Source organism: Hevea brasiliensis, unplaced genomic scaffold, assembly GCF_030052815.1.
Source record: "Hevea brasiliensis isolate MT/VB/25A 57/8 unplaced genomic scaffold, ASM3005281v1 Scaf9, whole genome shotgun sequence".
Taxonomy (NCBI): Eukaryota; Viridiplantae; Streptophyta; class Magnoliopsida; order Malpighiales; family Euphorbiaceae; genus Hevea; species Hevea brasiliensis.
The window spans coordinates 375,612-447,700 of record NW_026615310.1 but is presented as its reverse complement, the minus strand read 5'-3'; the positions used below and the strand labels follow the sequence as shown (position 1 = coordinate 447,700).

General features: G+C 37.5%; 1 protein-coding gene, 3 non-coding genes and 1 pseudogene across 4 annotated transcripts; 3 read left to right on the top strand and 2 right to left on the bottom strand.

Annotated features, from left to right (window-relative positions):
• Positions 1–29,248: 29,248 nt before the first annotated feature.
• LOC131177822 (small nucleolar RNA R71) lies at positions 29,249–29,355 on the top strand. Its single transcript, XR_009147100.1, has one exon. It is a non-coding gene; the product is annotated as a small nucleolar RNA R71 (small nucleolar RNA).
• Positions 29,356–33,530: 4,175 nt separating this feature from the next.
• On the bottom strand, positions 33,531–34,480 carry LOC131177802 (uncharacterized; annotated as a pseudogene).
• A 1,709-nt stretch (positions 34,481–36,189) lies between these two features.
• Positions 36,190–37,920, top strand: LOC131177809 (acetylajmalan esterase-like). Its single transcript, XM_058142914.1, has 5 exons — positions 36,190–36,687; positions 36,768–36,977; positions 37,077–37,225; positions 37,314–37,587; positions 37,674–37,920. Exons 1-5 carry the CDS (start codon positions 36,429–36,431, stop codon positions 37,889–37,891), a joined length of 1,110 nt encoding a protein of 369 aa, XP_057998897.1. The 5' UTR covers positions 36,190–36,428; the 3' UTR covers positions 37,892–37,920.
• Positions 37,921–59,813: 21,893 nt separating this feature from the next.
• On the top strand, positions 59,814–59,920 carry LOC131177821 (small nucleolar RNA R71). Its single transcript, XR_009147099.1, has one exon. It is a non-coding gene; the product is annotated as a small nucleolar RNA R71 (small nucleolar RNA).
• A 7,536-nt stretch (positions 59,921–67,456) lies between these two features.
• LOC131177815 (small nucleolar RNA R71) lies at positions 67,457–67,563 on the bottom strand. Its single transcript, XR_009147093.1, has one exon. It is a non-coding gene; the product is annotated as a small nucleolar RNA R71 (small nucleolar RNA).
• Positions 67,564–72,089: the final 4,526 nt, after the last annotated feature.

Sequence of the window (72,089 nt, the reverse complement as noted above, 5' to 3'; positions counted from 1 at the left end):
TTGACAAAAGGAATATTCGATTTTTCACTAATCCGGACTACCCAGATACATAAGTAAATGAGATGGCCTTAGTGAGTTACTATTGTATGTTAGTTGTGTTTGGAGGGTTATTTTATTAGATTTTGGGGATTGGATAAGAACTCTCCTCCAATCTCTTGTAGATATTTATTAAAATTTTGAATTGAGACCGGATAAGAACTCTCCTCTGATCTCTATTAAGTATTTATTAAAATTTTGAATTGAGACAGGATAAGAACTCTCCTCCGATCTCTATTAGATATTTATTAGAATTTCGAGTTGGGACCGGATAAGAACTCTCCTCCGATCTCTATTAAGTATTTATCAAAATTTTTAACTTGAGGATCGGATAAGAACTCTCCTCCGACCTCCTTTTAAATTATTTGTTAAAATTTTAGGTGAGAATCGGATAAGAACTCTCCTCTGATTTCTCACATTTTGATGGGGGTCGGATAAGGACTTTTCCTACCGATTGAAGTTTGATTGCAGCTACACATTATGAGAGCTTAAGACCAAGGGTTCTAATATTCACGAGTGCCAGGGATCGGAATAAGACTTCTTTTAACTCATTGATACCTTTTGATATCCGATCTGTTCTATTCATTTAGCTAATATTTAGTTTTATTTTGCTTTGTGACATTTTCCCAATCATTTTCTATGTTGACCTAGTACTTTACTATTTTCCTGACTTGTTATCCAGACCTTCTATTATTTCAAAGAAACGCCTAAAACATAGTTACCTACATTTTGTTTAGTTACTTCTATGCTATTCGGAACCAGAACTCCTGTATTGAAAAGTAATGAAGGTTAACCAAAGAATGGACTGATTAGCTAAGAAGTAAATGCAAGAATGACCGTCTTCGTGTTTTAAAATACAGTATAAACTTGGTGAAAATTTCAAACATAAAAAGAATGAACAAAATACGTAAATAAAGAAGAGCATTTGATAAAGTAGCAGATATAAGCACTCACCTGTAGGGAGCCGAATCCACTAAACTAACTACAGAATCACAGAATGTAATAGGACTACAGGTTGATAGCTGGAGGACTAAAGTTCGCCTTGAAATGAAGGGTTCTTTGTCAAAATGCAGTCGGGTCAAAATAACCGAGTTTGAATGGAGTTGAGCATGGACAACAGGAGTGGAAGTAAAAGATAACAAGGACAGAAAGTGAGAGTGCCACAGGATAATGAACAAACTGAAAATGAAGGGTTTCAGTATTCAAGAATCCCTTTGCAAGAAAACACTTCAGAAAACTGGTTTCAAAAGTTTTTTCTTATGAAAGCTCAAAAAATAGCAGAGTAACGAACTGAATTAAGTTTCAGAGTTCTTCCACTATAATCACTGCCTTTTGTATTTTTTCGTCCTTGAACAGTTTTCATGCAGGTATTTATAGGAACCGGGTGCTCTCCATGAAGGGTCAAGATCTATTTTGAGGGAGATGGAGGGTCAGGATTTCAAAGGACATGATCGGATGCTTGAGAATTAAAGAGAATCAAAATGAACGGCCGAGATCATTCTCAGGATACTTGTCCTTTTCTTTTTCTTATCTGACGGTTCGAAACTTTGTTGACCTGGGCGATCAAGAATGGGAATAAAAGCGCGGTCTTGTCGTCTTCTCCTTTGATCTAAAGGCTCTGGACTCGTCCTTGCAAGTGAGATCAACGGTGGAGATTGGGATGTCTGAGGATGTCATGACATACTCGCACTGTCGGCGCATTGTGGGCGATTCTCGGCGTGAGGTGGAGATTTAAATGCGCAACGCTTTAACTACCTTGGTTCTGATTCTGACGACGGTTATTGGGATTTGTCTTATTCTCTTTACCTTCCGATCTCCCCTCTTTCTGATCTTCTTGACACGCTCCCTTTTCGATCTTTCATACCGGTCTCCCCTCTTCCGATCTCTATCATTCCGATCCTTTCCTTAATCAGGCCCGGTCCGGTCAAAGCATTAATTTCCCCTCGATTCCCGAAGCGTCCGCTTCGTTTTCTGCTTAGCAATAAATGCCTGATTTCTCCCTATATATACCCCTGACAGAAGAGACTTCCCTCATTTGATTTTCCTCTCTCCCTTCCTACTTTCCTGTTCTAGCTACTCCGGCAGTAGTTCCGGCCACGATTGTGGCTTTTGATCCCTTTTCGATGGACCTCTTTATTCCCCGACTGAAAATTTACGATCCCGGTGAACGGGGAATCGTGATGACCTTATCTGATAACAGTGAGAGAACTGGACTAATTAACCGATCTGGATCGAGGACCTCGATTCTATTGACCTCGAATCGTTCGACCGATACAAACGGCGAACTGATTTCGGGCGAGAAGACTGCTAGTATTCCCCTAAACCCCGGTGACTGCCCCTTGGCGTTCATCTGGCTCCTCTCCGCACTGGGTGTTCCGACAGCGGCTCGGTTTCGAGCGGTAACATCGATGACGACGTCTCTCATCTTCATGAGAGTCATAATCACCATCCCGAGCCGTACATCATCCAAATGTCAACGGCCAGTCTCCTGGTCAAACACATCTTTTGACTCAGCCCCGAGACTAGGCTTTGACATAGGCCTTTTAGATGGGATGTTCCACCGATCTCTAGAGATCGCCCAAATGATGTATTTTTACTTTCAATGTAAACCGATCTCTAGAGATCACCCAAATGATGTAGTTAGACCTTTAATGTAATCCGATCCCTAGAGATCGCTCAAATGATGTAATCCGATCTTTTGGAAATAAAAATCTTATTTTGTCAATTGTCATCTTATTGATTATTTTCCGATCTCTGATGTGTTTGTCCGATCTGGTTGCTAACTGTACAACCCTTAACTGATCCGCAATTCAAAATATTTATCTTAATATGCCGATCTTTAATTAGCCGTTCTCTTTATGGAATTTTGGAATATTCGAGAGACGTGTCAGAACAACTGGTGAGTCCCGCTAACCGATGCATTGCCTGGAACATCGTGAGCATTAAATGCTCGGACGAGTATAAATAGGAGTGGGGGTTAGCCAGTTGCTCTCTTACATCCTTTTCAGCACCTCGCGAGCGACTTCAAAATTCTCTCGATTTTTCAAGCTCTTCCGACATCGATCAAGCTCTGGTAAGGGTTTTGATCCTTCTTTTACTTTAAATTCTTTACTTCCTTTGAAAATGAGCGGCGCCTAAGGTCAGAGAGCGGCAAGGCCCCTTTCCGTTCACGTTTCATGGTCATCGGACGAGGTTGAGGTGGTAGGACCGATCGGGCGACCTGAACCCCCTAGGGTCTCCGTTCCAGCTCAGGGGCAAGCATCATCATCAAGGCATGCGCCTTCTTCAGGGAGAGAGAACCTTCCTATGGACGAGCTGCCATCAATCTTGCAAGAAACCGACCTGCAGTCATTCAGCCAGGAGTACAACATCCGGCCCGATTGATATGAACTTATCCGGTGTCACGGCGATCACCGAGCCGATCACTTCGTTGAAGAGAACGATATGATCATGATATACGAGGAACAATTAAAAGCCGGACTGCGGTTCCCTCTCGATGACTTCTTCAAAGAAGTTCTAAAATTTTTCCAAGTGTGCATTGCCCAAGTTCATCCGAACTCGTGGCGGATCTTAGTAGCCTTCCGAGGCCTCTGCCGAGCTAAAGGATTCCGTCCTACGCCTAAAGGATTCACCGAATTGCATAGATTAACCCGTCCAAAGGATGACGAGTACTAGTTCTTCCAGGCGAAGCCACATTGCGGGCTTTTCACCGATCTGCCTTCCTCCCTGAAAAAATTGGAAGAACCGCTTCTTCATTCTAAGAAGCAAAATTCCGAACAGCTTTGAGGGTTTCCCTCGTAGCTGGCTACCCCAAGGCCCCTTAATTCCGAAGCGTCTAGTATTGAATAGGGAGGAAAGCCTGATGGTGATGGAGCTGAAAGAACAGGCGAGCAGAGAGAAGTTCTCTTGCTTGGATGCAGTGACTGCCGAACTTCATCACTGGACAATGGAACTGGTTACCAGCCAAGATCGCGAGCTTGCCCTCTCTGACCTCGGCATCGGTATTTTCTGAATCTCAGATCTCAGGACCTTAGCGATCTCACTGACCTATCTTTTGTGCAGGTATGGCTAGCGGTGAAGCCTCCAAGGAGAGCCGAAAACGCAAGAGGGAGATCTCTCAGAAGGTACGGGAGATGAAACGAGCTGAGAAATCTGCACACCCGGGCATGAGCAGGGAAATCTGAAGGCTCGTCTCAACCTTCGAGACCGCCGATCCCCGAGGTGGAAGTGATCCGATCTCCTCCTCGCCGGGAAGAGCCGCCTCCACCTCCTCCAGTTGTTCCAAGCACCAAAGGAGGTCCTTCTCAGCCTCCTGCGAGGCCCCTTTCCCGGGGCGCTCAGGTCCTGTTCACTTCACTGGAGAAGAACCAGATAGTTCGAGAAAATCCAGGTTTGGCTAAGGTCCTGGGGTCATCCATCTGTCTTCGGGAAGATCGGGATAGGCTGTCTCCGGATACTCTTGATGACATCTTGACCAGATCCATGAGCCTGAAAGTGGAGTGCTTGGTGAACCAGCACATTGTTCGGGAGAAAGCTCATCGCCTGGGCAAGGAAGTCGAGAAGATGAGTCACGATATGTCTTCTCTTCGATCCCAACTCTCATCCGCTCGGGATTACATATGTGAAATTGAGGGGCGGATGAAGTTCTATGAAGACAAGCTGGCCGAGCAGTCTCGTGTTCTGGCCGAGCGAACCCGTGTTCTGGAAGAAGTTCAAGCACTTCGGACAGATGAAGCTGCTCACATCGCTCACCTTACTGAGGAACTCAAGGCGAAAGAAGAAAAGATGGTGACTGGAGTGGCCGACGCTTATGTGAATGCCCACAGAGATGTCCTAGCTGAGCTCAAGAAGCGTTACCCTGAGGAGGACTTCTCCTGGATGGCCAACCTAGCTCCTGAGGATGAAGGTGAGGAGAGTTATGAGGAGGTTGAGGGTGAGAGGGGAGACGGACAAAATGTAGATCAGGCTGGGGGTGATCCTCCAGCTGAATGACTTGTACAAATTCTTGGAATGAAATGAAATGAAATGCCTCTTTTGTTCGATGAATAGTTGTGATCGGAAAATTTCTAAATTATTTGAACACTTGATTGTCTGAGTATGTTGAAATAACTGAAAGTGATTATTACCTAAGTGTGAGAGATCGGAAAACACAATGAGCATGAGATCGGTAAGGAACCAGCGCTAAACGGGACTTAATTAAAATTGAAAATTTGGCTTGAACATTTAAGATCGGGATCATCATTAAACCGGAACGGAACCTTTGATTATTCCTAAACTTTTGAAAGGGAGATCGGCAATAAAACTGGTAACAAAGATCTAGTGTCAGTTCAATTTCATTTGTCAAAAGAGATCAGGAACATACTTGACTGGTCAGGAGATTCGACAATGGGTTTGAGAGATCGGTGAGTGATTTAATAGACCGGTAAGGCTTTGACTGATATGAGGACTGAGCATTGATTCAATTCCTTGTGAGGAGAGATCGGAATGTAGTTATCTAGCAAAGAGAGATCGGGAATGTAATTGGCTGTCAAAGGGAGACTTAGTACTGGGATCGGTTTCAAAGTTTATTGATTCTGGGGATCGGCCAAAATATGGTGTCGACAGCTGCCCCTCTTTACATAATTTCTATTAAAGGGAAAAAATTTTTCCGTGTAGGAATTATGTAAAGATTCAGACCCATATTTTGGACGATTAGGTGTTCGAAGTTAGGGAACTAAAGCATACCTAAGTTAGTGACCTAGAGATTGGCAACAGGAGTTAAAATACTAGAAAATTAAAATCAACTTGGATCAAGGAACCAGGGGTTGATATCAGGGAATTTAAATTGCAGGAAATCAAAATCAACTTAGATCAAGGAACCAGAGGTTGATAACAGGAAATGTAAATTGCAGGTAATTAAAATCAACTTAGATCAAGGAACCAGAGGTTGATAACAGGAATTGTAAATTGCAGGAAATTAAAATCAACTTAGATCAAGGAACCAGAGGTTGATAACAGGAAATGTAAATTGCAGAAAATGTAAATTGCAGGTAATTAAAATCAACTTAGATCAAGGAACCAGAGGTTGATAGCAGGAAATTTAAATTGCTGAAAATTAAAATCAACTTAGATCAAGGAACCAGAGGTTGATAACAGGAAATTTAAATTGCTGGAAATTAAAATCAACTTAGATCAATGAACCAGAGGTTGATGACAGGAAATTTAAATTGCTGGAAATTAAAATCAACTTAGATCAAGGAACCAGAGGTTGATGACAGGAAATTTAAATTGCTGGAAATTAAAATCAACTTAGATCAAGTAACCAGAGGTTGATAACAGGAAATGTAAATTGCAGGTAATTAAAATCAACTTAGATCAAGGAACCAGAGGTTGATGACAGGAAATTTAAATTGCTGGAAATTAAAATCAACTTAGATCAAGGAACCAGAGGTTGATAACAGGAAATGTAAATTGCAGGTAATTAAAATCAACTTAGATCAAGGAACCAGAGGTTGATGACAGGAAATTTAAATTGCTGGAAATTAAAATCAACTTAGATCAAGGAACCAGAGGTTGATGACAGGAAATTTAAATTGCTGGAAATTAAAATCAACTTAGATCAAGGAACCAGAGGTTGATGACAGGAAATTTAAATTGCTGGAAATTAAAATCAACTTAGATCAAGGAACCAGAGGTTGATAACAGGAAATTTAAATTGCACTTACAAAGCAAGCCTAATCCGGACACAAGAAGTTCTTCCCCAATGAAGTGTACTTAACAGAATCTCGAAGGCCAATGATGAATGGAGGACGAGTTGCAAGACTTGACCTATGACTCCATTTCTTCAAATCCCCCTTTTTTTTTTTGACTTTCTCCCGAAAGCGCCCTTGCGGGTTTTCCCTTCGTCTACATGACTAGAAGCGCCCTTCCGGGTTTTCACCTCTAGTTTTTTTTTTTTTTTTTTTGAATGCCCTTTTCGGGTTTTCACCCCTATTTTCTTCTTTTTGCGTACCCTTTTCCTGGCCATTCCCTGCAAATCTCATAGTAAAGTACGTGAGGTTATCAATTTTCAAATCCTAATCTTATGGCAAAATTTCAACTGATTAATAGCGCATTAAATAAAGAGAAAGGATAGTATTAAAGAGTGAGTAAACAGGAAAAATAAAAGCAGAGAGAATAAAGTATAACTTTATTATGGTTTTAGGAAAAACAAGGATAGACTTTCAAAGAAAAGGGTACAAGGATAGATCTCACATATTCCTTATGGTTGGTTTCGAAGTCTTTTAACTGCCATTATTTCAAGTTCTCTGAAGCCTCATGCCGTGACAGTTTCCTCTTCATCCCGGTTTCATGCCCCATTCCTTATTTCTCCCTTCTTGTTCTTGGGATGCCCTTTCGGGTTTTCACCGCTAGCCTCCTTTTTTTTTTTTTTTTTTTTACTCTTTCAGGACGCCCTCTCGGGTTTTCATCCTTCACTCATTTTACAGAAAGCGCCCCTTCGGGGTTTTCGCCTTCTTTCCCACATTTTGCTAGGAGCGCCCTTCTGGGTTTTCACTCCTACCCCTTTTTATTATTATTATTTTTTTTTTTAGGCATAGTATCTTTTAATGGTGTCAGCATTCACAGGTCTTGGGAATTCTTCACCGTCCATGTGGGTCAAGATCAAGGCTCCTCCAGAAAATGCCTTTTTAACCACATAGGGTCCCTCGTAGGTTGGTGACCATTTGCCCCGGGGATCGTTTTGATTTGGCAGCACTTTCTTCAGAACTAGGTCCCCGGGTTGGAATTCGCGTGGGCGTACGCTTTTGTCAAATGCCCTAGCCATTCTCCTCTGGTATAATTGCCCATGACATGCTGCTGTTAACCTTTTCTCATCCAGCAAGTTTAACTAATCCAACCTTGACTGGATCCATTCTGACTCATCAATCCCTGATTCCTTCAGAATCCTTAGGGAAGGAATTTCAACTTCAATAGGTAATACTGCTTCCATCCCGTAAACTAGTGAGTATGGAGTTGCCCCGGTTGAGGTTCTTACAGAAGTCCGGTATGCGTGAAGAGCGTAGGGAAGCATATCATGCCAATCCCTATATGTGACCGTCATTTTCCGGATTATCCTCTTGAGATTTTTGTTTGCAGCTTCTACCGCTCCATTCATCTGGGGACGGTATGGGGAGGAATTAAGATGTCGGATTTTGTACTGATCACATAATTTCTGAATCTTTGGACCATTCAAATTTTTGGCGTTGTCAGTAACGATTTCATTGGGGAGACCATGCCGACAGATGATATTATTTCTGAGGAATTTGAGAAATGTGTTCTGCGTGATGTGAGCATAGGATGTCGCTTCGACCCATTTGGAAAAATAGTCGATGGCTACTAGGATAAATCTGTGCCCATTGGATGCCTTGGGGTTGATGGGACCAATCACATCGATGCCCCACATTGCGAAAGGCCATGGTGAGACGAGGTTGAACAATTTGTGAGGCGGAACGTTTATCGGATCCGCGTAGATCTGACACTTGTGGCACTTTCGAAAGTATTCAATGCAATCCCTTTCCATGGTAGTCCAGAAATATCCTCTTCTCATGATTTGCTTAGCCATCATATGTCCATTGGCATGAGTCGCACAGTTTCCCTCGTGAGTCTCGAAAAGGATTTTCTTTGCCTCCTTTACATCCACACATCTCAACAGTTCACCGTTGGAGCTCCTCTTGTATAGGGCTTCTCCACTGGGGAAGTATCCCAGTGCTAATCTCCGAATTATCCTCTTTTCGTTTTTGCTTGCCCCTGAAGGGAATTCTCTGGTTCTGCAGTAGACCAGGATGTCATGATACCAAGGCTTACCATCGGGCTCTTCCTCGATCATGAAGCAGTATGCTGGTTCACTTCTTGCCTTAATCTTCAATACTTGAGTTGTCTGCCCTTCTTCGATTTGAGCCATAACAGCTAGAGTAGCTAAGGCATCAGCAAATTGATTCTTGTCTCTACTAAGATGAGTGAAAGAGATTTCTTCGAATTTCTTAATCAGCTCCAGTAAGTACTTCTGATATGGAATCAGCTTCGGATCCCTAGTTTGCCATTCTCCCTTGACCTGATAAATAATCAGGGCTGAGTCTCCGTATACCTCCAACTTCCTGATTTTCATTTCGATGGCAGCCTGTAGACCCATCACACAAGCTTCGTATTCCGCGACGTTGTTGGTGCAGTCGAATCTCAACTTGATAGCTATCGGAAAGTATTTTCCATCCTGGGATATCAATACAGCTCCAATTCCATTACCGGACAAATTGACAGCTCCGTCGAAATACATTTCCCATACAACGGCTGGCCCCTCTTCTTCGCAGTCTACTTCATTAATATGCTCGTAAGGGAACTCAAAATCTAGAGCTTCATAATCCTGGATAGGATTTTCTGCTAGGAGGTCAGCGATCACGCTACCTTTCACCGCTTTCCGGGTCGTATAGACTATGTCATATTGGAAGAGTATGACCTGCCACTTGGCTATCCTACCTGGCACGAATGGGCTTTCGAACACATATTTGATAGGATCCATCCTAGAGATGAGCCATGTCTTGTGATTCAACATGTAGTGTTTGAGGCGATTTGCCGTCCAGGCTAAAGCGCAGCAAGTTTTCTCTAGGAAAGAGTACCTCGACTTGCAATCGTTGAACTTTTTGCTCAGATAATAAATAGCCCTCTCTTTTCGGCCAGTATCATCATGTTGTCCCAAAACACATCATGTTGTCCCAAAACACATCCCATCGAGTTCTGTTGGACTGCCATATACAGGATCAGAGGTCTCCCTGCCAGGGGTGGAACCAATACTGGTGGGTTGGACAAGTACTGCTTGATTTTCTCGAAAGCCTCTTGGCAAACTGAATCCCATTGGGTGGAATTGTTCTTCCGGAGTAGTCTGAAAATAGGCTCGGCCTTGGCAGTGAGATTAGAAATAAATCTCGAAATGTAGTTCAACTTTCCCAGAAAACTGCACACCTCCCTTTCTGTTTTTGGGGATGGCATTTCTTGAATAGCTCGAACTTTGTCTGGATCAACTTCTATTCCCCTCTCGCTTACTATGAATCCCGACAACTTTCCAGATCTAGCTCCGAATATGCATTTGGCAGGGTTCAGTTTCAGCTGGTATTTCCTGAGCCTTTCGAATACCCTTCTCATCACCTGTACGTGGCTCTCTTCCCCCTTTGATTTAATGATCATATCATCCACATACACTTCCACCTCTTTATGCATCATATCATGGAATAATGTGACCATAGCGCGTTGATAGGTGGCGCCGGCATTCTTTAACCCGAAAGGCATGACCCGATAACAAAATACCCCCCATTGAGTGATGAAAGCGGTTTTCTCTTTGTCTTCCTCATCCATGGGGATTTGATTGTACCCAGATGCCCCATCAATGCATGAACACCTGCCTAATCCCGCAGCATTGTCTACTAACACGTCAATGTGGGGGAGAGGGAAATCATCTTTCAAGCTTGCTTTATTGAGATCCCTGTAATCGACGCACACCCTAACTCTCCCGTCCTTCTTTATTACCGGGACAACGTTAGCTATCCATTGGGGATATTTGACTACTTCCAGGAACCCAGCGTCATACTGTTTCTTGACCTCATCCCTAACTTTGAGCAGTGTGTCAGGATTCATTCTTCTTAGTTTCTGCTTTACCGGGATCGTTCCTGGAATTAGGGGAATTTTGTGCGTCACTATCTGGGGGTCCAAACCAACCATGTCATCATAGCTCCAAGAAAATACGTCTAGGAACTCCCTAAGCAAACTGATCATATCTCCCAATTCTTCACTCTCCACTACCTTAAGTTCCCTTTTTACTTCTTCAGTGCCTAAGTTTATGGTGCGTGTTTTGTCTCCATAAGGAACTAGGGAAGGTTCATCCTTTTCACCTCTTTCTTCTATAAGATCTTCCTCAGAATCACTTGAAGTAATGGCAGTTATGGGGATTTCAAAATTAACCAGAGGAATTCCTGAATCTATTGAATTATTAGGCGTTAGTTGATGAATGGTCCTGAATGAATGAAAATAGAACATATTATAAGGATGGAATTCAAAAAGAAAGAAAGAGAGAATTGGATTTAAAATGCGCTATTAATTCATTAACATTTATGCCATAAGAAAAGGGTCCATTTACAGCGTTACACTTGTCACAATGGACAAAATGATCAAGTGTAGATAACCAAAGGTACTTTACTCGAAATTGAGTACAGGGATGTCCTCTGCTGTCCAGTTGTCCAGCTCTTGCCCCTCAGCTATTGGCGAGACTAGAGCTTCATACAAGGAATCCAGGTGGATGACATCAATGGATGGTTCATCAAGCGATTCTTCCGCATTTGCCGGATTTTCAATGACCGGTTTAGTGAAGATCTCCGCGATTCTCGGGACTATCTTCCTTTTTCCGATTTTCTGGTCAAATCTCTGATCCCGAAGTCTGTTTCTCATCCAGAATCGCCCATCCATGAGGGCATCTTCCTCATAACCCAAACTGCAGTGGATAGCCGGTATAGGCTCGACGATTCCTTGCAGAGCGGCACCTAGGCCTTTGCCCTCTTCATATCCATTCTTTGATAGTATTTTGGCTACCATAGCCATAGCCCCTTCATTTCTTGAAACGTTATCTTGTAGTTCGAGGGCCTGGAAAGAGCTTTCCAATGACTCCTCAGCAGCTTCCACATAAGGAAGTGATTGTGGCTTAGTGACCAAGATGTCTTCTTCCCCTCTCACCGTGATGATTTTGCCGTCCATGATGTACTTTATTTTCTGATGCAAAGTTGAAGGAACAGCATTTGCTGAATGGATCCATGGCCTCCCCAACAACATAGTGTAGGCCGGCTCAATATTCATCACCTGGAATGTGACGTCGAAGGTGCATGCGCCAATTTGGAGTGGTAAATCAATATCTCCCAACACTTCTCTCCTGGTACCGTCAAAGGCTCTTACCACCATAGCACTTTGACGTATATTTGATTGGTCAACTGGCAACCTAGCCAAGGTAGCACTAGGCAGTACATTGAGAGCTGATCCGTTATCAATAAGGACCTTGGCTACTATACAACCCTTACATTTCACTGTCACATGCAGAGCTTTAGTGTGCCTTAAACCCGCAGGGTCTATCTCGTCCTCCGAGAAAGTAACAAAACTGGATGCCTGGATTTGTCCCACTATCTTCTCAAACTACCCTGGTGTGATGTCGGGGTTTACAAAGGCCTGATCCAGGATTCTCTGCAAGGCTTGTCGGTGCACTTCCGAACTCAAGATTAGCGATAACAGTGAAATTCGGGCAGGTGTCTTTCTCAACTGCTCCACTACATCGTACTCACTCTGTTTCATTATTTGGAGCAACAGCTCTTCCTCTTCTTTAGGTCCGGCAGGCTCTACTTCCTCCGTCTTCTCAACCTCCTCTTCTATATTCTTTAGTGACTCTCCCATTTTTACTTTCCCTTTCCTCTTTTCTTTCTCTTCGTTCCCGTAACACCTCCCACTTCGAGTTATGAACTCGACTTCTTGCTCAAGCGAGGAGGATTTTGTGGCAGCGACGGGCTGAGGATTAACTTGGGGAGTAGTACTGGTGGTAGGTCCTGCATAAGTCATTTTAAAATGCTCATGAGGAGTGAAACATAGTTTTGGTGGTGCCGGAGGTGAGGCAAGATTAGGAGCTGATGTACTGCCTGACGCTCCTTGAGTGAAGACTTGGAAATTATAGTTCCAAGGCACAGCGTGAGTATTGGTGACAGGGAGCTGAGGTGGAGTTCGGATAACCGTTACTGGCGGTGAGGCTACTGGGGGTGAGAAGGTGATTCTGGGTTTAGAGGTAGAAGCATTCTGGCTGTATCTAGTTGTGTTCACTCCCCCTTCCGTCTTCGACCTTGTCTGACATCTCAGAACTTTGAGGGATAACAAGTTCTGAACCTCTTGCTTGAATCCCTCACAGTCCCGCAGCTCATGATCAGCTGCCCCTCCATGATAAGGACATCCCATATCCTTTACTAACCCTGATACCCGAGGGCAAAGGTAGCCTTCCCTCATTGCTACGGCAAAAATTTCTTCAAAGTGAGGAATCAGCTCGTCTACCTCCGGTGTCAACCTTTCTCCGTCAGATTCTATCATATTTACACCATTGCCCGCATTATGGTTGGGCAATGGGTTTGAGGTAACATTGGGGAGGGAACCATTTCCCTCTATTTTCAGCCACCCGTTCCGGATTAAAGCGTGCACTCTTCCCCTGAGTGCTCCGCAGTTGTCAGTTGAGTGCCCTTGTGCCCCTCCATGATACTCACAACGAGCAGTGACATCATACCACCTGGGATATGGAGGCTGAATTGGGTCTAGGGGAACTGGTACTATCTGGTTTATACCGACGAGATATCGGTATATTTCGCTGAGTGGTAAGGGAAGGGGTGGATCGGGATTTCTTGGTGGTCTCGGGTTATTTGGGGGTGGTCTGGGTTGGTTAGGTGGAGTAGGCAGTCTGGGCTGATAGTTTGCTGGTGGTGGGTATTGTGGACGCGGGTGTGGATAATTTGGGAAAGGAGGTGGGACGTTTGCAACCGTTTGGCCATGAGGGGAAGGGTATGGCCGATAGTTATTCTGGAGAAGTGGGGAATAATTATTCGGCCGGGTGATGGAATGCACATCACCCTCCTTTTTCTTGCCAAAGTTGGCAGTCTTCTTTGCAGGGTTCTCAGCCAACTCCTGCAGTCGTCCCATTCTTAAATTGGCTTCAATTCTCTCACTAGCCTGAATGATGTCTGAGAAGCTGTTGGAAGTGTTTCCAATCATCAAGTTGAAGTAAGGAGCTTTCAAAGTCTCGATAAACAGAGAGCATAGCTCATTGTCGGTCACTGGGGGGTGTACTTCTGCCGCCTTTTCTCTCCATCTCTGGGCATACTCCTTGAAGCTCTCCCTGTCTTTCTGCACCAGGTTCTGGAGGTCCCTCCTTGTGGGGGCCACATCGCAATTAAATTTGTACTGTTTTAAGAAGGCATCAGCTAAATCCTTCCAGGAACGCAGTTTGCTCCTGTCCAACTGAATGCACCACCTCAGGGCTGCCCCGGAGAGGCTCTCATGAAAGAAGTGGACTAGCAGTCTGTCATCATCTGTTAGAGCAGACATCTTGGCGATATAGGTGGCCAAGTGAATGCGATGGTCTGAATTTCCAGTGTACTTGTCGAAATCAGGGACCTTGAACTTGGGCGGCACCACCACATCAGGAACCAATCTGAGCGATGCCACATCGACTGAACCATACATATTCAGTCCTTCGATCGCTCTCAATCTCTCTTCTAGAGCAAATAGTTTCTCGTTTTCTCTCGTCTTATTTTCTCCTCCCACTGCATGAAATGCTCCCCCAGTTGGGAGATGAGGGGTGGAGTGAACTGGAGGGATTAGAATTGAAGGGTATGGGTCGGTGTTTGGAACGGTTGGGTAATGAGAGTAAGGTAGGTCATTATTCATGGTAGCCGGATTGACAGTGATTGTCGGGTCCGGAATAGGTGACTGAAAGGTAAAAGAAGTTGAAGCTTGGTGAGGATCCATTGTTGTAGGAGGCGGAGGAGGTAGTGGTAAGTTAGGTTCTGAAGCAGGTTTATTCTGGGACATTTCCCTCATTAGTCTCATAAGTTCTGAGACCTGATCCTTCAATTCGGAAACCTGCCCTTGTAGGTTCTGTACTTGTTCCTGATCTTCCATTATCTTCTTTGTTCGAGATCTTGTTAAGTACACTCGCTTGGGTTGAACCGTGTGCTTGGTCAGACTTGCCTTGTTTGAAGCAATGTTGATTTCCTGTGGGGAGTAAAAAAAAATTTTTAATGAATTTTGAATTTTGTAAAGAAACTAACAGTCCTGATCCGGACGAAGGATACAGTGGCATTTGGGAGCCAAAATGGAATCTGCGAAAGGATAATTGCATCAACTTTATCATGGCATCGTTCGATAGTCTGACTGTGAATGACTGGATTGAATGCGCATTTATGATACCTGTCCATATAGCGCATTCAATTTTTCACATAACCCTAGCGAGGGAGTTCCTACGGGAGTCATATTATTCATTCACAAATTTGCTAAACAATGGTCCAAAAATCATTTCATTAACTGAATAATTTGTACACCGTATTCTTTACATCGGCCTAGGCTCTGGGAGGTTCTTTATAATGAGATGACATTTTCTGAGATACTCATATAACCTTTCTTCTTGTTTGGCAGGGTCGAATGCTTTCAGAGCGTACTCGGATTCGGGTAATAGTTCTTGTTTTCCTTGTGCTATCGTTCTCTCCAGCTGGTCAACATTCTCTTTCAGCTCTTGATAGAGAGCAGCTTGTCTTTCTTTCTCCTTCCTTTCCTTAGCACATTCTTTCAAAATATCGTTGATGAGTAGTGCATGTTCTTTCAATTCGAGCTTCCTTTTTTTGTTTGCTTGTTTATACTCTTCAACGAGTATTTCTTGGTATTTCATTTTTTCCTGAAGCTTACTATTCTGTATTTCCACTTCTTTTACCTCAGCTTGGAGAGAGTCTTTTTCCTTTTCCCACTGTACTTCTTGCTCTTTGAACCCCATCTTTTTGGCCCTTGCCTCTTCCTTGAGCCTTCTCACCTTTCTTTTAAGGTTCTGCTGTTGGTTCTCCAACTGTTTTATTTGTTCTTGCAGTTGTGAGTTCTCGGTATTTGCCTTTTGTAATGAGTCGGCCAGACGATTATTAGCTTCTTCTAATAGGACGTTTCGGCGAGGGTCACTGTCTTCGAATTCTGCAGTTGGGTGTTCTCGGTCCCTGTCAGCCCTCCATTCAAGATAATCGCGTGTGGCACTTGGACCTTTAGGCGACCTCTCCATCAGAGAGATGCTTTCCCAAGATCTGCGAGCTATCTTCAATCCTTCCTCTCCCTTGAGCTCATGGTAGAAATGACTCTGGTGATATTCTTCAATGTCGATTCTGGACTGTGTTGAGCCAAACTGTCTCATTACCAATGCTGGAGTGTAACTTGTGTATCCAGTTACTCCGATTAGGGATACCGATTGATTACCTCCCGTGCTGATCAAAATGGATTGGCTCGACGTCCACAGTTTCCTCCAACAGTAATCATGGCTATTGAAACTCAAAATCCATTCCTGCCACAGCTGTTCATTCTTCGGACTGATTACTAACCGGGTCATCTTCTTAATGAGAGGCTGGTCAAGGTACCAAGTCAATCCCTTTGTCTCCACAGGACACATGTGACTGATAATCCAGAGGTACAACAACTGAGAACAACACTTAATGGACCCTTTACCCTGTCGTCTGCAGTAGGTAAGGGTTAATAAGGTCTCTGCCAGAATTGCTGGTATCGGATTGACCTCCTGCTTTTCTACTGCCCAGAAAACTTCCACCGTGCTACAAGTTATGATTCCCAATGGTCCCGGGAACAAAATCAGGCCATAGATTCCCAAAGCGAGTGCCACTGAAGCCCGATCCCACCGTTTCTCTTGGAGGTATTGATCTAACCATTTCTTGAGATGTGTCCAATACCAACCATACGTGTTTCCTTTGACAGTTTCTTTTGACTTTACTTCTTCTGGGGAAGTACCCAACATATGTGCCAGTCGTTTCCAGGTCTGCCTATGCTCGAGGTGTAGGTAGATTCGATTCTGCGTTGAATAAGGAATCTCCAGTAATGCCTGATATTCTTCCATAGTGGGAACTGTATCAATATCATTGAAAGAGAATATCCCGTACTTAGGATTCCAAACTGACAGCATGGCCTTTAATGCCGGGATTTGGACCTTGACTTGCATTAAGGTTGCAATCTTCCCGTACTTCTCCTCAAATCGTGCCTTGACCTGATCGGGAAGCGACCTCCAACCATTAGATAGACCCTCGAGGCTGTTCATTCTGACTTCAATCTTGCTTAGGTCTAATAGAGGAAATGAGCTGGTATCGTTTCGTAGGGGCACTGAACTATTTTTGGGCCATGGTTTAACATTCTGTCCTGATTTAAGAACTTCTTTTGTCGACTGACTCGAGGATGCCATGTTGAAATGATGCTTATCCTTTTACAGACCTTATTTGGGTGATGCCTGCAGGAAAAACTCGTTAGCAGGATAAGTTTGGGTAATTTTGAATTATACTGTTGGCAAAGTGACACCTACACACTTATCAAAGTAGGAAAGCATGTAGGTCTTCCCAACAGCATAATTTAAGATTACCCTAAAAATAAGAACAAAAGAAAACACAAGCAGAGTAGGGTAAGGGTAAGTATGCCCCTTTTTGTCCTAAAATAGGGAGAGTCCTGATACTGGATGGGTGCTACCTAATTGGATAGTTCTATCTTACAAGGTAGCTTACTACAGCTTCCAGCTATCGTGACAGTTTAGCTCAAGGTCTAATTTTCTAAAAGCCACAGGTTCCCAAATTGCCCCTACTGTAAACAGTAGAGCCCCATTCTATAACCATGATATTGTCGGGAAAATTCCACGGGTATCACAGTGGATAGAACGAGTTTCAATCTGAGCAGAAGCCTTCACGGATACTAACGGGGTAAAACCCACGGGTACCGCTACATGACCCCCTCCTATTTTCCTAAAAGGGTAAGAAAGCCCGGGTATAGGGCTGAAGTGTGTGAGGACTTCGTGTGAGTGTTCAGTGTGTGAAGGGACACCTTTACCTCTTCCCAATTCAGGGGGATTTTATTTTTCCATTTTTTCTTCTTTTAAATGAAGAGCGCTGTTGAGAGTAAAACAAGCAAGACAAACAAAACAGTTAGTAGGAATGATCAATAATTAACGCATAAAATATTGCCGGGTGAGCCCACCTAACTATAATTTGATCGAAAAATTAAATCTACTTTTGGACCTCTAGACCGGGGTTAAAATAATACTCCCCAGTGGAGTCGCCAAGCTGTCGCAAGGTGTTTTGCGGTCGCCTGAACGAACCCTCACCGAAGTGGGAAAGAGTGAGGAGTCGCCACTTTAGTTTTGAGGGAAACTAAAGAAAACCATTCGTGAAAATTAAATTAAAATGAAACCACTTCAGAACAGAGATTCTAGGTTCGGGGTCCGTAAACGGGTGGGGAAGGTGTTAGGCACCCCACCTCGTCCCTCAATAAGGGTAAGTAGATTTAATTTCGCGTTCTTTATAAATTAGTTAGGAGGGCTTGAATGGAGATGTTAATCCTTTTGACAAAAGGAATATTCGATTTTTCACTAATCCGGACTACCCAGATACATAAGTAAATGAGACGGCCTTAGTGAGTTACTATTGTATGTTAGTTGTGTTTGGAGGGTTATTTTATTAGATTTTGGGGATTGGATAAGAACTCTCCTCCAATCTCTTTTAGATATTTATTAAAATTTTGAATTGAGACCGGATAAGAACTCTCCTCCGATCTCTATTAAGTATTTATTAAAATTTTGAATTGAGACCGGATAAGAACTCTCCTCCGATCTCTATTAGATATTTATTAGAATTTCGAGTTGGGACCGGATAAGAACTCTCCTCCGATCTCTATTAAGTATTTATCAAAATTTTTAACTTGAGGATCGGATAAGAACTCTCCTCCGACCTCCTTTTAAATTATTTGTTAAAATTTTAGGTGAGAATCGGATAAGAACTCTCCTCCGATTTCTCACATTTTGATGGGGGTCGGATAAGGACTTTTCCTACCGATTGAAGTTTGATTGCAGCTACACATTATGAGAGCTTAAGACCAAGGGTTCTAATATTCACGAGTGCCAGGGATCGGAATAAGACTTCTTTTAACTCATTGATACCTTTTGATATCCGATCTGTTCTATTCATTTAGCTAATATTTAGTTTTATTTTGCTTTGTGACATTTTCCCAATCATTTTCTATGTTGACCTAGTACTTTACTATTTTCCTGACTTGTTATCCAGACCTTCTATTATTTCAAAGAAACGCCTAAAACATAGTTACCTACATTTTGTTTAGTTACTTCTACGCTATTCGGGACCAGAACTCCTGTATTGAAAAGTAATGAAGGTTAACCAAAGAATGGACTGATTAGCTAAGAAGTAAACGCGAGAATGACCGTCTTCGTGTTTTAAAATACAGTATAAACTTGGTGAAAATTTCAAACATAAAAAGAATGAACAAAATACGTAAATAAAGAAGAGCATTTGATAAAGTAGCAGATATAAGCACTCACCTGTAGGGAGCCGAATCCACTAAACTAACTACAGAATCACAGAATATAATAGGACTACAGGTTGATAGCTGGAGGACTAAAGTTCGCCTTGAAATGAAGGGTTCTTTGTCAAAATGCAGTCGGGTCAAAATAACCGAGTTTGAATGGAGTTGAGCATGGACAACAGGAGTGGAAGTAAAAGATAACAAGGACAGAAAGTGAGAGTGCCACAGGATAATGAACGAACTGAAAATGAAGGGTTTCAGTATTCAAGAATCCCTTTGCAAGAAAACACTTCAGAAAACTGGTTTCAAAAGTTTTTTCTTATGAAAGCTCAAAAAATAGCAGAGTAACGAACTGAATTAAGTTTCAGAGTTCTTCCACTATAATCACTGCCTTTTGTATTTTTTCGTCCTTGAACAGTTTTCATGCAGGTATTTATAGGAACCGGGTGCTCTCCATGAAGGGTCAAGATCTATTTTGAGGGAGATGGAGGGTCAGGATTTCAAAGGACATGATCGGATGCTTGAGAATTAAAGAGAATCAAAATGAACGGCCGAGATCATTCTCAGGATACTTGTCCTTTTCTTCTTCTAATCTGACGGTCCGAAACTTTGTTGACCTGGGCGATCCAAGGGCTGGGAATAAAAGGCGCCGGTCTTGTCGTCTTCTCCTTTGATCTAAAGGCTCTGGACTCGTCCTTGCAAGTGAGATCAACGGTGGAGATTGGGATGTACAGGACTGTCATGACATACTCTGGCACCTGTCAGCATTGTGGGCGATTCTCAGGCGTGCGGTGGAGATTTCGTCTGCAACGCTTTAACTACCTTGGTTCTGATTCTGACGACGGTTATTGGGATTTGTCTTATTCTCTTTGCCTTCCGATCTCCCCTCTTTCTGATCTTCTTGACACGCTCCCTTTTCGATCTTTCATACCGGTCTCCCCTCTTCCGATCTCTATCATTCCGATCCTTTCCTTAATCAGGCCCGGTCCGGTCAAAGCATTAATTTCCCCTCGATTCCGGAAGCGTCCGCTTCGTTTTCTGCTTAGCAATAAATGCCTGATTTCTCCCTATATATACCCCTGACAGAAGAGACTTCCCTCATTCGATTTTCCTCTCTCCCTTCCTACTTTCCTGTTCTAGCTGCTCCGGCAGTAGCTCCGGCCACGATTGTGGCTTTTGATCCCTTTTCGATGGACCTCTTTATTCCCCGACTGAAAATTTACGATCCCGGTGAACGGGGAATCGTGATGACCTTATCTGATAACAGTGAGAGAACTGGACTAATTAACCGATCTGGATCGAGGACCTCGATTCTATTGACCTCGAATCGTTCGACCGATACAAACGGCGAACTGATTTCGGGCGAGAAGACTGCTAGTATTCCCCTAAACCCCGGTGACTGCCCCTTGGCGTTCATCTGGCTCCTCTCCGCACTGGGTGTTCCGACAGCGGCTCGGTTTCGAGCGGTAACATCGATGACGACGTCTCTCATCTTCATGAGAGTCATAATCACCCCATTTGAGCTGTACATCTGTCAAATGTCAACGGCCAGTCTCCTGGTCAAACACATCTTTTGACTCAGCCCCGAGACTAGGCTTTGACATAGGCCTTTTAGATGGGATGTTCCACCGATCTCTAGAGATCGCCCAAATGATGTATTTTTACTTTCAATGTAACCCGATCTCTAGAGATCACCCAAATGATGTAGTTAGACCTTTAATGTAATCCGATCCCTAGAGATCGCTCAAATGATGTAATCCGATCTTTTGGAAATAAAAATCTTATTTTGTCAATTGTCATCTTATTGATTATTTTCCGATCTCTGATGTGTTTGTCCGATCCGGTTGCTAACTGAACAACCCTTAACTGATCCGCAATTCAAAATATTTATCTTAATATGCCGATCTTTAATTAGCCGTTCTCTTTATGGAATTTTGGAATATTCGAGAGACGTGTCAGAACAGCTGGCGAGTCCCGCTAACCGATGCATTGCCTGGAACATCGTGAGCATTAAATGCTCGGACGAGTATAAATAGGAGTGGGGGTTAGCCAGTTGCTCTCTTACGTCCTTTTCAGCACCTCGCGAGCGACTTCAAAATTCTCTCGATTTTTCAAGCTCTTCCGACACCGATCAAGCTCCGGTAAGGGTTTTGATCCTTCTTTTACTTTAAATTCTTTACTTCCTTTGAAAATGAGCGGCGCCGAAGGTCAGAGAGCGGCAAGCCCCCTTTCCGTTCACGTTTCATGGTCATCGGACGAGGTTGAGGTGGTAGGACCGATCGGGCGACCTGAACCCCCTAGGGTCTCCGTTCCAGCTCAGGGGCAAGCATCATCATCAAGGCATGCGCCTTCTTCAGGGAGAGAGAACCTTCCTATGGACGAGCTGCCATCAATCTTGCAAGAAACTGACCTGCAGTCGTTCAGCCAGGAGTACAACATCCGGCCCGATTCATATGAACTTATCCGGTGTCACGGCGATCACCGAGCCGATCACTTCTTCGAAGAGAACGATATGATCATGATATACGAGGAACAATTAAAAGCCGGACTGCGGTTCCCTCTCGATGACTTCTTCAAAGAAGTTCTAAAATTTTTCCAAGTGTGCATCGCCCAAGTTCATCCAAACTCGTGGCGGATCTTAGTAGCCTTCCGAGGCCTCTGCCGAGCTAAAGGATTCCGTCCTATGCCTAAAGTATTTGCCGAACTGCATAGATTAACTCGTCGAAAGGACGACGAGTACTGGTTCTTCCAGGCGAAGCCACATTGCGGGCTTTTCACCGATCTGCCTTCCTCCCTGAAAAATTGGAAGAACCGCTTCTTCATTCTAAGAAGCAAAATTCCGAACAGCTTTGAGGGTTTCCCTCGTAGCTGGCTACACCAAGGCCCCTTAATTCCGAAGCGTCTAGTATTGAATAGGGAGGAAGGCCTGATGGTGATGGAGCTGAAAGAACAGGCGAGCAGAGAGAAGTTTTCTTGCTTGGATGCAGTGACTGCCGAACTTCATCACTGGACAATGGAACTGGTCACCGACCAAGATCGCGAGCTTGCGCTCTCTGACCTCGGCATCGGTATTTTCTAAATCTCAGATCTCAGGACCTTAGCGATCTCACTGACCTATCTTTTGTGCAGGTATGGCTAGCGGCGAAGCCTCCAAGGAGAGCCGAAAACGCAAGAGGGAGATCTCTCGGAAGGTACGGGAGATGAAACGAGCTGAGGAAATGCAGACACCCAGGCATGAGCCCGGGGAAATACGAGAAGGCTCGTCTCAACCTTCGGGACCGCCGATCCCCGAGGTGGAAGTGATCCGATCTCCTCCTCGCCGGGAAGAGCCGCCTCCACCTCCTCCAGTTGTTCCGAGCACCGAAGGGGGTCCTTCTCAGCCTCCTGCGAGGCCCCTTTCACGGGGCGCTCAGGTCCTGTTCACTTCACTGGAGAAGAACCAGACAGTTCGAGAAAATCCAGGTTTGGCTAAGGTCCTGGGGTCATCCATCTGTCTTCGGGAAGACCGGGATAGGCTGTCTCCGGATACTCTTGATGACATCTTGACCAGATCCATGAGCCTGAACGTGGAGTGCTTGGTGAACCAGCACATTGTTCGGGAGAAAGCTCATCGCCTGGGCAAGGAAGTCGAGAAGATGAGTCACGATATGTCTTCTCTCCGATCCCAACTCTCATCCGCTCGGGATTACATATGTGAAATTGAGGGGCGGATGAAGTTCTATGAAGACAAGCTGGCCGAACAGTCTCGTGTTCTGGCCGAGCGAACCCGTGTTCTGGAAGAAGTTCAAGCACTTCGGACCGATGAAGCTGCTCACATCGCTCACCTTACTGAGGAACTCAAGGCGAAAGAAGAAGAGATGGTGACTGGAGTGGCCGGCGCTTATGTGAATGCCCACAGAGATCTCCTGGCTGAGCTCAAGAAGCGTTACCCTGAGGAGGACTTCTCCTGGATGGCCAACCTAGCTCCCGAGGATGAAGGTGAGGAGAGTGAGGAGGAGGTTGAGGGTGAGAGGGGAGACGGACAAAATGTAGATCAGGCTGGGGGTGATCCTCCAGCTGAATGACTTGTACAAATTCTTGGAATGAAATGAAATGAAATGCCTCTTTTGTTCGATGAATAGTTGTGATCGGAAAATTTCTAAATTATTTGAACACTTGATTGTCTGAGTATGTTGAAATAACTGAAAGTGATTATTAACCTAAGTGTGAGAGATCGGAAAACACAATGAGCATGAGATCGGTAAGGAACCAGCGCTAAACGGGACTTAATTAAAATTGAAAATTTGGCTTGAACATTTAAGATCGGGATCATCATTAAACCGGAACGGAACCTTTGATTATTCCTAAACTTTTGAAAGGGAGATCGGCAATAAAACTGGTAACAAAGATCTAGTGTCAGTTTAATTTCATTTGTCAAAAGAGATCAGGAACATACTTGACTGGTCAGGAGATTCGACAATGGGTTTGAGAGATCGGTGAGTGATTTAATAGACCGGTAAGGCTTTGACTGATATGAGGACTGAGCATTGATTCAATTCCTTGTGAGGAGAGATCGGAATGTAGTTATCTAGCAAAGAGAGATCGGGAATGTAATTGGCTGTCAAAGGGAGACTTAGTACTGGGATCGGTTTCAAAGTTTATTGATTCTGGGGATCGGCCAAAATATGGTGTCGACAAGTAGCATGAACAATAACAAAAATCTGCAGACTGCAAAAACTAGCAGCAATTCAAACAAAAACATGTAAATTCCTAACAGACTACAAAATTATATATACACTATAACAAACACTATCTTTGCACTTCAATAAAGCTCATATTAGTCCCAAATATCAAAATTGATCCTCATTCAAGTTGCATTTCACAGAATTTACACAAGACACAAAATCAAACATGTGCTATCAAGTAGATTGTAATATCAGTAATTTAGCACAAGTTTAAAGGTGTTACTGTTCACAGGTACTGGATAAAGTCTAGAATTTTGCTTATACTTGCTCCCTTTCAATTCTTTGTTTTTGCCACAAGTGTAAATTTGCCCAATCTTCATGAATGACCTACAAAAGATAAACAAATGTCACTTTTGAGTTTAGTGAGGGTAAAAACTGAAAATGAAATGAAATGGAAAATTAATAATCTATAAAAGGATACGCTTGGGTTGCCTCCCAAGAGGCGCTTGTTTAAGGTCTTAAGCTTGACCTTCCACTCCAAATCACCTAAATATCCCTGATTGGAGAACCAAGCCATGAAACCTCTACAACCTTTTGTGTGGGTTCTCCAACAATATAATGCTTTAATCTCTGCCCATTAACTTTGAAAGTCCCTGAGGTTTCATTGCCTATCTCAACAGCTCCATAGGGGTATACCTTTATAACAGTGTAGGGCCCTGACCATCTTGACTTTAATTTTCCGGGAAATAACCTTAACCTAGAGTTGTATTGAAGAACAACATCCCCTTCCTGAAATTCTTTTCTCCTAATATGCTTATCATGCCATCTCTTAGTTCTTTCTTTGTAAAGCTTGGCATTTTCATAAGCATCCAATCTAAGTTCCTCAAGTTTATTTAGTTGCAGCATTCTTTTTTCTCCTGCAGTTTTTAAGTCAAAATTCAGTGTCCTTATGGCCCAATATGCTCTATGCTCCAACTCCAAAGGTAAATGACAAGCTTTCCCATAAACCAATCTAAATGGGGTGGTGCCAATAGGAGTTTTAAAAGCTGTTCTATAGGCCCAAAGAGCATCATCTAACTTTAGTGACCAATCTTTTCTTGAACTATTCACTGTTTTCTCAAGAATTCTTTTCAACTCTCTATTTGAGATCTCCACTTGACCACTAGTTTGTGGATGGTAGGGTGTTGCAACCTTATGCTTCACTCCATATTTTTGTAATAATCTTTCAAATTGATGGTTGCAAAAATGAGAACCTCCATCACTTATAATGGCACGTGGAGTTCCAAATCTTGTAAAAATGAACTTTTTAAGGAATTTAATCACAACTCTAACATCATTAGTTGGAGATGGTATAGCTTCAACCCATTTGCTGACATAATCTACTCCAACTAAAATGTATTTGTGTCCAAAGGACGATGGAAAAGGTCCCATGAAATCAATGCCCTACACATCAAATAGTTCCACTTCCAATATATTTTGGAGGGGCATTTCATCTCTCTTTGAGATATTACCCATCCTTTGACACCTATCACATGCATTTACAAACTTTCTCACATCTTTAAACATATGTGGCCAAAAGAACCCTGTTTGAAGAACTTTTTCTGCAGTCTTTGTCACACTCATATGACCCCCATAAAGTGAAGAATGGCAATCTTTAATAACATTCCCTATCTCCTCATCAGCTAAACATCTTCTAATCAACCCATCTCCACATCTCTTGAACAAAAATGGCTCTTCCCAATCATAATCCTTTACATCAAAAAGAAATCTCTTCTTTTGTTGCCATGTTAGGTCAGGTGGAAGGATTCCACACACTAGATAGTTCACAAAATCTGCATACCAAGGGGCTTGTGCATTCATGATTACTAACAGTTGCTCATCAAGAAAATAATCATCTATTGGGGGCTCTTTTCCCAAATTATCTCCTTGTTCTTGCCTCAATCTAGACAGATGATCTGCTACCACATTTTCTACTCCTTTCTTGTCTTTAATTTCCAAGTCAAACTCTTGAAGGAGTAGCACCCACCTTATCAATCTAGGTTTAGCCTCTTTTTTCTGAAGGAGATACTTGATAGCTGCGTGATCCATGTACACTATTACCTTTGACCCCACAAGATAGGACCTGAATTTGTCTACTGTAAATACCACTGCCAAAAACTCTTTCTCTGTAGTAGAGTAGTTTATTTGAGCATCATCTAAGGTTCTACTTGCATAGTATATTGCATACACCTTCTTATCTCTCCTTTGTCCCAAAACAGCCCCAATGGCATAATCACTAGCATCGCACATTAACTCAAAAGGTAATGACCAATCGGGAGGCTGCATAATAGGAGCAGATATCAAAGCTTCCTTTATCCTGCAAAAAGCATTCATACAATTAGTATCAAAATGGAATTCCACATCTTTACTCAATAAATTGGTAAGAGGCTTAGAAATCTTAGAGAAATCCTTGATGAATCTCCTGTAAAATCCAGCATGCCCCAAGAAACTCCTCACTCCCTTCACGGATGTTGGGGGTGGCATTTTCTCAATAATTTCTACCTTTGCTTTATTCACTTTAATACCCCTGTTTGACACAAGATGTCCCAAAACAATTCCTTCTTGTACCATAAAATGGCACTTTTCCCAATTCAAAACTAAATTGAACTCTTCACATCTCTGCAAGACCTTAGACAAGTTAGATAAGCATTCATCGAAAGATTTACCATACACAGAAAAATCATCCATGAACACTTCCATAATACCCTCAATCATGTCAGAAAATATGGACATCATACATCTTTGAAATGTAGCAGGGGCATTACATAGTCCAAATGGCATCCTTCGATATGCAAAGGTACCATAAGGACATGTGAAGGTAGTTTTATCCTGATCATCTGGGTGAATAGGGATCTGAAAGAACCCTGAATAGCCATCCAAATAGCAAAAATAAGAATGATGAGCTAGTCTCTCAAGCATTTGATCTATAAATGGTAATGGAAAATGGTCCTTTCTTGTTGCATTATTCAATTTTCTATAGTCTATACACATTCTCCATCCAGTTACAGTACTTGTAGGTATTAGTTCATCATTTTCATTTTTCACTACTGTGATGCCCCCTTTCTTGGGTACAACATGAACTGGACTTACCCAATTGCTGTCAGAAACAGGGTAAATGATACCTGCATCAAGCAATTTCAAGATTTCCTTTTTCACAACCTCTTTCATATTTGGATTCAATCTCCTCTGTGATTCTCGAGAGGCTTTATGATTATTTTCCAAAAAAATTCTATGCATGCACACAGAAGGATGTATTCCTTTAATATCATCAATGGTATAACCAATTATCCTTCTATGCTTTCTAAGAACTCTTAATAATTTTTCAACCTCACAATCAGTCAATTTAGCACTAACAATCACAGGATATGTAGAATTTTGACCTAGAAAAGCATACCTGAGATTTGTTGGAAGAGGTTTCAACTCTACCTTAGGTGCTCCACTTTTTTCAAGCTTTGATGATGAAGTTGTATCTTGCTTCAAGTCCCCAATCTTTTCAATATCAACCATAGGCAAAGGTGGATTTCCTTCCAAAATTGTAGCATATTCTCAAGCCTTCTTCAATCTCATCCCCTTTTTTGATGTTATGAACCAAACAAGCTTCTAAGGGATCTTTAGGATGTTGCTTTTTAAGCACTTCTCTGACCTCTTCATCTATCACATCAATTCTCAAGCATGAATTTGAATCATCTTTCTTTTTCATTGCTTGAAACAAATTAAATTCAACTTTCTCTTCCCCAACTTCTAATGTAAGCCTCCCATTTTTACAATCACAAATTGCAGAAAGAAGGAAAGGTCTACCAAGAATAATAGGAATGTGTACATCCTCCTCCATCTCCAATACCACAAAATCCACTGGTATGAAAAATTTTCCAACTTTCAGAGGAACATTCTCAATTACCCCAATTGGAAATTTAATAGACCTATCTGCTAACTGTAGTGAGATGGTAGTAGGCTTCATTTCTCCAATCTTCACTTTCTCATAGATAGACAATGGCATTAGACTAACACTGGCTCCAAGATCACACAAAGCCTTATCTATACTGATATCCCCAATGTGACATGGTATGGAGAAACTTCCAGGATCTTTCAGTTTGGGTGGAAGCTTATTTTGCAAAATAGCACTGCTTTCTTCCGTGAGAGCTACAGTCTCAAATTCCTCCAATTTCTTCTTGTTAGATAAAATCTCCTTCAAAAATTTAGCATAAGAAGGCATTTGTGCTAAAGCATCAGTGAAAGGAATAGTCACATGTAAAGACTTCAATACCTCCAAGAACTTCCCAAATTGTTTATCCAATTTCGCTTTCTGAAACCTTTGTGGGAATGGTAAAGGTGGCATGTAGGCTTTAGGTGCAACATATTTTGGTTCTTCCTCTTTGCTCTCCCTCTCCTTACTTCCTTTTTCTTCCATTGAATTTTCTTTCTCAGCTCCAATTCTAACTCCAACTTCAGTTTGTTCATCTCCTTCTCTGTTTTTCTCTTCTTCAATTTTCTCTTCAATCTTTTTATCTCCATTCTCCAATATTTTTCCACTCCTCAATGTAATAGCCTTGCAATGCTCCCTTGAATTTTCTGGCTGGCTAGGGAGCTTCCCAAATGCTTTGTTACTTGAAGAGCTAGCTTGTTGAGCTATTTGATTCTCTAACATTTTGTTGTGTGTTGCCATTTGATCCACTTTAGATGCTAATTGAGAAATCATTTCTTGTTGACTTTGATGGCTCACAAGTAGAGTTTCAATCATAGCTTCTAATCTAGCTGTCTTGTCTGGTTATGCTTGTTGTGGTAGAGGTGGAGCAGGTGCGTTTTGAGGTTTAGAAATTCCAGGAGGAGGACCTCTATTCTGCTGAAAATTCTGATGTTGTTGATACCCAGAAGGTTGCTGAAAATTCTGATTTTGCCCCTGTCTACCTCCCCAAGAGAAATTGGGGTGGTTTCTCCATGCTGGATCATAAGTTGCAGAAAATGGGTTACCACCTGGTCTTTGATTGTAGTTCCCCACATAATCCACTTGCTCACTTGAAAAATCTTGATTAAGTGCAGAAAAATCTGCTGCACAATTGACATTTGCAGCTCCAACTTCTACTGAATTACTAGAACCTCCAGCTGAAGAATCTACTTTCATGCTTAGCTTGTCCATTTTTCTCGTCAAAGCATCAAACTTAGCATTAATCATATTCATGGCATCAAGCTCAAACATACCAGCTGGTTTCTTGATCTCATTCCTCTCACAACTCCATTGGTAGTTGTTATAAGCAATTTTATCAAGAGCAGAAAAAGCTTCATCTTCAGATTTTTCCATAAGATCACCTCCAGAAGATGCATCAATTGTACTTCTAATAGCAGGTGAAACTCCATTGTAAAAGTGTTGAACAAGCATCCACTTAGGAATCCCATGATGTGGACATCTCCTTTGCAAATCCTTGTACCTCTCCCATGCTTCATACAAGCTCTCATCATCTCTAGGTTTGAAAGAAGTCAGCTCATTTCTTAGCTTAGCTGTCTTGCTTGGTGGAAAATATTGAGCTAAAAATGCTTGAGAAAGTTCATCCCATGTTGTGATAGAACCCGGTGGCAAAGAATGTAACCACTCTCTAGCTCGGTCCTTCAGAGAAAAAGGAAATAATCTGAGTCGAATTGCATCATCAGAAACTCCATTTATCTTCAACATATCACTGATCTCAAGAAAGTGTGCTAGATGCACATGTGGACTTTCACTTGGATTTCCTCCAAATTGTGATTGTTGTACCATCTGACAGAGTGCAGGCTTCAGTTCAAAATTATTAGCTTCTACCCTTGGTCTTGTGATACTTGGCATGAAATCTCCAATGTTAGGATAGGCATGATCCTTCACAGAGCGGTTGTTATTGTTGTTGGCCATTTCTTCTTGTAATTGCTCTTGCTCTTGTGCTCTTTCTTGTTATTGTTGAGCTTTAATTTCAGCTTTTCTCCTCTTAGATTCTGCTCTTAAAGCTTTTGCTGTCTTTTCTATTTTTGGGTCAAAGAATAAATTGATTTCTTCACTTTTTATCCTTCTCATAAAATAAAGTACCTGAAAAACAAAATAAACAAATTCTCAAAGTAAAATGGTAAAAAGAAAATAAAATAAAATGCCCAAATTAACCAAACAAACAATTGTTGAATATCAAACAAAAATCAAATCCCCGGCAACGACGCCAAAAACTTGATGTGGCGAATCCGCAAGTATACGGGTCGTCTCAAGTAATAAAGTGATGAATCAAGTATCGTTCCCACGAGGATTTGCTGTTTGAGTACCAAACTATAAATGAAGCGATTATTTGGGCTAATGATTAATGAATAAATGGTAAATGTAAATAAGCAAGGTAAATTGATTAATCTAATTGAAATGGGTAAAGAGCAAACAAATAAATTCTAGATCTAGTTTGCAATTAAACTAAATTAACAATGGGTAATTCAAATCAAAGTCTAATTATGCTAAAAGTGATTCCAGAGTTGGGGGTTTATGCATAAATTAATTGGGATTTATCTTAGGCATTCCAATTTTTAGGGAAAAATAGAGTTTGAAGGAAATTGATTCTAAATTCCTTTGATATCTTTTTCAAGCAAACCAAAGTGTGTTCTAAAATAACCAAACCTACTTTCGTATGTTATTTGATTACTTTAAAACCCATTAAGTTTTGTAACCAATAATTAATTCCTCTTAAAATCCTAGTTTATTTCTAAATCTAGGTAATTTTAAGTTCCAATCCTTGATTATCTATCAATGACTTTCACCTTTCGGTCCTTCAATCAAAAATTAACACAATACCCAATGGGTACCAACATTAGGCAAGTAAATCAAGCACACAAGGAAAGAATCAAAACTCATATTTATGTAAAATAAGGAAATATCCAGTCCAAATCCACAAATTAATCTAAAACATATTTCCCAACTCTGAAATCTAAAGAGTTTACTCACTCATGATGGTATTTACAAGAAAGATTGATGGAAAAGTAAAGAAAAACATGATAAGAGGACTAAAATAGAAAAACCCAGGTAGAAGAACCAAAATCTCTGGTTTCTGGAGCTCCAAAACTGGTGCAGCAGCTCCTCCCCAAGAGAAAAATGGCGTCTCCTCTCTCTCTTTATTAAATTTTCTTTCCTTTTTTTGTCTCTTCTTCCTTTCCTCTTTTGGCAAAAATTAGGAAATGATGAATTTATATGGTCCATAAAAGTTGCCCTAAAAGTAAATAAGAGCCAAGTAGTGGATAGGAAATGAGGTGTAAAATTATCCAAGTCAGCAGCATTTTTCACGTTCTGGGCAGTCTGCTTAGGGTTCGGCTTAACCCTAAGCAGCTTCTTAGCAAATTTCAGCTTCTGGTCGCACTGTCTGCTTAAGGTTAAGCAGACCCTCAGCAAATCTCGGCAGACTTAGAGTAAAATAGACTTTTCTGCTCATGCTTGACTTGTGCTGCACCTTAAGCACTGCCGCTTTACCCTAAGCAGGATCTTAAGCAAAGTCTCAAGCAAATTTCGGCTAACTTGCTCTTTCAAGGCTTGATTTCTTCAACTTTCATCTATGCTTAAAGAACTCCAAATTTCTTCAAATCACTTCCTATTGCACTCATTGATCTTCGATTTGCCACAAAATCCTATCAAAAACAACAAAATTACGAAAATCAAATATAAAGTATCTAAAATTAACAAATAAGATAAAATAAAGCTAAAAACATAAAATACACTAAAATATGAGGGCAAAATGGATGCAAAACTACCCTAAAATGTCTATATGAAATGAGTGTAACAGCTACTTTTAGTTATTTGCCATTAAAAAAACATGTTCATTAACTTTAGGAATTTCTAGTAATGAAATTTCTAGTAATGGTTAGATTATCTTTTATTCTCCTTTCATATATATATATATATAAAAGTAAATGTACAAATGACTCAATCATTATTTAAAATTTAAAAAAAAAAACAAAACGGTTGATTTTTATCAGAGTAATTTACTGTTTTTAAAATTAACAAAAAAAAAAAAAAGTTTCAGATTGCTTTTTGCCTTGAGCAATTTTTTTAATTTAAAAATATAAAATGATAAAAACATTGCATTTAGTGAAGAAATTTTAACGTTTAAATATCATCCAATCAACTAACTAATTTTGTATTATTTTTCTTTTATATATATATATATATTTAGTGATTGAATAGTTATATAGTTGAATTCAAATACTATTTAATCTCTAGTTAAATAATATGAATCAATTATATATATAATTATTATATAATTTAAGAACCTATTCCTAGTTGAATTATAATTAAGAAGCAGTTAATAAAAGATCTAGTGCTATGTACTTGTTATATAAGGTATGCATAGCATATTTAATTATAATATGTTTCAAATTTGATTTAAATATCAATTGAATTATGAGGAGCAATTAATGAAAAACCAAGTATATATTATAATGTTATGTGCTACTTATATGGAGTTAAGTTATGAATAATAAATTTATTTGTAATATATTTAATAATTGATTTAAGTACTAATTAAATTATAATGAGCAAATAATGAAAAATTTATCATATATTACAGTGATATGCACTAATTATATGGAAATAAAATATGCATTATACATTTAATTATAATATGTTTCATAATTGATCTAAATACTAATTTAATTATAAGGTGCAATTGATAAAAAATTTAGTTCATATATTATAGCGCTATGTACTAATTATTTAATGTTAAGGTATTAATTATATAATGCTAAGGTGTATACGTCACATTATTGCCTATTCTAGAGTGGAAATATGCTCTATTGTTGTCAAAATCTATCAACACCAAATGTTCGATAGAGGTCCATTGGGATCTCACATCGGCTGTGGATGGAGTGTATAAATGGCTTGTATTCGAACAATAATTCTATTAAAATTATTATAGTTTTAATAGGGGTTTATTTCCGTTCCTGAGCCATTTGTGTGTCTTCTATCTATGTAAAAAAAAGAACTAGAACTAGAGTGAAAAGTGAGGGAGTCCTAAGTCCGGTGTGGCCCATGCGTTGAGGTCCGTGAGTAGGTCGGGCGTATCCCATGGGGTGACCCTTTGGGATTCCACATAGATTGTAGATGGGGTGTATGAGTGGCTTATATGAGAACAAAAATCCCATTAAAATTGTCATAGTTTTAACAGCGGTCTATTCCCGTCCTTAAGCCATTTGCATGCCTTCTATCTACATAAAAACAAAAAAAAAAAAAAGAAAACTGTTGGATAGCATTTATTAAATTATATCATATGATAGAGATATACACAGTGCATCATCTTTCAAAAAAAAAAAAAATTACATAATGCTGCAAGCAACTAGGACAAAAATCATGATTTGAATTTTTTTCATTGATTTTCATGGATATATATGAATGAATTAATTAAATAAAAAATAATAGCCAATTAATTGATGTTCCCTGTGTCAGAACAAACAAGTTACATAAACAGAGGTTATTACGATCAAGAATGCATTTTTCTTGTTCAACTTCTCACCAAGATAAATGAGGAACATTTGTTAAATTTGTTGGAAAAGTAAAGTTCATGCCAAAAAATTGAAATCAACTATATTGCTAGGCAATCAGAATCAATCACATAAGCAAGAGCCCGAGTTATTATATAAACAATTCAGAAACCAACCGAAAATTCACATGCAATTATTTGCTCCCCCCTGCCTGCTACACCTGCTCATACCCATCAACCACCTATCCACACATGCACAAAAACAAGATTTAGAAGAGGAGAAGGGAGGAGAGAATGGCTGCTAAAGCAGCCAAGGTGATGCTTGGGTATGTCCTTGTTGGAGGCATATCAATGTATGACACACCATTAGTTACTCCTTTAACATTTCTCAATCTTCCCATTTTTTTCTACTCTACCTACAACATTCTCTACGCCCTTAGCATCAGCAATCCCATGTTTTTTACCACTAACGCTGTGAATCCAGACCTACACTATCTTCTCCATTAACACCCAGCTCCCCATTCTTCTCATTCTTTGGCTTCTTCTCCTTCACGTTTGATCTCCCCTCCTCCATCTCTTCCCTCAAGACAGCCACCTCCTCCTCGCTACCATTTATCACAATCTTATCAGATTCCTCAAATTCCTTGTTGTAACAAACCAAGCAAGATGACGATTTCACCTCCTTCAATTTCTTAGCTCTCAAAGCATGGCCACAATTCTTCAAAGCAAAAAAAACTTATACTTCCCATTGAACTCCAGCCCAGTTTATCGGGCAATGAAACCTTGCATTATATGATTCCTCACCAGGAATTGGCTCTAGCTTGATATTTAAAATATCCTTTTAAACCCTTTATGTATCTGAACTCCTTGGGCAATTTTTAGCCTATTAAAGCCTCCACTAACGCCTCTTTGTTGAATAAATTACCAACGCAATCAATAACGCAACGCTGCGCCAGGGGGCTCGTTGGAGAGAGCGCAATTGAGCCATTTAGAAAGTCTCTGCTCGTTTGGATCAACCTTATCCGGCTTTTTGTCGGTGTACATGTTCAGATAGCAGTCGCGGGACTCGGCACCCGTAGCGCCGCCATCGCCAACCACCCAACTTTGGAATAAGCTCGAGTGCTCACTCAACTGCGGATTTTGCCGGCGCAACGGTTTATTTTTTTTTTTTATTCAATACAAGTATATTCTTTAATTGAATAAATATATAGTTAATGTATGTAAATAAATTATTGTAAGATGGAGTGATATTTGTATAAATTATTTATCATCTTCTTCTAATATTTATTACTAAAATATCATAATATCCTATTTATATTAGGAGTGAGTAATTTGAATTTTATGTGTAATATTAATTTATATATTTTATAGCCATTATTTTTAATTTTTTTAATATTAATTAAATTATAATTATTGTCACAAATTTTTTTATGATAAAAAGTTAATTATATGATTTTTATAATTATAGTGAAAAATAAAAAAATTACTTTAATTTATATAATTTGTAAATATGATATTCAATTTTTCTAGTATTAATTAAAATATAATTATTATTATAATTTTTTTTATTAAATGTCTCATATGTCTATTAGTATTTAGATGTCAATGCATATTATTAATTGATGTTGTAAATTGCTAGGAGAATGAGGGTAAAACGGACAAGTAAAAAAATTAATAAAGCGCCACCTATTAATTTTTTCTGTGAAATTTATTTCGATGACAACTTTATTATATGTGAATAATATGTAAAGAAAAGCACGACACAAAAAAATAAATGGATGTATATGAGAATCAAAATATAACTAAACTGAATCAAGTCTTAATATTTTTTTTTAAACTAATTTTAATAAAATTAATATGTTTCAATTTGATTATTAATAAAAATAATATGTAAGTGAGGTGGATTTTATATTTTGAATTAATACATATTTTAAATATCAAGAATTTTATATAAATTGAAAATAAGTGAAAAAATAAATAATATGATATCAATAAAATAGAAATAAATAAATTTTTGTAAGATGAAGATAACCTTTAATGATATTTATGCAATCATCTTCTTCTAACATCTTGATTATTGAAATATCATTTAGTGGATTTGAGAAAAGATATTGATTATAAATTCTATATTTTGTTTGCATTAGGGAATGACTAATTTGATTTTTGATATGTGAAATTAGTTTATATAGTTTATAACTATGACTTTTAGTTTTTTTAATATTAATTAATTGTATTTATTGTATTAAATTTTTTTATAATAAAAAAATAATTACATAATTTTATAATTATAATAGAAAATAAAAAAATTACCTTGATTTATATAATTTATAAATATGATGTTTAATTTTTTTAGTACTAACTAAATTGTCTCTTTTTTTTTTTTTATTAAATATCTCATGGGTCTATTAGTATCTACAAGTCAATGCATGCCCTCAATCGATGTTGAAAATTGTTAGCGGAATAGAGGTAAAATTGATAAATGGGAAAAAAAAAATCAAATAGAGCACTAATTGCACATTTTGGTAAAATTTATTTTATTACCAACTTTATTATATGTGAATAATATATAAAGAATAAGCATGTCATAAAACAATAAATTTATGTATATGAGAATCAAAATATGACTAAACTGAATCAAGTCAGAATTTTTTTTTTAACTGAATTTAATAAAATTGATATGTTTCAATTTGATTATTAATAAAAATATTATAAACTTCACTGTTTACGTATTGCTAGGAAGTATTGTAGTAGGTGGACACGAAATAGCGGTAAAATAACTTTCGAAAACCTAGTCCTAGTCCCAATATATAACTATATGTAATATATAAATTGAGAATAAAGAAGAAAAGCAACTTGATCGTAAATTTTAATCCTGCTATGCTTGGATTTCAAATCCAAGTAGGATAGAAGATCAGGCCAGGACCAAGTCTTATTTGATTTCAGATTTCCAACACCCGCCTGGACTTTGTATGCCTATAAATAGGCTGCTTGCGACAACCCCTGTAGACACTCCAAAGAGCTAAAGCTTTCAGCTCCAGACACACGATCGATCAATTGCTTTCATTCTAGTTTGCCAAACCCAACGTTAGAATTCTATACTCTGGAAACCATGGCTTCCTCCAAACTTATTTTCACCTTGTTTCTCTGCTCCTTCTTCGTTTATGTTATTCCGCTTGGATCTAATGCACATATTCTCAAGGCTTGTGAGTTTGAAGCCATATATAACCTTGGAGATTCAATATCTGACACCGGCAATTTGATCCAAGAGGACCCTGCTTCTGTGTTTTCTAGGTTTCCCTATGGCCAAAACTTGTATGTTAATCCTACAGGCAGATGCTCCAATGGCTTGCTCATTATTGATTTCATTGGTAAGAAATAAGTATTCTTTTAGGTTTCATAATCTGCCCTTGCATGTGTGTTTTAGCTAAATTGTATTTTTATTTTACAGCAAAATCAGCCGGTGTTCCACTCCTTAATGCATATTTGACAAATTCCACCAAGACACATGGAGTGAATTTTGCAGTTGCTGGATCTACTGCATTGCCGGTGGAAGTTCTTGCAGAAAAGGGACTTATTTCCCCTGTAACCAATAGTTCTCTTACCGTGCAACTAAACTGGATGCATACCCATTTCAATACAACCTGCCACAAGTCCAAAGGTCACCTTACATTATTTATATAATATACTCTCTGCTAACATAAATTTAACATATTTATAACTGTGCTTATTATTGTCTTATCCTTATTATATTTTACAGATTGTGTTGAGAAACATAGAAAATCTCTCTTCATGGTTGGGGAGATTGGAGGCAACGATTATAATTATGCTTTCTTTCAAGGCAAGACTATTGATGACTTGAAGACCATGGTACCCGATGTTGTTAAAGCCATCAAAGATGCTGTCGTGGTTAGTTAATTTTCTTGAGACATATGATAATTGATTTTTTTTTTTGGTTATTTTTTTTTCTCAATTTTCTTATAATTTTTTTTTGTAGAGAGTCATTGGATTTGGTGCCACACGAATTATTGTCCCCGGAAATTTTCCAATTGGTTGCATGCCTATATACCTTACAGGATTTCACTCCAATGATTCCAACGCATATGATGAATTTCATTGCCTCAAAGAATTGAATAACTTTTCAATGTATCACAATGAACAACTCCAGCAAGCAATTAAAGAATTGCAAGAAGACCATTCAAATGTGACTATAGTATATGGAGATTACTACAATGCCTACAAGTGGATTTTGTGGAAAGCTGCATTGCTAGGTGAGTCTTCAAAATCTGTAAATGGTGGATTTAATAGACATAACAAATAACTGAACTGACATCGTTCACTTTTTTGATATAAACAGGTTTTGATCCAAAATCATTACAAAAAGCTTGTTGTGGGAGTGGAGGTGATTATGACTTTAGTCTTGCTACCATGTGTGGAGCTCCTAATGTACCGGTTTGTCCAAAACCTGGAGAACGTATTAGTTGGGATGGAGTACATTCAACAGAAAAAGCCTATTTCTTCATGGCAGGATGGCTCATTCGTGACTTTTTTCAAAAACTTCAATGTATTGTTTGATTTTTTCATAAAATTTGATATTAGTTATATTAGTGAATAGTATAGAGTATGCAATTTGACTTTTCTCTTTTAATTAATGGAATAAGATTTTAGTAATTGAAAATATTTTAAAATGCTTTGTTAATTAATATCAATTCTCATGTAGTTGTTGAATTCATATTTACTAGTGCCAGGTGCTAGAATGCAAAAAAAAAATAACAACAGAAAATCCCACTGATAATCTTGAAATTCTTATTTATGAAGTAAAAAGAGGATATCCCCCATTCTGATAGAGCATCCTACCACAGTGACTGTCTACGTTTTGCCAGGGAGTGTTACCGGGTGGACTAGAAATAGCAGCAAAAACAAACGTTTAAAAACTCCAGCTCAAGGGCTTGAGGAATTCAATGCATTGCTTAATTATTTCATTAACATTTATTTTATTAGACTAATTTATATAGTGACAAGTGCTATAAACAATGATTTCGGTTCTAAAGTTGTGGCAAGGTTTCCTGTCCAAACAAGCTGCTGTAGCCCGTAGGCAATCAACATTCTCAAGAGAAGCTTTATGCCAATGCCATTCCTCCAGTGTAGTCTACATATTAATTAATCTCCAAGATTGCTGTATCACACTTTCTATTTTCCTCCGCTATGTAAATTTGAAATTGCCCTTCAAGGTTATGCATGGAATTCATAATTAGGCATCTATCACCATCAGTTGGAAAGGCTCAAAAATAATTTCAAGGCTTTTTGAAGCAAATATGCAAGAGTCTGAGTTCCATCATCACCACCGCCACTAGCAAACCATGTGTGTGCATGCAGAGAAGAGTTATTTAAGAAAACAGTTCCTTTGGCCACAAAAGAACAGTAATCAACCACACACGAAACTGCAAAGTTTACCACCAGTACCAAAGTGAATGTTTATAAGTTCAATCTCTCTCGCCTATAATGTGAACCTCGATACTCGGTGGAATGATGGCATCTGCAACCCAAGACTGATGCGTCATGATTTGGACTGATAGGAGCACTTCAAAGTAAAGAACCAATAGGTGAGCAGAAGAAGATCCAATTGAGCAATCATAAAAAATAACAGTAAAAGTTAAAATTGAGAACCATATAATATGTCCATAACAATCTTTGCTAAGCCCCAAATATGCCTGATTAGTTGAAGTCAACCAGAACAAGCCAATCCTCTTCCCTGAATTTCCATGTCTCTTGTTCTCTCAGTGGTTATACAAGATGATCCTCGATCAATGGAGAAGCAAACCTAGGAAAGGTCAAGAATAGACAGCTAAGAAGTCTAAAACAAACATAGGAATAAACGATTATCTTACTTGTATAAACTACTGTCTCAAAAACCTCCAAAGCAAGATTTTTCCATGTTCTATGAGGGACATTAAAGCAGTTTTCTACTCTATATAAATGCTTCAGAAGACATACAAAGGTTTCAACGCATGCTTACACGCCTCTAAGAGGACCTAGTGAATAGAGGAAAAATGGCCATCAGAGCGGCAGACTTCATGCTATTCTGTGTCTTTGATGGTTGTTTATCAACGCGTGATATGGAGTTGATGCGAAGGCCATATCATCGCAACTGTAACTGTGCACTGCACGAGTTAAAAGGAGCATGCTACATGGGCTGTCCTCAACAGGAGAATATTTTGCTCCCCATGAAGCAGTCATGGAAAGATTGTTCTGTGTCCATAGCAGTTCCCAGTGACTCGACACCTAGCCAATGAGAGCCAAATAGGGCCTTGTCACATACAGAACTTTATTGAAGGCTTGATTCAATAAATTTATCTTTCCTTTTTTTTTTTCAATTTCTCTTTCCATTTGGCAATTCTCAATGCTGAAAGGTTTGTCGAGGAACAATGCACCAAATTCTTTAATATTCATCCGTATAAATTCTGCCGAGCAAGTGCTACCAGCAAGGAAATCTCCCAAGTATATAGACTTAATTTTCATTTTCATGTCTCTAATTTTGCCAGAGAAACATGAAACAATGAATTAATGAACAGAAAATTTAAAATATCGTATTGATTTATACATGTGCCAGACAATGCATTCTGTGCAAAACAAAGTAGGCAGGAACACTCAATTCTCTCTTTGGTTTTTTTTTTTTTTTGCTTTATCTTTCATAATTTTCAGCACAAAAACTATAATAACAAGCCCCTATATCAATTACAAATCCTGAAGGGCTGCTTAAAGTTCCTATTCATCAACCTTCAACCCAGCGCAAGTTCCTAATCATATGATCCTTAAGCCTCACTTAATTTCTATTCCCTATGTCAGAACAAACAAGTTACATAAACAGAGGTTCTCACAATCAAGAATGCATTTTTCCATGTTCAACTTCTCACCTAGATACTTAAATCAGTAAGTGTGGAACATGAGTTAAATTTGTTGGAAAAGTAAAGTTCAAGCCAAAAAAATGAACTAAAGTAGATTGATGTGGCAATCAGAATCATTCAGATAAGCAAGACCGACCCAAGAATAAATTAACTTCCCATATGGATTGTTGGCCCGATTACCGAAAGTTTTTCGGGCCTATTACAGAAAAAACTACAAACAAGGTTGTCTTGACTTTGATAAAAAGAAGAGAAGATATGAGAGAATGGCCGCTCTTGCAGCCAAGGTGCTGCTTCGGTGTGTCTTTGTTGGAGGCATGCATATCAATGTATACATTGACTCAGAGATTAAGCAAAGATCACACCACCAAAACTGTTGGTTGTGCACTGCACAGTTTTAAAACTGTGTGCTCATGTGCTGATTACCAACGAAAGAATATAAGATTCCCGAAAAAACAGGCAAGGAATAGCTATTCCTTGTTGGTATGAATTAATGGCAAACAAGATGATTTAATTGTCCTATCGGTTTCCTATGATAGGAATGTGTAGACCCTTATTTTGTGATGAGTATGTGCATTGAGGCCGTGGGAAACCCGATAATGAAAAATTATATGACTGTAAGATGTAATTGGAGGCATTGAGCTGAATTATTAATTTCGTGGCATGATCTTGAAAAAATAAAACTAATAATAAAGTTTTGGGAAAATTAATTTAATTAAATTTAAATAAAATTTTATTTTGTTTAAATTTAATATGGGTAATTTTTTAAATGGATCTAATTAAGTTTAATTGGGCTCCATGGGCCTAAGAAAGCCTAGTTAGGAATTTTAAATGAGACCCATTTAATTATTTTTTAAAAATTAAAATAACAAAATATCTCTCTCCTCCTTAGCCCCACTCTCTTCCTCACTCCCTATTGGTGCCTTCTATTTTTTCCTGTCTTCCTATTGGTTGAAGCACCTCACCCATATCCCAGTCTTATTCGAATTCTGCAATCGCAGTTGTTTAAGTCATCTAAACTTTATCACCCTAAAACTCCAAATCCTACCACACCTCTTCCTCATTCCCTATTGGTGCCTTCCATTTTTTCCTGTCTTCCTATTGGTTGAAACACCTCACCCATATCCCAGTATTATTCAAATTCTGCAATTGTAGTTGTTTAAGTCATCTAAACTTTATCATCCTAAGACTCCAAATCCTACCACAACTCTTCCTCATTCTCTATTGGTGCCTTCCATTTTTTTTCTGTCTTCCTATTGGTTGAAACACCTCACCCATAACCCAGTCTTATTGGAATTCTGCAATTGTAGTTGTTCAAGTCATCTAAACTTTATTATCCTAAGACTCCAAACCCTATCACACCTCTCTCCCAAAACCCTATAAGAGAAGAGAAGAAGGGGATGATGGGAGGAAAGAGGAAGAGAAAATTCAGAGCTATAAGAAATTTAGAGATATTCAAGACTTTTTGAGTTCTTCCTTATTTTTTTTCAGGTCAGTTTTTATTGTTTTCTTTTCAAGATCTATGCCACATAATATTTTAATTCTATGCTCTTTGTCTTCAATTTATTTTATATGTTCATATAGATCATGTAATCATGTTTAATTTGAGGGGATACACAACTCTGCACATGTTTAGTTTCTGTCTCTCGTATTTTTATTATTTTTCTTTATTTTCTAAATCTGTAAAAAATTTGTAAAAATTATATTCATATTCTACACGAAATTCCATTAATTTTAGGCTCAAGAATCACTAAAAAAGCTTTAATATTTTGTAAGTTATGGCTGTTTGAAGTTAGGGTTCCTGTAAAATCTGATTTGCAGGATATCCGACTTATGGAGCCCATATCTCCCTTGTTCCTTAATATTTTTGTGCAAATCTAGTGTCTAAAATTAACTTCAGAATCTTATGAATCTTTTCCAATTGGTTTTGCATTCATATCTTTTGTGGTTAATGAGTTATGAATTTTACAAAAAAGTAGTACGATTCTGTCACTTAGAAGAGTTACGATTTATGTAGATCATTCGGCTAGGGTTTTGTTTGATTTATAAATTTTATGTCATTGTATGATATGTAGGCTATCTTCTGTAATTTTTTTATGATTTTTAGGCATGTTTAACTATTTTTTAAAAAATCTAATTTCTTGCTACTGTTAATCTGCCAGAATTTAAAAATTGTATATTTATGCATGTTCTTGTATTTTCTTAGGTTTTAATTGATATTTGATCTATTTTCTGTATTCTTTTAATTCAAAAAGTGTTATAAAGTGTTTGGATCATGTTAGAAGACTTAGACCATTAGGTAGTTGTAACTAATTAGGAATCTTAACCCTTTAGAAGACTAGAGTTAGAATCCAATGTAAATTGTTATTAATATTTTCTTTATTTCTTTTATTTTCTTTAGTTTCTTTATTTTTTATTACAAACAAAATTGGTAAGTAGCCCTAAGGTAAGTACCAAAGAGGGCATTTGCGTGGAGCTTATATGGAGCTAAACGGGAGTAAGCCAGGGATATCATTGCCATACTAGAAGAGAAGACCCTTTTTTAAGGGTAGCTTGCCCCAATGGCAACTGCATTTACCAACAGGTAAGTAGCTCTAAATTTCTTGAATAACCATTGGCATGAAATTGTAGTAATAATAGAACTTTTATTTGGTAAATTAAAATTAACAATGTTTTAAATTTAACTGACTTTTGCATGTAATTAATTTAAATAAATACTTTGTAAATTAAAATTAATCTTGTTTGTAAATTAAACTAACATTGGCATGTAAATAAATTTAATTTAATACTTGATAATTGTAAAATAAATTTGCATGTTAGAAAACTATATTAGGTTGTGATTGTTTGGGCCTTATGTGATATTAGAATAAATTACACATGTACATAATTAACTTAGTTCAATTATCCTTAGGGTAACTTGGTGAAAATTAATTAATTAGGTTAAATAGAAACGTAGGGTTATTTGAAATTGAATTTGTTTGTAAATTAAATTCTCAATAATAAATTAATTTTAGTCATCTGGTAAATATCATTTAAATAATTAGCAACCCCATAGATAGGAATTACTTGTGCATGAAAATTGTGTGTAAACAACAACCCTTTTTGTGAATTACTTGCGTGTGTAGGATTAGAATTGCATTTTTTAGGATAAAGTTTAATAAAGGAATAATAAACAAGACTTCTAGAAACATTAGTAGAGGACTGGCACTCGAATTAATGAGGTTAGACCAGGCGTAAGGGGTGCCTAACACCTTCCCCTTACGTACCCACTATCCCGAACCTAGACATTGGGCTATGGTAATGACGGTTGTGGAAACTCTGCAAGGAGTAAGTTGCCATCCATGACCCTCGGAAGAAACACTGAATATGTCCCGGTTATTACCCGGGTGGCGACTCCTGTCTATCTATGCCTTCGTGGCATAAATCCTTAGTACCGTGGTAGTGTTATGGGAAGACGGTACTTACCAGTGGTTTGATTCTATTAGGATTGTATGAAGTGCATGTCTAGGAAATGTTGTCTAAGGAGGTGGTACTTAAGTGAGACCATTGTGACTCCACCATCTTTCCTGGGCATTACCTGGTGCATTTTATATAATTCTAATGGATGATATTTCGCCTCACGCCCCACCCCTACAGAATGAATATGCTGGTTTCTTCATCGTCGTCTCTTTAACAAGATTTCTTTCTATAATGAGTCTTGGGTGTAGCACAAGATATATAGATCCTGCAACAATTTGGCACACAATGTTTAGAGCTCCATAAACTAGTCGTGATCGGTTATATTGATTCCTTTTCACTATTTTTTTTTTTTAGTAAATCACAGGTATTATTGTAGTGCCCATGAAGCTTCTTCTTTTGGAGACACCGAGCTCCTATCTCACTAGAACACGATGCCCGCTGCCTAATACAAAGAGCATGTAGGGAGCTCACTTAGAGTCACGCTCTTGCGCCAGTGACCCCGGGACAATGGAGAGTTTTACACCAAACATAGCAACTAGCTGGGCTCGATTGTGCTCACCAATGGCCAACCAATCATTCCCTCTCAAGAGTATTAGGAACAAAGTGTTCTCTGGCAGGAGGAGACATCGATGTGTCTCAGTGGTCACACCCCTCTATACTTTTCCATATTTATAAAAGTGTCCGCCAAACTTTTCCTTCTCTTCAATTGTACCATTTAACCATCTCATAGGCCTGCAACTTGGTCGGGTTTGGCCAATCTTAGTGAGGTACCGGGCTGTCCTTATCTCCTAATCTAGCATTTAGCTCTGTTTAAAACTTTATATAATAAATGAAGTGATTGAATATAAGGTTTAATGCATTCAAAATGGATGAAAATTACAATCATAACCTTTATTATTGTTTTCTTGAAAGGTGGTGTAATCCAAGCTTGGGCAGCTGAGAATGAATAAATGCTAGTGTTGTCCAATTAAAAAAAAAAATTCTAGCAACTAGCGTGGGGAACCTCTTCCCCGCCTAGCGGACCAACAACTCTACACTAATACAACATACATGGCGATTATTCTCTCTCTCTCTATATATATATATATATATTAAAAATTTTATTATATTAATTTAATTTATATTGCATTCATTTATTTTATTTTACTATTCTTATGTTACAAAAATTATTATAAATTTTCTCTATTTATTATTTGATAAATTTTTATTTTGTTAATTAATTTATTTTTATTGACATCAACGATTCTATTATTATAACATTTAAATCCATATATTTTTATTATAAAATATTATTAAACAAAATTTAAATTTTAATTAAAAATTTTAAATTATTTAAAATATTCACATATAACTACTAATTATAATATGTATTATTATAATTTTAAATACATTTTAATTTTACAATATAGTTAATATTTATTTAATATTATACTAATTAAAATGCGATTTGACTCCAGTTGAATTTTAAACTCTTAATTATATGCCTTAATTGATTTTTGATTAGGTTGAATTTAAAAATCTTGATGAATACTATAAAATATATGTCATGCTACTGATGTGGCGAATCCGCAAGTATACGGGTCGTCTCAAATAATAAAGTGATGAATCAAGTATCGTTCTCACGAGGATTTGCTGTTTGAGTACCAAACTATAAATGAAGCGATTATTTGGGCTAATGATTAATGAATAAATGGTAAATGTAAATAAGCAAGGTAAATTGATTAATCTAATTGAAATGGGTAAAGAGCAAACAAATAAATTCTAGATCTAGTTTGCAATTAAACTAAATTAACAATGGGTAATTCAAATCAAAGTCTAATTATGCTAAAAGTGATTCCAGAGTTGGAGGTTTATGCATAAATTAATTGGGATTTATCTTGGGCATTCCAATTTTTAGGGAAAAATATAGTTTGAAGGAAATTGATTCTAAATTCCTTTGATATCTTTTTCAAGCAAACCAAAGTGTGTTCTAAAATAACCAAACTTACTTTCGTATGTTATTTGATTACTTTAAAACCCATTAAGTTTTGTAACCAATAATTAATTCCTCTTAAAATCCTAGTTTATTTCTAAATCTAGGTGATTTTAAGTTTCAATCCTTGATTATCTATCAATGACTTTCACCTTTCGGTCCTTCAATCAAAGATTAACACAATACCCAATGGGTACCAACATTAGGCAAGTAAATCAAGCACACAAGAAAAGAATCAAAACTCATATTTATGTAAAATAAGGAAATATCCAGTCCAAATCCACAAATTAATCTAAAACATATTTCCCAACTCTGAAATCTAAAGAGTTTACTCACTCATGATGGTATTTACAAGAAAGATTGATGGAAAAGTAAAGAAAAACATGATAAGAGGACTAAAATAGAAAAACCCAGGTAGAAGAACCAAAATCTCTGGTTTCTAGAGCTCCAAAACTAGTGCAGCAGCTCCTCCCCAAGAGAAAAATGGCGTATCCTCTCTCTCTCTATTAAATTTTCTTTCCTTTTTTTTGTCTCTTCTTCCTTTCCTCTTGTGGCAAAAATTAGGAAATGATGAATTTATATGGTCCCTAAAAGTTGCCCTAAAAGTAAATAAGAGCCAAGGAGTGGATAGGAAATGAGGTGTAAAATTATCCAAGTCAGCAGCATTTTTCACGTTCTGGGCAGTCTGCTTAGGGTTCGGCTTAACTCTAAGCAGCTTCTTAGCAAATTTCAGCTGGTCGACCGTCGCTTAAGGTTGCTGCACTTCAAGAAATCTCGGCAGACTTAGAGTAAAATAGACTTTTCTGCTCATGCTTGACTTGTGCTGCACCTTAAACACTGCCGCTTTACGCTAAGCAGGATCTTAAGCAAAGTCTCAAGTAAATTTCGGCTAACTTGCTCTTTCAAGGCTTGATTTCTTCAACTTTCATCTATGCTTAAAGAACTCCAAATTTCTTCAAATCACTTCCTATTGCACTTATTGATCTTTGATTTGCCACAAAATCCAATCAAAAACAACAAAATTACGAAAATCAAATATAAAGTATCTAAAATTAACAAATAAGATAAAATAAAGCTAAAAACATAAAATACACTAAAATATGAGGGCAAAATGGATGCAAACTACCCTAAAATGCCTATATGAAATGAGTGTAACAAATTCCCCCAAACTCAAACCTTTGCTTGTCCTCAAGCAAATTTAAAACAATTAATGCAATTTGGGGTACCTTACCTTAAATTTATGAAAATTACTCATCCAAACTCTCAAACTTACTTTTAGCCACCAACACACCATATACCCACTTTCAAGGTACAAAGAATTCAATCCTTACCAAAGTTATCACCGCTTAGCCTTGCGTTAATTATCCATATCATCAAGCCCAAACCAATCAATCACAAAGAATAATCATGCCTAAATAGACTATAGGGTAATCCGTAAACTAAAGTGTCTCAAATAATGATGGAAGTAAATGAATGGATTAGTGATATCACAAATGGATTAGTGATATCACAATCCCATAAGCAATTCTCCTATTCCAATCTCCACTAATGTAGCAAACACCATCAAAAGATCAAAAGGACTTTCAAGGGTTGTAATGGGGCCAAGGGGGTGATAATGTGGCTAACAAGGAAGAGATAAAGGTAACAAAATATGAGAATAATCAAATTATTAAAAGATCAAGACACACAATTTTTTTTTTCAAGCAAATGGGGGAAGGAGCTTTACAACTATTCACCAATGCTAGCATATAATTTTGAAGCTTTTAGAGGGACTACATAATTAACATTGACTTTGAATTATAATTGTCCCTTTCAATTCACCCCCCAACTCATTTCTTTGTGTACTTGGTTGGTGAATTACTTTACATACCATAATTGAATTTGCTAGCCTTTTTATTTTAGTCACTTCTCCCAACTAGTTGTTATATATATTTTTTTTTTCTCTTTTTTTTTTATGTGTATCTATTACTCAAAGAATTATTCTCATGGAGGGTAGGTAAGTGTTTGGGTTTATGGCTAGGCATTGATGTGGGTTCCAAAGGAGTAAGAGAGATAAATGTAGGCTCAAATTGGTTCCAAAGGGAAATTTTAAAGTGAGGTTGGCTAAGGCTAAAATATGGATTTAAAATTCAAAGAATGCCTAGATCATTTCTTTTTCAAGTGCATGCTATGATTTCGCCTTGAAAGGTTTAGAAAGATTGTTCTAGGATTGGTGAGACATAAATTAGCTACTTCTCACCCTAGAGTTTTCTCTAGGCACTCAAAGTCAACGCAATTAATTGGGTGGCCCTTGGCTAAGAAGATATAAACTAAAGCAAGAATCTAATAACTTTGCACTTATCTAGAACTTTCAATCCATCAAACCCTTCTAAAAGTAAGCTTAATTGCTCTTCAAAGCAACTCTCAATCCTCTAAGAACAAGGTAAAAATTTATTTTTATGATATGCATGATCCTAAAATGAATGTATAAATCAAATTAAAATTAAGTGTAATCTATATGAAAACTATATGCAAATGTATGTGTATGAGTATAGACATGTGTGTGGTATATGTAAAAGTGTATGGATTATCTATATATGAATGAATGAAATGCAATAAATGAATGATTGAAAATTTTAAAGAAAATTTTAAAAATTTTGCAAAAATTTTAAAAATTTTGCAAAAATTTTGCCCTCACCCCCAAACTCAAATGAAACATTGTCCTCAATGTTTAAAATGAATGCAAAGATGGGCAAAATTGTGTGAACTAATCAATATACAATTGGGGATTAAATCAATATAAGCTCAAGAATTCCAAAATTAGCTCAAAATGATATTAACAATGAAGCTTTAGAGAGAAAAATATGAAAAAAGTATCCCAAATGTATGAATTTACACTGCTTAAGATGTTGCTTAACCTGTTGCATACTGTCACACCCCGGCTTAGTGGGCCCCAGCTCAAGCCCCTCTGCAGCTCAATTGGTAAGAGGCGAAGCAAATCCGTGAGGTGATATGGGTTCGAATCCTAGCTCTGCAGGGCGAAGGGATTGAACTCCACCAAAGCGGACAGTACCGATTTGAGTCGCATCGCCGGCCTCTAGAGGGGTACGCTGGCAAGATGGCCACCCATAGAGGGGCTTGAGCTGGGGCCCACTAAGTCGGGGTGTGACAATAATTTTGTTAATTATTTTCTTCATGATCTTGAATTTCTTTGTATTCTATCATAATCATTCCTGATATTTAATTTTCGTATTTTCTTTAACAATCAGTTCAATTACAGTTATACTTTTCCATGCCCAAGTAACCTATATCAACGACCGGATCGATAACGGGTCGCTGGCACCGACACCGTGGTGCCTCGTGTCGCCATACCATGGGACGCAGTAACGCCAACCATGTATGCAACAAGATGGCTAAAAAGCCATGATATCACATAATCGGCATAAAAGCCATGAATACGGGCATAAAAGCCATGGATACGGGCATAAAGCCATGAATACAGGCATAAAGCCTTTCCTTTCGTAGTACTGCTAAAACAATACCCTATTGGCATGCCAAACTATCCAAACCAATCACATTAGGCCTACTAGGGCATTTTGCATTTTTAAGTTTCACAATTTTTGAATTTCAAGTTTTCATGTCACTATTCATTTCATTAGTCAACTAAAATATTGACTTTTGCATAGAACATAGGTGCATTGGTTTTAACACTTCCAATGTACCCCATTTTGCATTTAAAACTTGTTAGTTTTGGTCACTTTCTCAAAACTTAGGTCATTTTGGCAAAATTGCCAATTTTTGGTTTTGGTGTCACTATTCATCATTGGTCAACAAAAATATTGACTTTTAGAATAAAAATGTGTACATTGACTTTGGCACTCCCAACATACCACATTTGGTGTTTAAAACTTGTTGGCATTAAGTGTTAATACCATTCCAAAGTGTAACTCCACTTAAACAGAATTTTCAGTTTTGGTGAGTCAACTTCACTGTTCCATTAGATACTGTTACTGTTGGAATTTGAAGAAATGTAAAACACGAAAGTTGTTCCTTATTTTGTCTAGTTGAATTTCCTTTTTTGAATCACTCCATTTGGAGTTTTGTAGCTCCAGATATGGCTCAAAAACCCAAGCTGGCCGGATTGCCAAATCTGCAGATTTACCATATCTACAGTGCATGAACAGTGACTAGAACCACTTGTTTGGATGGGTTCTGGCCATAATTTGGGGCAGGTTCCTTCATGAAAGTTGTTTGTCTATGTTTTAACTTATTGCTGTAAAAATTTCAGGTCAATTGACCAAATCTACAGTGAGTTATGGCCAAATGAACAGTTACTGTTCATTTGGTCAATTCTGCAGAATTCAGTGCAGGGTATCCGGATTGGGGCCAAGTTTTGGTCCTCTTGCTTTGATCTTTTGGGCATGGTTTCTTCAGCAAAAATGTGCCCTTATAAGCCTAGTTTCATGTCCAATTGGCTAAACACCAATTGGACTAACACAGCCCAAGTTATGGCTGTGCAAAGGGACTGAATTTTCAGTCCCTATGCTGCTGTCCATAGGGCAGCCTGCAACCCCTCTTTGCAACCTTATTCTTCAGTCCATTTGTTGGTCAAATTACCTAAAATGGTCACTAATTGACCATTAAAATGCTCTCTTATAATTTCCTAAACCAAGTTACATTTTTCTCACAAAACCCTAACTCAAATTCATATTTTTATACAATATGTCTTAGTTAGCTTTTTAATCATTGTTCTTGTATTTACAAACTTCCAACATAACTCTAATTCACTTCAAGCTCATAAAAACACTCCCTCCTATTCCATAATTAGGGCAGCTGAAATTCATGTACACCTTCACAAGAATGTTTGTTCATTTAATTTATATTTTCTCACTAAATTCAAGTTGCTATTTATGAAATGAAAGAGTTTTAAGTATATAGAGCACTAACCTTGTTGTATGCCAATCCAAGCTTGAGAGAACTTCACTTTCCTTCTTCTTCTTGGCTGCCAAGAGCTTGTTTAAGGTGTGGGATTAATTTTTGATGAAGGGACTTATGGGTTTTAGGGTGAGGAAGCATGGAATTTAAAGCTTGAAAGAGCTTTCATGGAGGTGGCTATGGTGGAAACCCTCTCCTTCCTCTCTCTACGTTTTTGGCTGCTGGTTTTTGGTCCTCTTTAGTCTTCATTTATCTCTTTAATTTGTTAGTCAAATGGATGCTTAATTATGATTGGTCAAAATTTTTAAATGATGTCATTTTTTTGTATTATTTTGCATTTTCTTTTCTTTTCTTTCACTACTCATTTCAAATTTCATTTCTAGTAATATTTCTTCATATTTTATGTCATATTAATTATTTACTCAACTGGGCAAGTCGGCCAAAAATCACCTCGGAAGGCGAAATGACCAAAATGCCCTCCGTTTGGCTTAACGGGTCAAAATTGTCTGTACCGATTGAAAAATTTTTCTAGGTATTTTCTTGGCATTCTAATGCCATGGGAACCTCAATAACCCTTCTCTGGAGTTCCAAAAATTATTTTATAATTTTTCCCCCGGGTCTAGGGCTCCTCGTTGCGAGAACCGCAACTTATCTCTGGTTACCCATCGCTTGGGCACCGGCTCTTTTGACTTAACTGTATTTTATTTCTAAAATTTTTACTAAATTTTTCTTGTTAATATTTGAGTTAATTATGGTTCCTGACTTTAGTTTAAATATTTTTCCGGACGTTCTAGCTGTCCGGACCGACACCGGTCACCGGAACAGTAGAATGTACGGAATTGCTACCGGGAGGATGTTACACATAGGGTAAGCAAAAGCATAAGCATTGGTATAAGCAATGGCAATATACCATAAGCATAAATAGTAAAAGGGTAAGCTGTTACCTCCAAACGATGTGAAACAGATGCGGCTCAAAGAAAATTATGCAACTCATCAATGTCAACAAAATTAGGATTGAAGAAAAAGATAAAGTGCAAAAATAATGTGCAAGAAGATGAAAAAGTGTAAAGAAATAAGATCTAACAGTTAAATTAAGAATTAAATCAAAAAGCATTCACATAATAACTATGTCATAGCAGAAGATAAAATAAAATAAAGTAAACTAAAGGGAAAGAAAAAAAAAGTGCAAGTATAATCATAAAAACAAATTACCAAAGTATTACAACTATTACTAAAGTTTGAAGATTAAAATAAACAGATTACAAAATAAACCTAAAACAGAAACTAAAACTGAATTGAAAAACTAGTAATCATATCGCATCACATCGCATTTACTAAAACTAATACTAAATTGTCGCATCGCTCAAGTTCTCACAAGGCTTGGTTGCTGCATCAGGGTCTACTTCAGGTTCTGCAGTAGGTTCATTTTGATCCGAAGCTTCAGAAGTAGTTTCCAAATTTTCTGTGAGGTCTTTCATTTCTTGAAGCATGTCTTGGCCCCAATGATATAAATTGTTATAAGATTGGGCCAATTTGTTGTAGAGCTCCAGCATTTGAAGTTGTTGCTGCTTCTGTTTCTTTTTAAGAGAGGAAAATCTCTTTTTAAGTTTCTTTTCTAGCTTCTTCTTTTGGTTGACCTGCTGCTGACCCATGGTATCAATTTTGACTTCTAAGCTCTTCAAGGTAGCTAGGATATCTATTGTGTCAGGTGAGGGAACAGATGGTTGGACAGTGAAACTTGCTATTTTGGATTCCAATGATCTTAAGAGGGACAAAATGTCTGTTGAAAACTGTGGGGCAGTGGTTGGTTGGGGTTCTGCTGGTGCAAAGGTAGTGGGGTCTGCAGTACCATTGGCTTCAGGATGCTGCTGTAACAAAGCATAGGTATGGCCTACTTTCTCACAAACATCCATGTGTAGCAACATTGTGCTGTCTATATATGATTCACCAGAAACTGGTAGCAGCTTATATAGACTAACATCAAAGCTAAATGAGTTTGCTATAGCAGTTATATATCCTCCAAAAACTATACTACCTCTGGTATGCTTTGTGACAATTTGGTGCCAATGAGTAGCTATGAAATGGGCTGTGCTTACTTGTTTTCTCTCCTTCATGCACCATAAGAAAAATAAGTCTCCAGCACCCACAATGCTGTTATTGTGTCCCCTTCCTAAAACAGTGTAAGAAATGAACCTATGGAGGTATTTCAACACATGATCAACTATCCTAGAGGCTTTTGCAGTCCTCTGTCTATAATAACCCCTAAAAGGTGCAATGTCTTTCTAGAATTGAACAGGGTCATAGATAGTTTGTTGCCACCCAATATTTTTATAGCCCGAATCCTAAAAACCAAAAATTGCATTCATAGCATCCATGTCTAACTCCCTATCAATTCCAGCACATAAAAAATATATCACATCCTTATGCTCAGGTACTATTGGTTTGAAATTCAGCCTTAAGGAACTCAAAAATTCCAAGGTCAAATCCTTGTACACTGGTTCCCTAATCCTAGCAAATTTAGTCCAGTTGACAGCATCTAAATAGGCAAATACAGAGTCATAAATGCCTAATTCTTTTAAAATCTGCTCATCCATATATTTGTTTGCCAAAATAGGTTTAGAAACTAAAATGTCATAAGCATTTTTCATATCCATGTCTCTAAAAGCCCAGGGTAATGGAGAAAGTATCTCCTCTATATCATTTGCAGATGACGCAGGTGCTGCTGGAGAGTTTAAGGGTGACTGAGATACAGGGGTTTGGACCGCAGGTGGTGGAATTTACGAGGAGGACCTAGTCCTTTTGCTGACTAGTTCAGAGGAAGGTTGAGGTGGAGAGTTTAGGTCGAAAGGAACAGAGGGTGCTCTTTTTCGTTTTCTGACAGGGGCTTTCTTGGGTCTACCTGCAGCCTTTTTAGTTTTACCTTTAGACTTCGTTTGAGTAGGCGCAGGTTCAGGCATTGGTTTTAGGAACTGAGTGTCGAAAACGAGTGTCTCATTTTGCGGCTCAGTTTGTGGCAAAAGGGGGGTCAGCGGAATTAGGGTTGGTGTTTGGCCTGTGGGTAGTGGTGATTGAGGCGGTGGTGATTGAGGTAGCGGTGGCGTTTGCGGTGGTGGTGACTGAGGGAGCGACAGACTGGGACTGGGATTAGGGTTTGTGGGTAGAGAGGATGGAATACCCATTTTCGATTTGACAGAGTGTCGAAATCTTCTGGGTTTGGGTTTGTGGGTGGACCACATTTTGGTTCTCACCATTTAATGAAGAGAAAGAGACTTTTCAGCTTCCCTTAAAATTTACCGGAAAAAATGGTGCGGGAAGGGAGTCGGCAGAATGAGAGTTGTGGCTTATCGGGAGTTTGGGTGAGGGTTTCATAGAAATGGCGGAAGTTTTGGGCTTTTTAAAATGTGGGGCAGACAACTGGTAATTTGGGCTGTGCTTGGGGTTAAGCATAGGGTTCAGCAGAATTTGCATAGGATGCTGCTTAGTAAGCAACATCATCAGCAAGTTTCGGCAGGTTTTGGGAAAAATTGTGATTTTACTTACCAAAAACAATCCAAATGCTATGGAATGCTATCATGACCCTCAGCAATTACCAAATTCACATTAATACCACCAAATTGAAAAATTTAAGCTCATCATCTCTCATAAACTTAGTAAGCATTGTACGTGTTCATTTAGCTTTTTACAATCATGGTTCAATTTAGGCACCAATTGTGACTACCTTTTTGCACACTTAATGAAATGGTCTCCTTTCTAAACTTATACCAAAAGCACATTTTGAGCAGCATTTGAGACAAGTTCCAAACATTCAAAAATTACAGAAAAGACATAAAAATTGACTTCTTAAGCAGCATGAACAATAACAAAAATCTGCAGACTGCAAAAACTAGCAGCAATTCAAACAAAAACATGTAAATTCCTAACAGACTACAAAATTATATATACACTATAACAAACACTATCTTTGCACTTCAATAAAGCTCATATCAGTCCCAAATATCAAAATTGATCCTCATTCAAGTTGCATTTCACAGAATTTACACAAGACACAAAATCAAACATGTGCTATCAAGTAGATTGTAATATCAGTAATTTAGCACAAGTTTAAAGGTGTTACTGTTCGCAGGTACTGGATAAAGTGTAGAATTTTACTTATACTTGCTCCCTTTCAATTCTTTGTTTTTGCCACAAGTGTAAATTTGCCCAATCTTCATGAATGACCTACAAAAGATAAACAAATGTCACTTTTGAGTTTAGTGAGGGTAAAAACTGAAAATGAAATGAAATGGAAAATTAATAATCTATAAAAGGATACGCTTGGGTTGCCTCCCAAGAAGCGCTTGTTTAAGGTCTTAAGCTTGACCTTCCACTCCAAATCACCTAAATATCCCTGATTGGAGAACCAAGCCATGAAACCTCTACAACCTTTTGTGTGGGTTCTCCAACAATATAATGCTTTAATCTCTGCCCATTAACTTTGAAAGTCCCTGAGGTTTCATTGCTTATCTCAACAGCTCCATAGGGGTATACCTTTATAACAGTGTAGGGCCCTGACCATCTTGACTTTAATTTTCCGGGAAATAACCTTAACCTAGAGTTATATTGAAGAACAACATCCCCTTCCTGAAATTCTTTTCTCCTAATATGCTTATCATGCCATCTCTTAGTTCTTTCCTTGTAAAGCTTGGCATTTTCATAAGCATCCAATCTAAGTTCCTCAAGTTTATTTAGTTGCAGCATTCTTTTTTCTCCTGCAGTTTTTAAATCAAAATTCAGTGTCCTTATGGCCCAATATGCTCTATGCTCCAACTCTAAAGGTAAATGACAAGCTTTCTCATAAACCAATCTAAATGGGGTGGTGCCAATAGGAGTTTTAAAAGCTATTCTATAGGCCCAAAGAGCATCATCTAACTTTAGTGACCAAACTTTTCTTGAACTATTCACTGTTTTCTCAAGAATTCTTTTCAACTCTCTATTTGAGATCTCCACTTGACCACTAGTTTGTGGATGGTAGGGTGTTGCAACCTTATGCTTCACTCCATATTTTTGCAATAATCTTTCAAATTAATGGTTGCAAAAATGAGAACCTCCATCACTTATAATGGCACGTGGAGTTCCAAATCTTGTAAAAATGAACTTTTTAAGGAATTTAATCACAACTCTAACATCATTAGTTGGAGATGGTATAGCTTCAACCCATTTGCTGACATAATCTACTCCAACTAAAATGTATTTGTGTCCAAAGGACGATGGAAAAGGTCCCATGAAATCAATGCCCCACACATCAAATAGTTCCACTTCCAATATATTTTGGAGGGGCATTTCATCTCTCTTTGAGATATTACCCATCCTTTGACACCTATCACATGCATTTACAAACTTTCTCACATCTTTAAACATATGTGGCCAAAAGAACCCTGCTTGAAGAACTTTTTCTACAGTCTTTGTCACACTCATATGACCCCCATAAAGTGAAGAATGGCAATCTTTAATAACATTCCCTATCTCCTCATCAGCTAAACATCTTCTAATCAACCCATCTCCACATCTCCTGAATAAAAATGGCTCTTCCCAATCATAATCCTTTACATCAAAAAGAAATCTCTTCTTTTGCTGCCATGTTAGGTCAGGTGGAAGGATTCCACACACTAGATAGTTCACAAAATCTGCATACCAAGGGGCTTGTGCATTCATGATTACTAACAGTTGCTCATCAGGAAAATAATCATCTATTGGGGGCTCTTTTCCCAAATTATCTCCTTGTTCTTGCCTCAATCTAGACAGATGATCTGCTACCACATTTTCTACTCCTTTCTTGTCTTTAATTTCCAAGTCAAACTCTTGAAGGAGTAGCACCCACCTTATCAACCTAGGTTTAGCCTCTTTTTTCTGAAGGAGATACTTGATAGCTGCATGATCCGTGTACACTATTACCTTTGACCCCACAAGATAGGACCTGAATTTGTCTACTATAAATACCACTGCCAAAAACTCTTTCTCTGTAGTAGAGTAGTTTATTTGAGCATCATCTAAGGTTCTACTTGCATAGTATATTGCATACACCTTCTTATCTCTCCTTTGTCACAAAACAGCCCCAATGGCATAATCACTAGCATCGCACATTAACTCAAAAGATAATGACCAATCGGGAGGCTGCATAATAGGAGCAGATATAAAAGCTTCCTTTATCCTGCAAAAAGCATTCATACAATTAGTATCAAAATGGAATTCCACATCTTTACTCAATAAATTGGTAAGAGGCTTAGAAATCTTAGAGAAATCCTTGATGAATCTCCTGTAAAATCCAGCATGCCCCAAGAAACTCCTCACTCCCTTCACGGATGTTGGGGGTGGCATTTTCTCAATAATTTCTACCTTTGCTTTATCCACTTCAATACCCCTGTTTGACACAAGATGTCCAAAAACAATTCCTTCTTGTACCATAAAATGGCACTTTTCCCAATTCAAAACTAAATTAAACTCTTCACATCTCTGCAAGACCTTAGACAAGTTAGATAAGCATTCATCGAAAGATTTACCATACACAGAAAAATCATCCATGAACACTTCCATAATACCCTCAATCATGTCAGAAAATATGGACATCATACATCTTGGAAATGTAGCAGGGGCATTACATAGTCCAAATGGCATCCTTCGATATGCAAAGGTACCATAAGGACATGTGAACGTAGTTTTATCCTGATCATCTGGGTGAATAGGATCCAAAAACCTCAATAGCCATCCAAATAGCAAAAATAAGAATGATGAGCTAGTCTCTCAAGCATTTGATCTATAAATGGTAATGGAAAATGGTCCTTTCTTGTTGCATTATTCAATTTTCTATAGTCTATACACATTCTCCATCCAGTTACAGTCCTTGTAGGTATTAGTTCATCATTTTCATTTTTCACTACTGTGATGCCCCCTTTCTTGGATACAACATGAACTGGACTTACCCAATTGTCGCGTAAACAGTGGTAAATGATACCTGCATCAAGCAATTTTAAGATTTCCTTTTTCACAACCTCTTTCATATTTGGATTCAATCTCCTCTGTGACTCTCGAGAGGCTTTATGATTATTTTCCAACAAAATTCTATGCATGCACACAGAAGGATGTATTCCTTTAATATCATCAATGGTATAACCAATTATCCTTCCATGCTTTCTAAGAACTCTTAATAATTTTTCAACCTCACAATCAGTCAATTTAGTACTAACAATCACAGGATATGTAGAATTTTGACCTAGAAAAGCATACCTGAGATTTGTTAAAAGAGGTTTCAACTCTACCTTAGGTGCTCTACTTTTTTCAAGCTTTGATGATGAAGTTGTATCTTGCTTCAAGTCCCCAATCTTTTCAATATTAGCCATAGGCAAAGGTGGATTTCCTTCCAAAATTGTAGCATATTCTGCAGCTTCTTCAATCTCATCCCCTTTTTTGATGTTATGAACCAAACAAGCTTCTAAGGGATCTTTAGGATGTTGCTTTTTAAGCACTTCTCTGACCTCTTCATCTATCACATCAATTCTCAAGCATGAATTTGAATCATCTTTCTTTTTCATTGCTTGAAACAAATTAAATTCAACTTTCTCTTCCCCAACTTCTAATGTAAGCCTCCCATTTTTTACATCAATCACAGCTCCAGCAGTAGCAAGGAAAGGTCTACCAAGAATAATAGGAATGTGTACATCCTCCTCCATCTCCAATACCACAAAATCCACTGGTATGAAAAATTTTCCAACTTTCAGAGGAACATTCTCAATTACCCCAATTGGAAATTTAATAGACCTATCTGCTAACTGTAGTGAGATGGTAGTAGGCTTCATTTCTCCAATCTTCACTTTCTCATAGATAGACAATGGCATTAGACTAACACTGGCTCCAAGATCACATAAAGCCTTATCTATACTGATATCCCCAATGTGACATGGTATGGAGAAACTTCCAGGATCTTTCAGTTTGGGTGGAAGCTTATTTTGCAAAATAGCACTGCTTTCTTCCGTGAGAGCTACAGTATCAAATTCCTCCAATTTCTTCTTGTTAGATAAAATCTCCTTCAAAAATTTAGCATAAGAAGGCATTTGTGCTAAAGCATCAGTGAAAGGAATAGTCACATGCAAAGACTTCAATACCTCCAAGAACTTCCCAAATTGTTTATCCAATTTCGCTTTCTGAAACCTTTGTGGGAATGGTAAAGGTGGCATGTAGGCTTTAGGTGCAACATATTTTGGTTCTTCCTCTTTGCTCTCCCTCTCCTTACTTCCTTTTTCTTCCACTGAATTTTCTTTCTCAGCTCCAATTCTAACTCCAGCTTCAGTTTGTTCATCTCCTTCTCTGTTTTTCTCTTCTTCAATTTTCTCTTCAATCTTTTTATCTCCATTCTCCAATATTTTTCCACTCCTCAATGTAATAGCCTTGCAATGCTCCCTTGAATTTTCTGGCTGGCTAGGGAGCTTCCCAAATGCTTTATTACTTGAAGAGCTAGCTTGTTGAGCTATTTGATTCTCTAACATTTTGTTGTGTGTTGCCATTTGATCCACTTTAGATGCTAATTGAGAAATCATTTCTTGTTGACTTTGATGGCTCACAAGTAGAGTTTCAATCATAGCTTCTAATCTAGCTGTCTTGTCTGGTTGTGCTTGTTGTGGTAGAGGTGGAGCAGGTGCGTTTTGAGGTTTAGAAATTCCAGGAGAAGGACCTCTATTTTGCTGAAAATTCTGATGTTGTTGATACCTAGAAGGTTGCTGAAAATTCTGATTTTGCCTCTGTCTACCTCCCCAAGAGAAATTAGGGTGGTTTCTCCATGCCGATCATAAGTTGCGTAAAATGGGTTACCACTGGTCTTTGATTGTAGTTCCCCACATAATCCACTTGCTCACTTGAAAATCTTGATTAAGTGCAGAAAAATCACGCACAATTGACATTTGCAGCTCCAACTTCTACTGAATTACTAGAACCTCCAGCTGAAGAATCTACTTTCATGCTTAGCTTGTCCATTTTTCTCGTCAAAGCATCAAACTTAGCATTAATCATATTCATGGCATTAAGCTCAAACATACCAGCTGGTTTCTTGATCTCATTCCTCTCACAACTCCATTGGTAGTTGTTATAAGCAATTTTATCAAGAGCAGAAAAAGCTTCATCTTCAGATTTTTCCATAAGATCACCTCCAGAAGATGCATCAATTGTACTTCTAATAGCAGGTGAAACTCCATTATAAAAGTGTTGAACAAGCATCCACTTAGGAATCCCATGATGTGGACATCTCCTTTGCAAATCCTTGTACCTCTCCCATGCTTCATACAAGCTCTCATCATCTCTAGGTTTGAAAGAAGTCAGCTCATTTCTTAGCTTAGCTATTTTGCTTGGTGGAAAATATTGAGCTAAAAATGCTTGAGAAAGTTCATCCCATGTTGTGATAGAACCCGGTGGCAAAGAATGTAACCACTCTCTAGCTCGGTCCTTCAGAGAAAAAGGAAATAATCTGAGTCGAATTGCATCATCAGAAACTCCATTTATCTTCAACATATCACTGATCTCAAGAAAGTGTGCTAGATACACATGTGGACTTTCACTTGGATTTCCTCCAAATTGTGATTGTTGTACCATTTGACAGAGTGCAGGCTTCAGTTCAAAATTATTAGCTTCTACCCTTGGTCTTGTGATACTTGGCATGAAATCTCCAATGTTAGGATAGGCATGATCCTTCACAGAGCGGTTGTTATTGTTGTTGGCCATTTCTTCTTGTAATTGCTCTTGCTCTTGTGCTCTTTCTTGTTATTGTTGAGCTTTAATTTCAGCTTTTCTCCTCTTAGATTCTGCTCTTAAAGCTTTTGCTGTCTTTTCTATTTCTAGGTCAAAGAATAAATTGATTTCTTCACTTTTTATCCTTCTCATAAAATAAAGTACCTAAAAAACAAAATAAACAAATTCTCAAAGTAAAATGGTAAAAAGAAAATAAAATAAAATGCCCAAATTAACCAAACAAACAATTGTTGAATATCAAACAAAAATCAAATCCTTGGCAACGGTCCCAAAAACTTGATGTGGCGAATCCGCAAGTATACGGGTCGTCTCAAGTAATAAAGTGATGAATCAAGTATCGTTCCACGAGGATTTGCTGTTTGAGTACCAAACTATAAATGAAGCGATTATTTGGGCTAATGATTAATGAATAAATGGTAAATGTAAATAAGCAAGGTAAATTGATTAATCTAATTGAAATGGGTAAAGAGCAAACAAATAAATTCTAGATCTAGTTTGCAATTAAACTAAATTAACAATGGGTAATTCAAATCAAAGTCTAATTATGCTAAAAGTGATTCCAGAGTTGAGGGTTTATGCAAAAATTAATTGGGATTTATCTTGGGCATTCCAATTTTTAGGGAAAAATAGAATTTGAAGGAAATTGATTCTAAATTCCTTTGATATCTTTTTCAAGCAAACCAAAGTGTGTTCTTAAATAACCAAACCTACTTTCGTATGTTATTTGATTACTTTAAAACCCATTAAGTTTTGTAACCAATAATTAATTCCTCTTAAAATCCTAGTTTATTTCTAAATCTAGGTGATTTTAAGTTCCAATCCTTGATTATCTATCAATGACTTTCACCTTTTGGTCCTTCAATCAAAGATTAACACAATACCCAATGGGTACCAACATTAGGCAAGTAAATCAAGCACACAAGGAAAGAATCAAAACTCATATTTATGTAAAATAAGGAAATATCCAGTCCAAATCCACAAATTAATCTAAAACATATTTCCCAACTCTGAAATCTAAAGAGTTTACTCACTCATAATGGTATTTACAAGAAAGATTGATGGAAAAGTAAAGAAAAACATGATAAGAGGACTAAAATAGAAAAACCCAGGTAGAAGAACCAAAATCTCTGGTTTCTGGAGCTCCAAAACTGGTGCAACAGCTCCTCCCCAAGAGAAAAATGGCGTCTCCTCTCTCTCTCTATTAAATTTTCTTTCCTTTTTTTTGTCTCTTCTTCCTTTCCTCTTGTGGCAAAAATTAGGCAATGATGAATTTATATAGTCCCTAAAAGTTGCCCTAAAAGTAAATAAGAGCCAAGTAGTGGATAGGAAATGAGGTGTAAAATTATCCAAGTCAGCAGTATTTTTCACGTTCTGGGCAGTCTGCTTAGGGTTCGGCTTAACCCTAAGCAGCTTCTTAGCAAATTTTAGCTTCTGGTTGCACCGTCGCTTAAGGTTGCTGCACTCAAGAAATCTCGGCAGACTTAGAGTAAAATAGACTTTTCTGCTCATGCTTGACTTGTGCTGCACCTTAAGCACTGCCGCTTTACCCTAAGCAGGATCTTAAGCAAAGTCTCAAGCAAATTTCGGCTAACTTGCTCTTTCAAGGCTTGATTTCTTCAACTTTCATTATGCTTAAAGAACTCCAAATTTCTTCAAATCACTTCCTATTGCACTCATTGATCTTCGATTTGCCACAAAATCCTATCAAAAACAACAAAATTACGAAAATCAAATATAAAGTATCTAAAATTAACAAATAAGATAAAATAAAGCTAAAAACATAAAATACACTAAAATATGAGGGCAAAATGGATGCAAAACTACCCTAAAATGCCTATATGAAATGAGTGTAACAACTACTTTTAGTTATTTGCCATTAAAAAAACATGTTCATTAACTTTAGGAATTTCTAGTAATGAAATTTCTAGTAATGGTTAGATTATCTTTTATTCTCCTTTCATATATATGTATATATATGTATATATATGTATATATGTATATATATATACGTATATATGTATGTATATGTATATCTACGTATATATGTATGTATATGTATATCTACATATATATATATATATATATATATATATATATATATATATATGTATATGCCGCTTTACCCTAAACAGGATCTTAAGCAAAGTCTCAAGCAAATTTCGGCTAACTTGCTCTTTCAAGGCTTGATTTCTTCAACTTTCATTATGCTTAAAGAATTCCAAATTTCTTCAAATCACTTCCTATTGCACTCATTGATCTTCGATTTGCCACAAAATCCTATCAAAAACAACAAAATAACGAAAATCAAATATAAAGTATCTAAAATTAACAAATAAGATAAAATAAAGCTAAAAACATAAAATACACTAAAATATGAGGGCAAAATGGATGCAAAACTACCCTAAAATGCCTATATGAAATGAGTGTAACAACTACTTTTAGTTATTTGCCATTAAAAAAACATGTTCATTAACTTTAGGAATTTCTAGTAATGAAATTTCTAGTAATGGTTAGATTATCTTTTATTCTCCTTTCATATATATATATATATATATATATATATATATATATATATATATATATATATATATATATATATATATATATATATATATATATATATATATATAAGTAAATGCACAAATGACTCAATCATTATTTAAAATTAAAAAAAACAAAACAAAACAAAACGGTTGATTTTTTTCAGAGTAATTTACTGTTTTTAAAATTAACAAAAAAATAAAATAAAATAGTTTCAGATTGCTTTTTGCCTTGAGCAATTTTTTTAATTAAAAAATATAAAATGATAAAAACATTGCATTTAGTGAAGAAATTTTAACGTTTAAATATCATCCAATCAACTAACTAATTTTGCATTATTTTTCTTTTATATATATATATATATATATATATATATATATATATATATATATATATATATATATATATATATATGTTTAGTGATTGAATAGTTATATAGTTGAATTCAAATACTATTTAATCTCTAGTTAAATAATATGAATCAATTATATATATAATTATTATATAATTTAAGAACCTATTCCTAGTTGAATTATAATTAAGAAGTAGTTAATAAAAGATCTAGTGCCATGTACTTGTTATATAAGGTATGCATAGCATATTTAATTATAATATGTTTCAAATTTGATTTAAATATCAATTGAATTATGAGGAGCAATTAATGAAAAATCAAGTATATATTATAATGTTATGTGCCACTTATATGGAGTTAAGTTATGAATAATAAATTTATTTGTAATATATTTAATAATTGATTTAAGTACTAATTAAATTATAATGAGCAAATAATGAAAAATTTATCATATATTACACTGATATGCACTAATTATATGGAAATAAAATCTGCATTATACATTTAATTATAATATGTTTCATAATTGATCTAAATACTAATTTAATTATAAGGTGCAATTGATAAAAAATTTAGTTCATATATTATAGCGCTATGTACTAATTATTTAATGTTAAGGTATTAATTATATAATGCTAAGGTGTATACGTCACATTATTGCCTATTCTAGAGTGGAAATATGCTCTATTGTTGTCAAAATCTGTATGAGTGGCTTATATGAGAACAAAAATCCCATTAAAATTATCATAGTTTTAACAGCGGTCTGTTCCCATCCTTGAGCCATTTGCATGCCTTCTATCTTCGTAAAAAAAAAAAAAAAAAAAAAAAAAAAAAAAAGAAAACTGTTGGATAGCATTTATTAAATTATATCATATGATAGAAATATACACAGTGCATCATCTTTCAAAAAAAAAAATTACATAATGCTGCAAGCAACTAGGACAAAAATCATGATTTGAATTTTTTTCATTGATTTTCATGGATATATATGAATTAATTAATTAAATAAAAAAATAATAGCCAATTAATTAATGTTCCTCGTGTCGAACAAACAAGTTACATAAACAGAGGTTATTACGATCAAGAATGCATTTTTCTGTTCAACTTCTCACCAAGATAAATGAGGAACATTTGTTAAATTTGTTGGAAAAGTAAAGTTCATGCCAAAAATTGAAATCAACTACATTGCTAGGCAATCGAATCAATCACATAAGCAAGAGCCACCCTAATGATCCAACCATTATCACCACAAACACAAGGCAATGGATTTATATACTCTTGGCCCAATTACTAGAAAAACTTATAGCTTGAATTAACTATTTTCGCTATAGCTTGAAAGTTATTTGGGCTCCCGGCTTGCACCGACAATAAAAATTCCCTAGGAAAAAAATCAGCCGCAAAACCTCAAAAACAAGGTTCGATTATGCAGTGAGCACTAAAGTAGAACTTTTATTTATATCACATCCATACACTTTCCCATCAACATTAACGCCCGAGTTATTATATAAACAATTCGAAACCAACCGAAAATTCACATGCAATTATTTGCTCCCCTCGCCGCTACACTGCCATACCCATCAACCACCTATCCACACATGCACAAAAACAAGATTTAGAAGAGGAGAAGGGAGGAGAGAATGGCTGCTAAAGCAGCCAAGGTGATGCTTGGGTATGTCCTTGTTGGAGGCATATCGATGTATGACACACCATTAGTTACTCCTTTAACATTTCTCAATCTTCCCATTTTTTTCTACTCTACCTACAACATTCTCTACGCCTTAGCATCGGGCTCCCATGTTTTTACCACTAACGCTGTGAATCCGCACTACACTATCTTCTCCATTAACACCCAGCTCCCCATTCTTCTCATTCTTTGGCTTCTTCTTGATGCATACATTTTGCATAATCATTTAGGTCTAATTTCATAGCCATTTTATTTGATTATTAGTCACTTTTAACTAATTTCATTAGTTATTTAGTTAGTTTTTCATAATTGTCAATTTTGGATTAATTTGTAATTTTTACTTTGTTTTGTAGGAAAAATGGTGTTTTTGAAGGACTGAAAAGAAAATTTGCCATTGAGGAGTGACTTCTACAGCCAAAGATGTCAAAAACAAGTTTTCAAGTTGAAATATGCATTGACAAAATTGCGCATAACTTGCTGCATAAGCTATGCAGATCCGCATGAGGAGAAGAAACACTGTTCCAACACCTGTTGAATTGTGCATAAGGAGAGTGCATAGCTTATGCAGATTCATGCCTCCCTTATGCAATCTCACGGAAATGTGCATAACCTATGCGCCAAGTCATGCAGTTTTGCATAAGTGAACCAGAACAGCTTAAAATCAGATAAGGGACTGCATAACTTATGCAGTCCACTTATGCAGTCCCACAAAGGTTTCATTAATGAGCTGGCAGAAGATTTCCTCAGAAAATTCCTCCTAAAACACACCATTTTAGGGCTCCATGTCAGAAAATGCTATAAATAGTCCCATTTCCCATTTTAGAAGGGGAAGAAGCAAGGAGAGGAAAGAAAGGAAGAAGAGAAAAAGGAGCAGGAGCAGTTGAAGAGTCACATTCACCTTCCACACCATTTCCAACCAGATTTAGGGATTTCTTTCCTTTCTTACATTTTTCCTACATCTCTAGTGTTTAGTTTCTTGTTTCTTAGCTTAGATTAAAGCTTAATTTTCACATAAACTCAAAATTTCTTGTAAACATTATGGATAGTGAGTAGTTTTATTCTGATTCTGGAGTAAGGGTTGTAATATTTGAGATATTTTGTGGATTTTGATTGGGTAATCCATATTTTGTGGTCTTAATGAGTTTTATTCATTTCTTGTGAGCTTAATGACATGCTTAGTGTAGGATCCCATTAAGTGATGTTCTTAATCCATGGTTGAGGCACCGAAAGGAGAAGGCCTTGTGATAGATAATCAAGGAATTGGACTTAATTAACTTAGATCTAGAAATAGACTAAGGATTAAGAGGATTCACAGATTAATTAAAGAACTTAATGGGTCTTAATTAACTCTAACTCCACGAAAGTAGGATTAGTTTGATTAAGGCACTCTTTGTCTCACTCGAAAGGGTATTCGAAGGATTTAAGAATTAATCTCCTTAAAACCATAAGTTTCACAAGATTGGATAACCAATTTAAAATCCCAAAATAGCTTGAATATGAAATCCTAACTCCTAATCGCTTTTTATTATTGTTAATTTCTAATCGAATTTAATTACTTGCCATTTTGAATCTTGCCATATCTGAACTTGCTTATTTCAATTTGATGCAATTTTAGTTTAATTAATACATTGTTGGATAGATTATTAATTTTGCACATATAGATTTCATACTCCAATACCCATCAATTTATTGCTTTAATTTCAAAAATAGTTCAATTTAGTCAACTTTTTATATCAAAAATTCAATCATTAACACAACTCGTGGGAACGATATCTTTCTATATTACTTGTACGACCTGCACTTGCGTTGGATCACATCAAGTTTTTGGCGCCGCTGTTTGGGAGTTGTTTGTTTAAGATTGAATTCTTGATTATTTTGATTATTTTAGTTTTATTTTTGTTATCTTTTCATTTTTGTGTTTGTTTGTTCTTTTTCAGGTACTTATAATCTTTTATGAGAAGAGCTAGAAGCACAAGTGACATATCATTATTGTTCAATCCTGAAATTGAGAAATTTTGTAAAGCCAACAAGAAAGAAACCAGAAAAAGAAAAAAAGGTTTGAGAGAAACTGAATTAGAAGCGCATATGGTCGATGAAAGAATTAGAATTGGTGTGAATGCCGAAATGGTCAAACAATGAAAATGCAGCCCAAGGTGAAGAAGTTATAAATGCTAATGTGCCTAGGGGAAGTATGATGGATCATGCTTTTCCTCATTTTGATGACTTGAGAGAGAGCATAGCAAGACTAAGAATAGATGCAAATAGTTACAAGATGGATTTTGGAGTTCTTCAAATGATTCAAAATTCTCAATTTGGGGGACATCCTTCTGAAAATCCACACACACATCTGAAGAAGTTTGCTATGATTTGTGATATGCAAAAACAACCTGGAGTATCTGATGATGCAGCAAGATTGAAGCTATTCCCATTCTCTTTGAAAGATAGAGCATTGGATTGGCTTGATTCTTTACCTCACAACTCCATTACAAATTGGGAGCAACTCACTGATGCATTTCTTGCACAATATTTTCCACCTGGAAAAACTCAAGAATTGAGGAATCAAATGACAGCTTTCAGACCAAGAGAAGATGAAACTCTTTATGAATCATGGATGAGATGGAAGGAATTAGAGAGACAATGCCCACATCATGCCATTCCAAAATGGATGATAAACCAGAATTTTTACACAAATGTCACTCCTGCAATTAGAGGGATTATTGATGCTCAAACAGGAGGAGAATTTATTATGAAGCATGAAGATGAAGCTTATGAGCTATTGGAGAAAATTGCAAAGAATACTCATCTTTGGAGTAGTCCAAGAGGACCAGCTCCAACTCAAAAGAGGCAAGCTGCTGGAATGTATGATCTTGATCCATTCAACATGATTAATGCAAAGTTCGATGCACTAACAAATGTCTTGGCTAAGAAGATGGAAGATTTGAGTATGTTGGTTAGTTCATCATCATCATCTGGAAGTTCACAACAAGTTGCTTATGCAGAAGGAACTACCAACTGTGGAGTAGACTATGGAGAGCAAGCTGCATATGTTGGTAATTATGGAAACAAACAAATGGGGAATCCTTACTCTCAAACTTATAATCCAACTTGGAGGAACCATCCCAACTTTTCATGGGGAAATCAGCAAAGTGAAGTTTCAATTCAGAATTTTCAACCACAACAGCAACAAGGAATTCCATATCAGCAAAATAGGCAACCATTGCCTAATTTTCAGCAGAAAAATATGAATCCTCCACCAAAACAGCAAGAACAAAGTTCCACCACAGAAGCTTTATTACAACAGATTCTTGCTAACCAAACTAAGCATGATGAGGAGATGAGAGAGATGAAAGCAAGGCTAGAACAGATGCAGACACATAACAAAATGCTGGAAAATCAGATTGCACAACAAGCATCTTCCTCAAGTACCAAGTCTTTTGGAAAACTTCCATGTCAACCAGAAAACCTAAGAGAGCAGTGTCAAGCTATTACTTTAAGAAGTGGGAAAGTTGTAAATAATGAGAAGAGTGAAAAAAATGAGGAGAGTGAAAAAAATAAGGAAAGTGAAAATAGTGAGAAGAGAGAAAATGAGAAAGAAATTGAAAAGAGTGAAAAACAAGAGAGTGCAGAAAAATGTAAAGAGAAAATTGAAGAGAAGGAAGAGAAGTATGTACCTCCAGAGCCCTACAAGCCACAACTTCCCTTTCCACAAAGATTTCACAAAGCCTTACTTGATAAGCAATTTGGAAAGTTCTTAGAGGTTTTGAAGAAACTATACATAAATGTGCCTTTTATTGATGCTCTTTCACAAATGCCCTCTTATGCAAAATTCTTGAAAGAAATTCTCTCAAACAAGAGGAAACTTGAAGACCACGAGACTGTAGCTTTGACAGAAGAATGTAGTGCTATCCTCCAAAGGAAACTTCCTCCAAAGCTTAAGGATCCAGGGAGTTTTTCAATTCCATGCCACATCGGGGAATCATGTTCTATAAAAGCTTTATGTGATTTAGGGGCTAGTGTTAGCCTTATGCCCCTTTCCATTTATGAGAAGCTCAATATGGGAGATCTTAAGCCAACCCACATTTCTCTTCAGTTAGCTGACAGATCAATTAAGTATCCTGAAGGAATTTTGGAGAATGTGCCTCTGAAGGTTGGGAAGTTCTATATACCTGTTGACTTTGTCATCTTGGACATGGAAGAGGATTCTAATATTCCAATTATCTTGGGAAGACCCTTTCTAGCTACAGCAGGAGCGTTGATTGATGTTAAGGGAGAAAAATTGACTCTTAGAGTTGGTGAAGATCAATTGGTTTTCAATATTAATAGCATTATGAAGAAGCATCATTCTGAAGCTGATACTTGTTTGAGAATTGATATCATTGATGAGCTGGTTAAAGAACATTTCAGAAAGAAATATCCAGAAGATCCACTTGAAAATTGTTTGGTTCATGGAGGAGGCATAGACTATGACAACCCTCATGTGGCTGCATATGCTCAACATTTAGAGGGTAGTCCACCATTCATTTCTGCTCCAGTTTTTCAACTCACACAAAAGGAAAAAGTCGAATCTAAGCAACCATCATTCAAGGAAGAAGATGCACCTAAGGTAGAACTTAAGCAACTTCCTTCTCAGCTCAGGTATGAATTTCTTGGCACTAATAACACTTATCCAGTAATTGTAAATGCAAACTTGAGTACCTTAGAGGCTGATAAGTTGTTAAGAGTGTTGAGGCAATTTAGGAAAGTTTTAGGGTACACCATAGATGACATTAAGGGAATAAGCCCACACTTTTGCATGCACAGAATCAGTTTGGAAGAAAATTGTAAGCCATCTATTGAACATCAGAGGAGGTTGAACCCAAATATGAAAGAAGTTGTTAAAAAGGAAATTTTGAAGTTGCTTGATGCAGGGATCATATACCCTATCTCAGACAGTACTTAGGTGAGCCTAGTACATGTTATTCCAAAAAAAGGTGGAATGACAGTGGTCAAAAATGAAAATAATGAATTAATTCCCACCAGAACAGTGACTAGTTGGTGAATGTGCATAGATTACAGAAAATTAAATTTAGCCACTAGAAAAGATCATTTTCCACTTCCCTTCATTGATCAAATGTTAGAAAGACTGGCTAAGCATTCTTATTTTTGCTATTTAGATGGATATTCAGGTTTTTTTCAAATCCCTATCCATCCAAATGATCAAGAGAAAACCACTTTTACTTGTCCATATGGAACCTTTGCTTATAGGAGGATGCCATTTGGGTTGTGTAATGCACTAGCCACTTTTCAAAGGTGCATGATGGCAATCTTCTCAGATTTCATTGAAGACATAATGGAGGTTTTTATGGATGACTTTTCTATTTATGGATCTTCGTTTGACATATGCTTGGCTAACCTTTCTAAAGTTTTGCAGTGATGTGCAGATACTGACCTTGTGTTAAACTGGGAAAAGTGTCATTTCATAGTTCAGGAAGGGATAGTGCTTGGACATTTGGTGTCTAACAGAGGAATAGAGGTTGATAAAGCCAAAGTTGAAGTGATAGAGAAAATGGCTCCTCCTACCAATGTCAAGGGAATTCGAAGTTTTCTAGGACATGCCGGGTTCTACTGAAGCTTTATCAAGGATTTTTCTAAAATAGCCAAACCTTTGTCTAATTTGTTAAGTCATGACATACCATTTGTATTTGACCAAGAGTGTTTGGATGCCTTTTGCAGGTTGAAGCAAGCTCTTATCACTACACCAATCATGCAACCACCTGATTGGAGCCTACCTTTTGAAATTATGTGTGATGCTAGCAACTATGCAATTGGAGCTGTTCTTGGTCAAAGAAAGGAGAAAAAGACTTATGCTATTTATTATGCTAGTAGAACACTGGATGAGGCTCAAACAAATTATGCAACAACTGAAAAGGAATTTTTAGCAATTGTCTTTGCATTGGAAAAGTTCAGACCTTACATTATTGACTCAAAGGTGGTTATATTTTCAGATCATGCAGCCATTAGGTATTTACTCCGTAAAAAGGAGGCTAAACCTAGGCTCATTAGGTGGATTCTGATGCTACAAGAGTTTGATTTGGAGATTAGAGATAAGAAAGGAGCTGAAAATGTAGTTGCAGATAATCTTAGTAGGTTGAAATTTGATGATGAAGAAATGGATGAAGTCCCTATTGATGAGTTTTTCTTGGATGAACAACTTTTCTCTCTTGTTGCTAAACTACCTTGGTATGCAGACTTGGTGAATTATCTATCTTGTGGAGTCTTACCTCTAGGAATGACATGGCAACAAAAGAAAAAGTTTTTGCATGAGGTAAAATTTTATAGATGGGATGATCCTTTACTCTTTAGGAGATGCTGTGATGGTTTAATATGAAGATGTATTCCTGATGAGGAGACACAAAGTGTTATGCATCATTGCCATGCTTCTGATTATGGAGGACATTTTGGAATCTCCAAAACAGCTAGTAAAATTTTGCAAGCTGGTTTCTTTTGGCCAAATCTTTTTAAGGATGTGAGGAAATTTGTGTTAGAATGTGATAAATGTCAAAGGAGTGGAAATTTGTCAAAAAGAGATCAAATGCCCCTAAATGATATTCTTGAAGTGGAATTATTCGATGTCTGGGGAATAGATTTTATGGGGCCATTTCCTCCTTCATATGGTAATAGATACATCTTAGTTGGGGTTGACTATGTGTCAAAGTGGGTGGAAGCTATTGCAACTCCAACTAATGATGCTAGAGTGGTAGTGAAATTTTTGAAGAAATTTGTCTTGAGTAGATTTGGAGCTCCTAGGGCTGTAATTAGTGATGGGGGTTCCCATTTTTGTAATAAGCAATTTGAGAGCTTAATGAGGAAGTATGGTGTAGTGCACAAGATAGCTACCCCATACCACCCTCAAACTTCAGGTCAAGTTGAAATTTCTAACAGAGAACTCAAACATATTTTGGAGAAAACAGTGAGCAATTCTCGGAAAGATTGGTCTGTCAAACTAGATGATGCTTTATGGGCATATAAGACTGCTTACAAAACCCCTATAGGAACTACTCCCTTTAGGTTGGTGTATGGTAAGTCTTGTCATTTACCTGTGGAGCTAGAACATAGAGCATATTGGGCCATTCAGACCTTGAATTTTGATCTCAAGCAAGCTGGTGAGAAAAGGCTATTGCAACTTAATGAGCTTGAAGAAT

Excerpts from the sequence above, each read along its gene's own strand:
- LOC131177809 (XM_058142914.1), top strand. The coding sequence starts at position 36,429 with ATGGCTTCCTCCAAACTTATTTTCACCTTGTTTCTCTGCTCCTTCTTC. Across the intron at positions 36,688-36,767 it reads GCTCATTATTGATTTCATTG|CAAAATCAGCCGGTGTTCCA; the intron begins GTAAGAAATAAG and ends TTTATTTTACAG. Across the intron at positions 36,978-37,076 it reads AACCTGCCACAAGTCCAAAG|ATTGTGTTGAGAAACATAGA; the intron begins GTCACCTTACAT and ends TATATTTTACAG.